Source organism: Balaenoptera musculus, chromosome 1, assembly GCF_009873245.2.
Source record: "Balaenoptera musculus isolate JJ_BM4_2016_0621 chromosome 1, mBalMus1.pri.v3, whole genome shotgun sequence".
NCBI classification, from domain to species: Eukaryota; Metazoa; Chordata; class Mammalia; order Artiodactyla; family Balaenopteridae; genus Balaenoptera; species Balaenoptera musculus.
In genome coordinates, this window is record NC_045785.1 from 73,890,120 (window position 1) to 73,962,208 (window position 72,089).

At 39.7% G+C, this 72,089-nt stretch overlaps 2 protein-coding genes across 3 annotated transcripts; one reads left to right on the top strand and one right to left on the bottom strand.

The window, feature by feature from the left end:
• Window positions 1-725: 725 nt before the first annotated feature.
• Window positions 726-41,983, bottom strand: LOC118890940 (uricase). 2 transcript variants are annotated; one of them, XM_036844416.1, is made up of 9 exons: window positions 41,909-41,965; window positions 36,810-36,974; window positions 30,943-31,161; window positions 28,686-28,802; window positions 28,508-28,586; window positions 13,906-14,092; window positions 12,190-12,313; window positions 10,127-10,210; window positions 726-1,712 (listed from the first exon to the last, which is right to left on the bottom strand). In XM_036844416.1, the coding sequence occupies exons 3-9, from the start codon at window positions 31,117-31,119 to the stop codon at window positions 1,638-1,640; spliced, it is 843 nt and encodes a 280-aa protein (XP_036700311.1). In that variant the 5' UTR covers window positions 31,120-31,161; window positions 36,810-36,974; window positions 41,909-41,965; the 3' UTR covers window positions 726-1,637. The 2 variants fall into 2 exon arrangements, with proteins under 2 accessions (XP_036700311.1, XP_036700302.1); XM_036844407.1 differs by lacking the exon at window positions 36,810-36,974 and having other exon boundaries at window positions 730-1,712; window positions 41,909-41,983.
• Window positions 41,984-42,467: 484 nt separating this feature from the next.
• Window positions 42,468-56,576, top strand: DNASE2B (deoxyribonuclease 2 beta). The gene is made up of 6 exons (XM_036867016.1): window positions 42,468-42,848; window positions 45,864-46,041; window positions 49,894-49,975; window positions 52,303-52,464; window positions 53,815-54,012; window positions 56,174-56,576. Exons 1-6 carry the CDS (start codon window positions 42,736-42,738, stop codon window positions 56,512-56,514), a joined length of 1,074 nt encoding a protein of 357 aa, XP_036722911.1. The 5' UTR covers window positions 42,468-42,735; the 3' UTR covers window positions 56,515-56,576.
• Window positions 56,577-72,089: the final 15,513 nt, after the last annotated feature.

Below are 72,089 nucleotides of genomic sequence, written 5' to 3' on the forward strand. Positions count from 1 at the left end.
AGCCATTTGGCCATGCAAGTTACATGATGTAGAAGCACATTTTGTAACATGAGTAGTCAATATAGCACAAAACATTCCTTATCACATTACTTCATCCTTCTTATCTCATGTTCTTTGCAAGTAGGCAGCAGCTTGAGAATGGCCTGTGGCACCTTCTACGGTTTGCTGCTCTCAGACCTCCCATCTCTCATCTCACCCATAAAGTCCAATGATGACTTTCCATGTAGGTCTAACAACAAATGAAAAGAAGGCAGGATTTTTCATTTAACAAACACAGAAATTTCTATGTGTCAGTCATAAATACTACCATTGCTCTTTACAAACATTAATTCTTTTAATCCTCAAAAAAAACCTATGAGGTAGGTTCTATTTTCATCTCCATTTTACAGATGAGGAATCTTGTCATAGAGCTAGTAAGAGATGGGGCCAGGATTTAAATGAGTTTGTGCAATCAAACACGGCACCATACCGCCTTAAGTAGTAGTATCATAAAGGTAAATGCAGAATTATCAAATAATACTAACTACTCTTAGGTAAGTATTTATTAAAAATGGAGACAAAAAGTTTAAATAAATAGAGATTTTTAAATGGAGGAAGGTTATCTAGAATGTTCACGTACACAAGTTTTTGTCATGGATTGCTAAAATTATAGTTTATGAAGCTTTATGGTATATATACAACAGTAGTATTAGTTAACTGATACAAAGATAACCACCACTCAAATCTGCATACATCTTTAAATCATCAGTTAAATTTATTTCCCTGATTATAAAAGTAATAAATGTTCATATGTGGAAGATTCAGAAAATCACATGACAAAAAAAATAAAAATCACTCATAATCCCACCATCCAGAAATCATCATTGCTGATATTTTCATAAATATAGTCTCTAGTCTTTCTATATGTATATTCAACCACCTGGGTATTGACTTACCACTTATTAAACGTGGCTCTTTGTGCCAAAGTGATGCATTATTCAAAGAAAAACCATTTACACTTTTTTTCAGTGCCTCAGTGTATATACTAAATATTCTTTAAGGGTTGTAAAAGTCATAAAACCAATACATTAAGATTACAAAAGTACTTTTAGAGTGGAAATATACTCCCAATGATACATATGCTAGAGCATTCTTAAGAACTCAAGTATTTAGTCTAATTGAAGTCACAATGGTGATATTTTTCAAAATATATTATCATTACATTTTCTGCATTACCAAGGAGCAAGTTTTAGCATCAGTAGGATGAAAACAATGCTGACTTCTTAAATTTGCGCACAAAATTAACTGGTATCACACCTCCATTGATTCATGATTATCTTCTTAATGAATGGATTCTAAAGCTTCTCTGAGATAGGAAGGAACAAGACCACTGAAATGAAATATTGATTTATGATTATTCTAATACTGCTCAGCATTTGTGAAGTAAACTGTGTCCACAAAGCATGTTATAATTACTAATTCTGAAACACTTTGCTGAGCTAGGTGTAGAAGAATTCTTTCATGTAGGGGCAAAATGAACACTATAAATCAACATACTAGGTTGAAATTTTGCATGGCTACACACTATGATTTCCAGCGTCACAAGTGGCTTAAGGAATGCCTCAACTGAGAATGGACTCCCACTGGTGGCCACAATGTTACAGCTTTGAAGTCAGCTTCCTCTTGACTGTACCAGTAATTCTGCCATATGGATTGTCTAATGGTAGCAAGACCTGTAGAAAAACCACATGGTAAATTCAGAGGCATTAAAACAGACCTACCCTTTTTTCTACGAATCAATATGAAATCAACAACAAAAGACAACTTGCTAAACAGGAAAATGTATAGGCCCTACAGTAGTTACTTCAAGCAAGGTAATACCTTACTTTTCTCGCAATAGTTGAGACATGAGGTGATTTTACAGAAAATTAGAGTTTTTTGAAAAATTTTAATCATCAGGATATAAATGTTTCTCAAATGCATTACATATCCCTGCTTTTTAAACAGAGGGTGGTGAACATAATTTGGCCTTTGCTTGATGACTCGCTCTGAACGCCAATCATTGTCCAATGCTAAATACTGCCGTGCCCTCAGGAACATTTGAGGTCCTCAGGGCTCTTAGCCTAATGCTAAATGGCTCCAGACAGCTGTGCATTTACAGTTCTTCTGTCTTTCCACCCTGTCATTTGTCACTTCTCTGCTGTTCTCAGTGTGTCTTGACTCACTGAGGGCTTCTCATATGTTGCCCTCACTATGTACACACCTGCTGAGTGAGGGCCCAGGAGTGGCTCCGGCCATCCCCAGAGAGCAGACACAGACATGGGGACAGCTTGTTCAGCCACTTGGGTGCCTTTATGTGGAGGCCTGGCCCAAAGGGACTCAGGCCTTCCTGCCTCCAGGTCTCCAGAGGAAGCTTCGTGTCTGACTTCTTGAGCAAAAGGCACTGTGGCCTCAGTCTGCTGGCACACATTTGAGCTAGGATCACTGCAGGCCTGAGGCATCAGGGGGCCCTGGGAGACCCTCCTCTCTCCATCGGGGCTCCTGAGCTAAGCACTGCTCTAGTCATGATGCCTGACCCTTTCGCTGTTTGGGGCCCATTGGTTTCACCTTTGTTGAACATGGCCAGGTCCCTTTCCTGCCCTTTAGAAAGTAATCAGTTGGGACTTCCCTGGTGGCACAGTGGTTAAGAATCCACCTGCCAAAGCAGGGGACACGGGTTCAAGCCCTGGTCTGGGAAGATCCCACATGCTACGGAGCGACTAAGCCCGTGCGCCACAACTACTGAGCCTGCTCTCTAGAGCCCCCGAGTCACAACTACTGAGCCCACGCACCACAACTATTGAAGCCCACGTGCTCTAGGGCCCCATGCCGCAACTACTGAAGCCAGCGTGCCTAGAGCCCGTGCTCAGCAACAAGAGAAGCCACTGCAATGAGAAGCCCGCTCACTGCAACTAGAGAAAGCCCGCATGCAGCAATGAAGACCCAATGCAGGGAAAAAAAAAAAAAAGTTCTGGAAATGTATAGTGGTAAAAAAAAAAAAAAAAAAAAGAAAGTAATCAGTCAAAAATGTCTTTACATTCTAATTGATGGCATTCTGGGAATCTACGTCCTCACCTTTCTCTGAAGTAAATAGTGCTGCCTCTCCTTTCAGCTGAATGGACAGCGAGCGGGATCAAGATCGCACTCCTCTTTAACTCAGGGCCCTGTACCAGCTACACCTGGCACCCGAGCATGACCTTAGTTACCCAGCACTGCTCCCCAGCCTCCAGCTACAGCTGTAGTGGTACAGAGCCTGATGGAGCCATCAACATAATTTGCAGAACAGAAACAAGGTACCTGGCCAGAGGGGCTGTGACTAATAAGGCTCCTGGATCAGCAGGCCCGAATGTAGGACCTTTTGGACTCCCTTCATTGGCCTTTATCCACCAAAGGCTATGAGCAGCAGGGCCATGGTAATAGATGGTCCCTTCCTATCTCACTCCCCCTACACACTAAAAGCATCCAATAGAATGGTGTTTTTTAGCATTCTAGAAGCCCATGGGAAGATGGATCAAATAGAGAAAACCTGCCATTCTGAGAGTGGTCCAAGTGGGGAAGGGACAGTTCTGATCTCCCAGGACTGACCACAGCAGGCTACCTGTTGGGACCGCAGGCTGGCTAGTCAGACACACTGACTTGGCTTAACCTTTTGCATGGCTAAAAACAAGTCAGGGTAAGTACTTTTTTCAAGGCAAGGTTTCCTTTCAAAAAATGAACTTCCAAACTAGCTGCTAGACAATCATCGACAGGAAGACACTGGAAATCACCAAAAAAGATACCTCACATCCAAAGACAAAGGAGAAGCCACAATGAGATGGTAGGAGGGGCGCAATCACAGTAAAATCAAATCCCATAACTGGTGGGTGGGTGACTCACAGACTGGTGAACACTTATACCACAGAAGTCCACCCACTGGAGTGAAGGTTCTGAGCCCCAGGTCAGGCTTCCCAACCTGGGGGTCCGGCAACGGGAGGAGGAATTCCTAGAGAATCAGACTTTGAAGCCTAGTGGGAATTGATTGCAGGACTTTGACAGGACTGGGGGAAACAGAGACCCCACTCTTGGAGGGCACACACAAAGTAGTGTGTGCAATGGGACCCAAGGGAAGGAGCAGTGACCCTGGGGGAGACTGAACCAGACTTACCTGCTAGTGTTGGAAGGTCTCCTGTAGAGGCGGGGGTGGCTCTGTTTCACCATGGGGACAAGGACACTGGTAGCAGAAGTTCTGGGAAGTACTCCTTGGCGTGAGCCCTCCCAGAGTCTGTCATTAGCCCCACCAAAGAGCCCAGGTAGGCTCCAGTGTTGGGTTGCCTCAGGCAAAACAACCAACAGGGAGGGAACCCAGCCCCACCCATCAACAGTCAAGTGGATTAAAGTTTTACTGAACTCTGCCCACCACAGCAACAGTCAGCTCTACCCACCACCAGAGCCTCCCATCAAGCCTCTTAGATAGCCTCAACCACCAGAGGGCAGAGAGCAGAGGCAAGAAAAACTACAATCCTGCAGCCTGTGGAACAAAAACCACATTTACAGAAAGATAGACAAGATGAAAAGGCAGAGGGCTCTATACCAGATGAAGGAACAAGATAAAACCCCAGAAAAACAACGAAGTGAAGTGGAGATAGGTAACCTTCCAGAAAAAGAATTCAGAATAATGATAGTGAAGATGATCCAGGACCTCGGAATAAGAATGGAGGCAAAGATTGAGAAGATGCGAGAAATGTTTAACAAAGACCTAGAAGAATTACAGAACAAACAAACAGAGATGAACAATACAATAACTGAAATGGAAACTACACTAGAAGGTACAATAGCAGAATAATTGAGGCAGAAGAACGGATAAGTGACCTGGAAGACAGAATGGTGGAATTCACTGCTGCGGAACAGACTAAAGAAAAAACAATGAAAAGAAATGAACACAGCCTAAGAGACCTCTAGGACAACATTAAATGCAACAACATTCACATTATAGGGGTCCCAGAAGGAGAAGAGAGAGAGAAAGGACCCAAGAAAATATCTGAAGCGATTATAGTCGAAAACTTCCCTAACATGGGAAAGGAAATAGCCACCCAGGTCCAGGAAGCACAGAGAGTCCCATATAGGATAAACCCAAGGAGAAACACGCCATGACACATAGTAATCAAATTGGAAAAACTTAAAGACAAATAAAAATGATTGAAAACAGCAAGGGAAAAATGACAAATAACATACAAGGGAACTCTCAAAAGGTTAACAGCTGATTTCTCAGCAGAAACTCTACAAGCCAGAAGGGAGTGGCATGGCATATTTAAAGTGATGAAAGGGAAGAACCTACAACCAAGATTACTCTACCCGGCAAGGATATCATTCAGATTCAACGGAGAAATCAAAAGCTTCATAGACAAGCAAAAGCTAAGAGAATTCAGCACCACCAAACCAGCTCTACAACAAATGCTAAAGGAACTTCTCTAAGTGGGAAACACAAGAGAAGAAAAGGACCTACAAAAACCAACCCAAAACAATTAAGAAAATGGTCATAGGAACATACTTATCGATAATTACCTTAAACGTGAATGGATTAAATGCTCCAACCAAAACACACAGGCTTGCTGAATGGATACAAAAACAAGACCCATATATATGCTGTCTACAAGAGACCCACTTCAGACCTAGGGACACAAACAGACTGAAAGTGAGGGGATGGAAAAAGTTATTCCATGCAAATGGAAATCAAAAGAAAGCTGGAGTAGCTATACTCATATCAGATAAAATAGACTTTAAAATAAAGAATGTTACAAGAGACAAGGAAGGACACTGCATAATGATCAAGGGATCAATCCAAGAAGAAGATATAACAATTATAAATATATATTCACCCAACATAGGAGCACCTCAATACATAAGGCAACTGCTAACACTATAAAAGAGGAAATCGACAGTAACACAATAATAGTGGGGGACTTTAACACCTCACTTACACCAATGGACAGGTCATCCAAAATGAAAATAAATAAGGAAACAGAAGCTTTAAATGACACAATAGACCAGATATATTTAATTGATATTTATAGGACATTCCATCCAAAAACAGCAGATTACACTTTCTTCTCAAGTGCGTACGGAACATTCTCCAGGATAGGTCATATCTTGGGTCACAAATCAAGCCTCAGTAAATTTGAGAAAATTGAAATCATATCAAGCATCTTTTCTGACCACAACGTTATGAGATTAGAAATGAATTACAGGGAAAAAAACGTAAAAAACACAAACACATGGAGGCTAAACAATACGTTACTAAATAACTAAGAGATCACTGAAGAAATCCAAGAGGAAATCAAAAAATACCTAGAGACAAATGACAATTAAAACACGACAATCCAAAATCTATGGGATGCAGCAAAAGCAGTTCTAAGAGGGAAGTTTATAGCTATACAAGCCTACCTAAAGAAACAAGAAAAATCTTAAGTAAACAATCTAACTTTAAACCTAAAGGAACTAGAGAAAGAAGAACAAACAAAGTTAGCAGAAGGAAAGAAATCATAAAGATCAGAGCAGAAATAAATGAAATAGAAACAAAGAAAACAATGGCAAAGATCAATAAAACTAAAAGCTGGTTCTTTCAGAAGATAAACAAAATTGATAAGCCATTAGCCAGATTCATCAAGAAAAAGAGGGAGAGGATTCATATCAATAAAATTAAAAATGAAAAAGGAGAAGTTACAACAGACACTGCAGAAATACAAAGCATCCTAAGAGACTACTACAAGCAAGTCTATGCCAATAAAATGAACAACCTGGAAGAAATGGAAAAATTCTTAGAAAGGTATAACCTTCCAAGACTGAACCAGGAAGAAACAGAAAATATGAACAGACCAATCACAAGTAATGAAATTGAAACTGTGATTAAAAATCTTCCAACAAACAAAAGTCCAGGACCAGATGGCTTCACAGGTGAATTCTATCAAACATTTAGAGAAGAGCTAACACCCATCCTTCTCAAACTCTTCCAAAAAATTGCAGAGGAAGGAACACTCCCAAACTCATTCTATGAGGCCACCATCACCCTGATACCAAAACCAGACAAAGATACTACAAAAAAAGAAAATTACAGACCAATATCACTGATGAATATAGATGCAAAAATCCTTAACAAAATACTAGCAAACAGAATCCAGCAACACATTAAACGGATCATACACCACGATCAAGTGGGATTTATCCCAGGGATGCAAGGATTCTTCAATATATGCAAATCAATCAATGTGATACACCATATTAACAAATTGAAGAATAAAAACCATATGATCATCTCAATAGATGCAGAAAAAGCTTTTGACAAAATTCAACACCTATTTATGATGAAAACCCCCCAGAAAGTGGGCATAGAGGGAACCTACCTCAGCATAATAAAGGCGATATACAACAAACATCATTCTCAACGGTGAAAAACTGAAAGCATTTCCTCTAAGGTCAGGAACTAGACAAGGATGTCCACTCTCGCCACTATTATTCAACATAGTTTTGGAAGTCCTAGCCACGGCAATCAGAGAAGAAAAAGAAATAAAAAGAATACAAATTGGAAAAGAAGAAGTAAAACTGTCACTGTTTGCAGATGACATGACACTATACATAGAGAATCTTAAAAATGCCACCAGAAAACTACTAGAGCTAATCAATGAATTTGGTAAAGTAGCAGGATACAAAATTAATGCACAGAAATCTCTTGCATTCCTATACACTAATGATGAAATATCTTAAAGAGAAATTATGGAAACACTCCCATTTACCATTGCAACAAAAAGAATAAAATACCTAGGAATAAACCTACCTAGGGAGACAAAAGACCTGTATGCATAAAACTATAAGATGCTGATGAAATTAAAGATGATAACAACAGACGGAGAGATATGCCATGTTCTTGGATTGGAAGAATCAATGTTGTGAAAATGACTATACTACCCAAAGCAATCTACAGATTCAGTGCAATCCCTATCAAATTACCAATGGCATTTTTTACAGAACTAGAACAAATCATCTTAAAATTTGTATGGAGACACAAAAGACCCCAAATAGCCAAAGCAGTCTTGAGGGAAAAAAACGGAGCTGGAGGAATCAGACTCCCTGACTTCAGACTATACTACAAAGCTACAGTAATCAAGACAATATGGTACTGACACAAAAACAGAAACATAGATCAATGGAACAAGATAAAAAGCCCAGAGATAAACCCACGCACCTATGGTCAACTAATCTATGACAAAGGAGGCAAAGATATACAATGGAGAAAAGACAGTCTCTTCAATAAGTGGTGCTGGGAAAACTGGACAGCTACATGTAAAAGAATGAAGTTAGAAAACTCCCTAACACCATTCACAAAAATAAACTCAAAATGGATTCAAGACCTAAATGTAAGACTGGACACTATAAAACTCTTAGAGGAAAACATAGGAAGAACACTCTTTGACATAAATCACAGCAAGATCATTTTTGATCCACCTCCTAGAGTAATGGAAATAAAAACAAAAATAAACAAATGGCACCTACTGAAACTTCAAAGCTTTTGCACAGCAAAGGAAACTATAAACAAGACGAAAAGACAACCCTCAGAATGGGAGAAAATATTTGCAAACAAATCAACGGACAAAGGATTAATCTGCAAAATATATAAACAGCTCATTCAGCTCAATATTAAAGAAACAAAGAACCCAATCCAAAAATGGGCAGAAGACCTAAATAGACATTTCTCCAAAGAAGACATACAGATGGCCAAGAAGCACATGAAAAGCTGCTCAACATCACTAATTATTAGAGAAATGCAAATCAAAACTACAATGAGGTATCACCTCACACCAGTTAGAATGTGCATCATCAGAAAATCTACAAACAACAAATGCTGGAGAGGGTGTGGAGAAAAGGGAACCCTCTTGCACTGTTGGTGGGAATGTAAATTGATACAGCCCCTGCGGAGAACAATATGGAGTTTCCTTAAAAAACTAAAAATAGAATTACCATATTATCCAGCAATCCCACTACTGGGCTTATACCCAGAGAAAACCGTAATTCAAAAAGACACATGCACCCCAATGTTCATTGCAGCAGTATTTACAATAGCCAGGTCATGGAAGCAACCTAAATGCCCATCGACAGAGGAATGGATAAAGAAGATGTGGTACATATATACAATGGAATATTACTCAGCCATAAAAAGGAACGAAATTGAGTCATTTGTTGAGACGTGGATGGATCTAGAGACTGTCATACAGAGTGAAGTAAGTCAGAAAGAGAAAAACAAATATCGTCTATTAACGCATGTATGTGGAACCTAGAAAAATGGTACAGATGAACCAGTTTGCAGGGCAGAAGTTGAGATACAGATGTAGAGAACAAATGTATGGACACCAAGGGGGGAAAACTGCAGTGGGGTGGGGATGGTGGTGTGCTGAATTGGGCGATTGGGATTGACATGTATACAGTGATGTGTATAAAATTGATGACTGATAAGAACCTGCAGTACAAAGAAATAAACAAATAAACAAACAAAACAACTAATACTAAACTTTCTTTGGGTTATTTATATGGAAATATGTTAATATAAATGTTTCAGATATTACATGAATTTCTAAAAAAAAAAAAAAGTGAACTTCCTCATCTTGCCTGCTGTAAATGCAACTAGAAACACAAATATCTTCATTTTTTTGGTGTATATTGTATTCCACTTAAATTGACTACTTAAAAGTTAGAGATGATAGAAGAAAATGAAAATAGAATCTTTTTTTTTCTCCTCATCGTTTCATGATAGAAGAATAATGGAGCTGTGACCTTCTGGGGCAATTTTTGGAGAAGTATATCTCAAAGCTATTTCTTTGGGCACACTCTGTTCTTTCTTTTTCTTTTACTCTCTGCAACTTCCAACCTTCCTTTATAAGTATTCACCCACTTCTAGCATACTCCAGCCTCAGACAGTGAAAGGCCAGAGTCTAAGAGGGCTCTAAACAGTGGCAACTATAAATATTCCAAAAGCAACAGCTGTTAGGAGTTGTGACAGGGGATAGTATCATCCTAAGTTTATAAAGAGGGGTAAAGAGTGGGTGGGGGAAATGTGCTTTAAATATGTTTAAAGTTCTCTTACCTCTTCCCTGTTGATCAGTCCCATTTTGGACATGTCTATGTTAAAGTAGTGAATGTTTGGCAGGCTGATTTCCATAGTTTCTATCTGAAATCCACAACAATATGCATTACATGCGGAAACTGTGAATCTGTCTCTGTTACTCCTTCCCACCAACCCCCAACTACCCACTAGCTCATTACTCAGATTCTACCTGTCTCTGAGATGTCCCTCTGATGTTCCTCTACTGCTTGACACTGTTCTCTCCTGCTAGTACTATTATTAAATGATGGACCCACTCTTCTCTCTGTGTATGAAATCCGTTTCTCAGAAAAGTAAAATCTCCTTGGGTCAGAAACCTGGGACATCTGCAGCATCCAACTGGCCTCCTGGTGCTGGCTCGTCAACCTCTTAAATTCCCCCTCCATCCATTCCCTCCTCTCGAGGCTTGTCCCTAACATTTGCAGGCCCTGGAGTAAGAGTATAATTGGATGTCCCCATACCAGATGTTTAAAGATTTAAAAGTTATGAATCAAGCTAAAGTACTTTCAAGTGAAATATATTCTATCCCTCTAACTTGACAAATATTCCTTCATCACAATCTGGAAGGTCAGGATCGAATTTAAAATTCTCTGATTCCTTGCAGCATCATGCCAGGACCTGGCAGCATGAGAAGAGCCAGCCCTCAGCCCTGGCCATCCCATCTTCTCTCTTGGACTCATGTGGGTGGATACCCCAGCTTGCATGTCAAGTCCCATTCATACCTCTAGCAAACATCTGCCCCTTTTCTCACTCTCGGGCTTAAGGGTACACTAATGGCATGACTTGCACTTTAGGGGATAGATCTGGGGAACAGGCTTGCACAGGTTCTGGAAGTAGTCTCGGGGTTATTTGGGCAGGACATTCTGGGATGTAAATATCCAGAGAATTGTCTAGAAGGGGAAGCACGGGCTCCTGAAGTGTTTGTTGCCTTGGTCCCACTGACTCCTCATCCAGCGGAGAGAGGCATAGCTAGAGGAGGGCTTGGAGGGGGTGTGTGGGCCGTGGCAGGAGTCCCTTGTGCCCAGGTCTAAGGATGACTCTGTTCCTCTCCATCCCATCATGGCCTTAGTTCACATCCTTGTTGCCAGTTTTCTGCAACAGCTTCCCAACAGGTCTCCTTGTCTATGACCCATCATCCCTTTAATCTATCACATGTCTTTCAGAGTGGTCTTTCTAGAGTGCAAATCTGGTAGCGCCACACCTTGCTTAGACCCCTCAGTGGCTCCTAAGAGTTTTCAGGATAAAATACAGACTCTACAGAGAAGCCCACAAAGGGTTTCCCAATCTGCTTCCCAACTCATCTCTAGGCACATGGAAAGACTTTTGCTCCTGGAGCTTCACTTGTGGCAGAGCCTCAGCAGTAAATGACTGTTCCATGCTGCCTCCTGTCTCCACACCTACCGCCTCCCTCACCCTTGAGTATGAACTCAGATAACCCCTACCTGTCCCTTAAGACTCAGCTCAAATACCTCTTCCTCCAGAAAGCCTGGATTGCACTATCCCCTACACCAGAGTTAGGTGACTTCCTCTGAATTTCCATAATATTCTATTCTCTATTGAACTGTTAGTTTACTTATTTTCTTCTTTCACTTAATGATGAACTCTTTGAGGGTAGGGACGATGTCTAATTTATCTCTGATTTCCTCATGTGCTGACAGAGACATAATAACCATTCAATAATATCAAATGGATGGATGGATGAAATCTCTCTGCATTTATCCTTCATTCTCTGGCTCTCCTGAAGCATATAGACCCTTGGGATAATTACCCCTCCTTCAGGGCATTTGAGTGTCCTAAATTGTAGCAGGTTGAAGAGACTCAGAATTTTCAACAAAACTAAAGAACTACAGCAGTGGCCTGTGTTTTCAGGTTAAACAGATTTTTACATTTTTTTATTCTCTTCTCACTTGCTATAACAAGCTTTTGAGCAACAACAGATGTCATTTTTCATGTGTCTTCCACTTTCTTATTTTAACTCTCTTCCTCAGAGCTGACAGGAGACACAAGTTCTCTCAGTCCTCAGAATGGCAAGTGACAAAACCTACCTCAGGAACTTGGCTCAGGGAGAGCATCTGGATGTCATAGAGGGTCTTCTGGATAGAGGGCGAGTACTCGCCTTTGTCATAGGGTCCAACAAATTTCTTCAGGACAACGTCCCTAACAGTGTCCCTAAAGCACAGAAAAGAGAACTGAGGGCTCTCACAGGGTGGTGTTTGGGGAACGTATTATGAAGCTAAGAAGCGGTACCCTCTCTGTCTCCCCAAAAACAATTTCATTGCTGGTTTTAGAGAGGATTAATATCCTGTAATGCCAAAAAGAAAAAAAAAACCTAACTTCCCATTTCCCTACACGCACACACACATGCACACAAGTCAATAAACGTATTGAGCATAACTAGGTTATCTTCATAATCTGGCACCAGGGCCCAGTGGGCATTCCAGGCTAAGTTTCCCTCCATGCTTGAAGAATTTATGAAGAGGACTTCCTAGTATTCTAATCTGCTTGGCTTGGCCCTTTGCTTGAATTGCTGCATTTTCAGGGGTATTACCGTGTCAGGCTGTGTGCTAAGTATTTTATGTAATTACTTCATTAAATTCTCTCAATATACCTGAGGCAGGTACTATTATTATCTCCAATTTAGAGATGAGGAATCTGAGCTAAAAGTTAAATGATCTACTCAGTCCCCCTCCTTAGTGGGAGGCCCAGCTTGTACCCCGACTGGCTCAATTTCGTGCTCTTTTCAACATAAATACATCAGACTGCTGCCCATGGGGAACACTTGAAAAAAGGAGAAAAAAAGATTGAGGTGAGATTCTCTTCAAGCATTTCCAACCTATCACATAATAAAAGGAGCAGAGTAACACTCTGCCAGTGGGAGGAAGCTACCAGGGGGCAGATTCCAGCTTATCACAGGGTAGAAGTTTCTAACAATTAGAGCTTCAGCAAAGGAATGAGATACCTGCTCAAAAAGCAAACTGGGATTCAGAGGCCTAATCACTGCTTGTTGAGGATGTTAAAAAAAGAGTCATACGTTACAATGCTAAAGCATTTATCATTTATAAAATGCTTCTGTAACTGTCATCTCATTTTGAATTTAGCCTAGGGTGGCCACTTGTCCCAGTTTGCCTGGGACCAAGGGGTTTCCTAGGACATAGGACTTTCAGTGTTAAAATCAGGAAAGTCCTTGACAAACTGGGACGAGTTGGTCAGCCTGGTTTAGCCCTCTCTGCATCTGCCATGAAGTAACAAGGCCATTATCCTCATTTGATCCCATGTTTCTTAAAGTGTGGCCTTTGGTCCAGCAGCATGAGCATCACCTGGGAGTTTGTTAGAAATGCACGTTCTCAGGCCCCATTCTGGGCCACAGAATTAGAACCTTTGGGGTTGGGCTCAGTGATCTGCAGTTTAATAAGCCCTCCTTATTAATAAGCCCTCAGAATCATGATTGTGATTCTGATACACAATCATGTTTGAGTACTACTGATTTAGTCAATTAAAAAACAGAGGATCAGGGAAATCAGGTGGTCTGCTCAAGGTCATTATAGCTAATAGCATCTTAGCTATTGGTGCAGATTTACTAACTCAAAGTAAGACCAGTATTCTTTCTGTTATCCATCAGAAGGGATGTCTTACAATGGGGAGGCGGAATTGAATGGCTTCCAAGTTTCCCTTTCAGATGGAAGACTCCATGAACTCTGGGCCCCTGGAAAAGAGGGCAGACACTACCTCCACCAGCGCCAGACCCTAGCACTCGTTCATACCAGGTGGCCTCAAAGTCCACGTCTCTGCCCTGGTGGTAGCGCCACTTGCAGTACACTTGGGTGGCAAAGCACCGGTCCTTCACCTCAGGGAGGGTGGTGAACTGGTCCCTGATGAATCCTTCAAATCCGGACTGGGTTGTTTTCAAGACTTTGAGGTCTTTGATTCCAGAATTAATGACTGGAGGTCCTGTTTTATGTCAAAAGGTAAGAGGGGATGAGGTCATAAAGAAAACAGTGCCTTCTTACTGCCTAGCCCTGAGGATCCTGGTCATTAAAACATGGCACATTACATTTGTACAAAGAGCTACATCACTGCCTGTGTTTTCTCTCTCCCTGTCTCCTCTGAAGTCCACATGATGAAGACAGTGTGCCTTTCCCTCTCTCTGAATTCCACAACTCCCTGCCTTCTCATGCCCTAGGAGAACTGAAGGTCAGAGATTAAACGTCCATGCTGTGTTGAAGCCCACAGGAACAAATACCTTTTTCTCAGCTATGTGCATAGGTATCTTCTAGGCCAATTACCTTCCAAATTTTGAGCTCCATCTCATTCAGCAGGCAGTCATGCTGGAATGAGTTAATAAACTCCTCAAAAGCAGCTCCTCTGTCTGCTATTGTGACGCCCTTTACTGGGGGTGGTCTTCATGTGGATTGTCTACACTGTTGATGACTCCAATCACCACCAGACCCCTCAGTTCCCTTGCGTTTATGAACTCAGCAAAACCAGAAAATTTCATGAATAGGTAGCATCATGGGCCTGGATGAGCCTAAATAGAGACTGGGAAGATGAGGTCAGTGACCCATGAGGTATACATTGTCTAGGTGGATACTCATAAAGGCCTTTGTTTTTTGGCAGAACTGAGAAGGCGCAAAGTTGGCCTGTGGGGATCTGGGCGGGGTGGACAGAGTTGAAAACAATGGAGGAGATGACATGGCTCTCCCGCAGTCCCTACATTACCTCATGAGATGCATCAGGGAGGTGGAGGGGAGAGAGGCATAATCTGAAAAAGCTGTTTACTTACGCCTGGCAGTTCTAGGTCAGGGCCCAGATGACAGGTAGGGTACCGAGTTAGCGAGGGGAAGATTCTGTCTTTCTTTTTCTATGTGGAACACACTGTAGTTCCAGCAGTTTGGTGAAGCCTGAAGAACACATGGCACCAGGTGACATGCTGGGAAGTCCCAGGGTACAATGTCTGTGGAAAGCAGCCTTCTTTCCAAGGAGGAGTGGCAACTGGCACAGCAAATGCTGGGCAGAGCCAGCGAGGCAGCAGTTGTACTCAGTGGGTGCAAACTTCTCCCTGAGCATGTGTGAGACAGCCCTCCAGGCTGGGAGAAGGTAGGAGAGTTTGGCTGGAGAGGTACAGCAGTTTTGTAATGAGAGAGCAACAAGGTCAGGGAAATTCAGGAATTAACTTCACCATGGCCTTATTTGTATGTGCAGGCTGGTGAGGCCAGGACACTCAGGGGGCACTTGGGTACAAACTCCCAAAAGCATAGTCAAGGCAGAATGACTTAGATCACCTCTTTTCAGTCTTGAAATTAGTCCAGACTAATATCTATGCTTCTTGACCTGTTGAATCTCAAGCCAAGAGCTGGAGGTATCAGGCATCACTATGTTGTACATGGTCTTAGTTGAAGAATAAGAATGTAACTCACAATCCTCAATTAAAATCCAGGGTAGCTGTTAATAATCCAGTGGTTTACATCATCCTGTGTGATTTCTATTGCTGTGGTTAACTCAGGAGCTGTGGACTTTCAGAAGTAGGTAAATAATAACTATATTTTGATATTTTCCCAACCACATGTGTGTGCCTACCAGAGAGAGCAGTGGCCATGGTTAGTCGTAGATTTGCTGATTAAATATGTGCTGATTAAATAAGGTGTTCTGGTCACAGTGTTCTAGGATAATGTGGTAAGACAGAAAATGGTATTTTCTCAATTGGAAAATACCAAAGTTCTCATTGGAAGCTATATCTGAATCAGGATCAAGAGAAAGATACCAGCAACGATTTCATGCCTTAGGTTGGCTGGGTTTATCAGATTCTAAGTGTTATCAAGACACGATTCTGCAAAATCAGCATTTCTAACAGTGTAGAGCTGACCCAAGTGAGTCTTAAGTCTCAGACCCAAGAGAATTGCAGAAGCAATCAATAAGTATCCATTAAATGAATGAGTGCAGTAAAATTGATTCACCTTAACTTAGTCTTACAACTTAGTGTCTTTTTCTTCTGGACAGTTCTCCTCCATCAATCTTTACCATTTCCCTTCCTGATCTGCCCCCTCCCCTCAACCCTCACCCACAGACAGTGTGACAGGGGGAGAAGGGGAGGGCATCAACACTGATTGAGAAGGTCCTGACTGCCAGCACACATTCTAGTCGTATGGCTAGACACTGGCAGAGGTGGAATTTGAACTCAGCACCCCATTATGAGATTTCATGCTTTTCTTTCCCCTTTTTGGATCACTCCCCATCCTCAAAATGTTTCCTCCTGCCTTTAACTCTCTCTTCCCATTTCTGTAATAAAAGAGGACTTTCCAAGAGACAAGAAAGTTGCCACCGCCATTCCGCAATGTGCATTCAGGACTCAGACAGAGCCCCCAGTTGAAAAATACCATCCCCGTTGGTTTGAAATGAAGATTGAAGCAACACTTTTAGAAATGACCCCATGTGTCTTGAAAACATTTTATCATTTAAAAATTTCCTATTGAAATACCAAGACCCCTTAGAGGAGCCACTCCTTAAGCCTTTATAAACTAATATCATAATTTACTTCCAACAGTAATCCCTTCTAGAAAAAAAAATCCTATAGAAATGAAACTTGAATTTGCAATCAGAAGTGGGGTTAGAACAAGTAGTGGGAATCCTCGAAGGGGGATAAAGAGAAGTCAAGGGAAACCAAAGGCAAACTTTATCTATTTCTACTTTTCCTATACAGCTGGCCTTGATCGCCAGCATCTATGTGAGCCAACCAGACTTTGAATCCTCAGTTGTCTCAATCATAAAAGGATTTCCAGATGCAGGGTTACATATGGTTGAGTCCACAGTCTTGGGACTCAGGTTCCTTGAATTCAGCCTCAGTACTCTCCATGCCTCTCCTCCCCTATTTATGGGCAGTATTTCCTTGATAGAATTACTTAACCTCTCTCTACCTTGATTTTCTCATCTGCAGGAGATGATAATCATAACTATTTCCTAGAGATGATAGATGTCTAAGATGATACACATAAAGGACTTAGTAAAATGGCTGTCCAGGAGGAAATGCTCTATAAAATTATTATGATGATTTTGCCCTAATTGACCTTTTCTTATTGACGTCAACCCCCTGTAAATACTTCCCATGTTTCACAAAGGCTCATTGGGTTCTGAAAACTCCTTCTGACATGCCATCCCTATCCACCTCCAGCCCTGTGATGAGATTTATTGATCTTTGGGGAGTGTCAGTCTGCTAGGCAACTTTGAAATGATCTACTTTCTTGCTAGAATCTGAAAATGGAGAAAGCAGTTGCATTTTCTAATGTGTTTTGACCTCAGTTTCACATGGAATAAAACATCTCATGTTCTCAAAGACAGTTCACTACTGCCACAGTTTAGGCAGAACGCAAAACATCTACTCTGGTGTGCTCATCATTCTATGAACAACGACAAAAACCTATTCTCTTTGAATGTGAAAAATACATTTTCTTGGCACGCATCAGACACCCTGGACGAAATCTGGGAGCTTATTTTATCTTCTCTGTTGGCGGTGCCCCAGCTTTCTGAACACTGGTAGGAACCTGAGCCTTTCAAATTCATGGGCCCATCAACTAAAAATATGATGCTTCACACACTCTTAAAAAGATTCCAGTTTAGACTAACAAGAAGTAATTCAACCCAAAAGACTGTCCTTTTCTAGGTTACTTCCTATGAAACCACTTAATCAGCTCTTTTTTGCCTTTCTGCCATGGTTATGGAGTAACGCAAAAGGAAGATTTTCACATTTTACTTTTCTAGAACATAATCTTTTCTAACTTTCAGTGTCCTCCTACACACTTAACAGATTGTGGTTTATCTCTCAGAGAAGCATACATCCTACCCCTTCAGGTCTCTAAGGGAAAGAAACTGCAAATTAATAGAAACTAAGCCCGATTCCTTACCTACGCATCAGGTGTCACAAAGCACAAAGCTTTACTGAGCCAAGAAAAAAAAATCCTGTCATGAAGGGGATAATTGCTTCCACATTTAACACCTCCAAAAAGGACACAAATAGCTAAAAGGAGGATATTTTAAAACTATATTAAATCATTCTAGTAGAAAACCTCAAATTTGTAAAGTGCTAGAAAAAGTGAAGATCAATTAAATATCATTTGCCTTTGAGAGTCCATTTAGCTCATGGAGGTAGGATGAAAGCTCCCTGTGTGCAATTCTGGATGGGGAGAGATGACGTCACCTAGATGGAAGGAAGTTAACTGGGTTTTTGTACAATGAGGTGATGATCAAGATGATTTTTAAAAGATCTTGTGCTTGTCAAGAACCTTTCTTTTGGAATAACTGAAGAGTGTCTTAGTCTTGATATCAAAATGATACAGGCAGCCTTCTTGGCAGTGGCAATCTCTGTCCTGAGTCTCCCACTTTCCCCACCTCATTTCTTCCATCTGCCCTGCCTGACACCTCTTAAATCTCTTCTCCTCCAGGACTTTAGTTTTATCAACGCCCTTCCTAAAATCTTCCTCCTACCCCTACTAGTCTCCATGTCAATAGATTTTTTTTTTCACCACTACAAGACAGTATCTCTTATTTGAAACCTCTTCTCTATCTTCCATTCCTCTATTTGGTTATGCTTTAGTTGAATTTTTATAATTAGTGTCAGATTGGGAGAAATATGATGCTTAAAGAATTATGAATTATAATTCAAATTTTGTGGGGGGGGTGTGTTGGGGAGATGCTCTGCTTAGTTCAACTAGTTTAAATTAGTGACTCAACCATCCCAGTGACTTCAAGGCTTGGCTAAGCTTGTAGTTCACAGAGACTCACAGAGAAACAGTTTGGAAGATCGAGGTTCCATATAACACCTACATCAACAGCCTGTATCACACATGCAGAGCCTAGCTCTCCTCTCAGAGCTGGGGAAGTCACAAAAATAACACCAGCCCTCATCCCTTTGGTGAAAAAATTTCTCTCTCTCTTCCAGATTCTCCCATGGAACTAGCAGACTTTGAAACAGCTAAAAGAACACTTAATGATGTAGCTTAAAAAGATACCCTCGGAAAAAATAGTGTAATGGGAGTTTTATAGCAATTCTCAGGGCCTAAAGTGGGTGCTTCAGATTCAGAAGGCTTTCTATAAATGTTTGCTCAATTGATAAGAATGAATCCAGTCCACCAGGAGAAACCCAGTTACATATCCTGCTGGGAAAATTTGCAGGCTGAATGGGTGATTAAGTACATGTGTTTGAGGGGGCAGAATTCTCACTATCCCAGACAGCCCCCCACAAAAAGCCCTACTTCGAGGTTTGTAACAACAACCTTCAGCATGTGAATTGGGGTGTGTGTGTTTGTGTGTGTAAGATGATTATTTTCTTTAGTTAAGCCTATGCAAGGGCATTTCTTATGACAGTGATTGTACACTGAATCACCTCATGATATCTGCAGTTTTAGCTCCTGGAAAATAAGCAAATTAATAATTAAACTTTGTTACCAAAAAAACGGCATAGACCCCTGCTCTCCAAAGAGGGACAGAGTACAAATGTCATCTTCAAATAGACAACACAGGAAGATACACAGACTCAGGAATGTGTGCACACATACTGCACACCCCCAAGGCAGCAGATGCCTCCTTCCCTGCTGACCCCTGCCAGCCCACGCATGCTATGGGGGGGGGGCAGGTGCTGGACTCCAGACAAGTCAAGCTGGAGCTCTGGGAACACTGCCACAGTGATCGCAACACCCTGAAGTTTTCTGAAGAAAGAAAAAGCTTTGGCCTGATTCTGTTGATTAGTTTCCACCCTGTAGCAGCCAGGTGACTAGAATTCAGGCTGATGATAGCTCCTGGTAATTCCTGGAAAGAACAAGGGTGTGACGTGCAGCCTGTTTTCTTCCTATGATCAGCTGAGCCCTAGATTTGGCCACTCCACTTCCACCTCCAGGGGTCTGCTAAATATTCTTGCGGAGGGAGGTCACCAATGATGCCTACTTGCCAAACTGCACACTCTCTTCAGTCTTCTTTTAAACCAAACTTCTTAACCTTCCTGTGGAGGAGACCACTGGCAGGTCCTCTTCCTCCTGGGTCCGCGGCTAGACTACATTTCCTGGCCCTCCTTGCAGTTAGGTGTGGCTGTGTGATTGGGTTCTCTTCATTTGATGTGCTCTGTGCTACTTCAGACCTTGAGCAGTTTCACCTCCTCCTTTTTTTCTTCAAGCTCTTTTCTTCTCCTTGTTGTCTGGTATGGGGAATCTACTCTCAAGGTGACCCCAAAAAGTGAGGATCAAAACTGTCTGGTTGCATCAACCTGGATTCCTGAATAACTTCCTGGAGTGGAGCATCCTCCCAACACACACACACACACACATGCACGCACGCACACACGCACACGTGCGTGCACACACACACACACACACACACACTGAACTTGACTTTTACAAAAAACTGTAAGCTTCATGTGCAAAGCCACTACATATAAGCCTACTTATTATGCATTCTATTATCCCAATAACTATCCCTCATTTCTTGAAATGTATTTTCCCTTTGCTTCCATGACACCACTGTCTCCAAGCCTCCTCCTGTCCCTCTGATCATTCTTCTCTCTCACTCTTTAAACTTTCCAACCCTTAAACTGGGGAATTTTTCCCCAGGCCCTCTCATCTTTCCTCTTCTCACTTTATATGTTTTTCTGGATTGTTCCTTCTTCCCCATGGCTTCACCAACCAATTTGGAAATAGATAGTCTCCAAGTCCATCCCTTATTCCCAAACTTACCAGCTTCCTCTAGAAACTTCCTCATTATATGTATTATTCTTAGTCAACACCCACAGGCCCCTGACTTTAGGATAACTTTAACCCGTCCTTCTCTCTAACCTTCCATCCTTACGCAAATACTCAGACTTATAAGCACACTTCAGAAATGCCTCACATAATGTCTGTCCCCAACTTCTGTAGTCTTTTCATCTCTACCTCTTCTGCCTTAGTTCAGACTCCATCATTTCTTCATCTCTGCAACAAGTCTCCAAATGTCTCACTACTGCCTGGTTCTCCAGCCAGTTTACCATAACCTTGGTCAGAATTACTAAACAGTACACACATACACATAAAGACCTTTCCTGGATCTCTATTATCATTCAAAATAATAATAATAACAGCTTTCTTTCAAAGAGTGCTTCTTATGTGCCAGGTACTGTGCTAAATGTTAAATTAACATTTATCCCCTTTCATTCTCTGGGTAATTGCTGAGGTAGACACTGTTATTCTCATGTTAGAAATAAAAAAAAAACCACTGAAGTAGTATACTTAATGTGCTCACAGTCACAAAGTTATTAAGTAGAGAAGCTCAAATTCAAAAACAGTTCAGTCTTCATACAGTAAAGGTAGGAAATCATCCACATGCAATGCTAGTAGGGAGGTTAAAAGACAAAAGTAGTCAATTCATTTGTATCCATGATAAGAAGTTAAGGGATACAAAAAACAATTAGATGTAAAATATAATATCAAAAACAGTAATCATGAAGGGAGTAGAGTACAAATGCAAGGTATCTATATATAGAGAGATTGCTATACAAAAACCTCATGGTAAACACAAAACAAAAATACCCACAAAAAAGAAAAAGAAATCTAAACATAATACTAAAGATAGTCATCAAATCACAAGAGAAGGGAACAAAAGAAGAAAGGGGAAAAAAGAAGACCTACAAAAACAAATCCAAAACGTTAACCAAATGACAATAGGAACATACATATTGATAATTATCCTAAACATAAATGGACTAAATGGTTCAACCAAAAGACATAGACTGGTTAATGGATAAAAAAAGCAGCATCCATATATGTGCTGCCTACAAGAGACTCACTTCAGACCTAGAGACACACCAGACTGAAAGTGAGGGGATAGAAAAAGGTATTCCATACAAATGGAAATCAAAAGAAAGCTGAAGTAGCAATACTTATATCAGACAAAATAGACTTTAAAATAAAGACTGTCACAAGAGACAAAGGACACTACATAATAATCAAAGGATCAATCCGAAAAGAAGATATAACAATTATAAATATATATGCACCCAACATAGGAGCACCTTAATATATAAGGCAAATATTAACAGACATAAAAGGAGAAATTGACAGTAATATAATAATAGTGGGGGACATTAGCTCCCTATTACATCAATGAACAGATCATCCAGACAGAAAATCAATAAGGAAACACAAATGATACATTAGATCAGCTGGCCTATTTATAGAGCATTCCATCTGAAAGCAGCAGAATACATATCCTTTTCAAGTGCACATGGAACATTCTCCAGGATAGATCACACACTGAGCAACAAAGCAAGCCTTGGTAAATTTAAGAAAATTGAAATCATATCAAGATCTTTTCCAACCACAACACTATGAGGCTAGAAATCAACTACAAGAAAAAAAACTGCAAAAAAACACAAACACGTGGAGGCTAAACAACCAATGGATCACTGAAGAAGTCAAAGAGGAAATCAAAAAATACCTAGAGACGAATGAAAATGAAAACACAATGATCCCAAACCTATGGGACACAGAAAAAGCAGTTCTAAGAGGGACGTTTATAGCAATACAAGCTTACCTCAGGAAACAAGAAAAATCTCAAATAAACAACCTAATCCTATGCATAAAGCAACTAGAGAAAGAAGAATAAACAAAACCCAAAGTTAGTAGAAGGAAAGAAATCATAAAGATCAGAGCAGAAATAAATGAAATAGAGACTAAAAAAAAAAACAATAGAAAAGATCAATGAAACTAAAACTGGTTCTTTGAAAAGATAAACAAAATTGATAAACCTTTAGCCAGACTCATGAAGAAAACAAGGTAGAGGGCCCAAATCAAAATCAGAAATGAAGAAGGAGAAGTTACAACTGACACCACAGAAATACAATATGCCAATAAATTGAACAACCTAGAAGAAATGGACAAATTCTTAGAAAGGTACAGTCTCCCAAGACCAAACCAGGGAGAAATAGAAAATATGCACAGAACAATTAACAGTAGTGAAATGGAATCAGTAATTTAAAAACTCCCAGTGAATAAAATTGCTGGACCAGATGGCATCACAGGTGAATTCTATGAAACATTTAGAGAAGAGTTAACACCTACCCTTCTGAAACTATTCCAAAAAATTGCAGAGGAAGGAACACTTCCAAACTCGTTCTATAAGGCCACCATCACCCTGATACCAAAACCAGACAAAGATATCACAAAAAAAGAAAATTATAGGTCAATAACACTGATGAACATAAATGCAAAAATCTTCAACAAAATACTAGCAAACTGAATCCAACAGTACATTAAAAGGCTCATACAACATAATCAAGTGGGATTTATCCCAGGGATGCAAGGATTTTTCAAAATCCACAAATCCATCAGTGTGACACACCACATTAACAAATTGAAGAATAAAAACCATATGATCATCTCAATTGATGCAGAAAAAGCTTTTGATAAAATTCAACATCCATTTATGATAAAAACTCTCCAGAAAGTGAGCATAGAGAGAACATACCTCAACATAATAAAGGTCATATATGACAAACCCACAACTAATGTCATACTCAATGGTGAGATGCTGAAAGCATTTCCTCTAAGATCAGGAACAAGACAAGGATGCTCACTCTAGCCACTTTTATTCAACATAGTTCTGGAAGTCCTAGCCACAGAAATCAGAGAAGCAAAAGAAATAAAAGGAATCCAAATTGGAAAAGAAGTAAAACTGTCACTGTTTGCCAATGACATGATGCTATACATAGAACATCCTAAAGATGCTACCAGAAAACTACTAAGCTCATCAATGAGTTCGGTAAAGTTGCTGGATACAAAATTAATATACAGAAATCTGTTGCATTTCTATACACTAACAATGAAAGATCGGAAAGAGAAATTAAGGAACAATCCCATTTACCATCACATCAAAAGGAATAAAATACCTAGGAATAAACCTACCTAAGGAGGCAAAAGACCTATATTCCAAAAACTGTAAGACACTGATGAAAGAACTTCAAGATGACACAAACAGATGGAAACATATACCATGTTCTTGGATTGGAAGAATCAATATTGTTAAAATGACCATACTACCCAAGACAATCTACAGATTCAATACAATCCCTATCAAATTACCAATGGCATTTTTCACAGAAATAGAACAAAAAAAATTTTAATTCATATGGAAACACAAAAGACCCTGAATAGCAAAAACAATCTTGAGAAAGAAGAACAGAGCTGGAGAGACCATGCTCCCTGACTTCAGACTATATTACAAAGCTACAGTAATCAAAACAGTATGGTACTGGCACAAAAACAGACATATAGATCAATGTTACAGGATAGAAAGCCCAGAAATAAACCCATGCGCTTATGGTTAATTAATCTATGACAAAGAGGCAAGAATTTACAATGGAGAAAAGAAAGTCTCTTCAATAAGTGGTGCTGGGATAAGAAGACAGCTATATGTAAAAGAACGAACATAGAACATTCTCTAATACCGTATACAAAAATAAACTCAAAATGGATTAAAGACCTAAATGTAAGACTGGATAGTATGAAACTCCTAGAGGAAAACATTGGCAGAACACTGTTTGACATAAATCGCAGAAATATTGTTTTGGATTCATCTCCTAGAGTAATAGAAATAAAAACAGAAATAAACAAATGGGACCTAATTAAACTTAAAAGTTTTGCATAGCAAAAGAAACCATAAACAAAATGAATAGACAACCTATGGACTGGGAGAAAATATTTGCAAACAATGCTACTGACGAGGGATTAATTTCCAAAATATACAAACAGCTCATACAGCTTAATATCAAAAAAACAAAGAACCCAATAAAAAAAATGGGCAGAAGACCTAAATAGACATTTCTCCAAAGAAGACATACAAATGGCCAACAGGCACTTGAAAAGATGCTCAATATTGCTAATTATTAGAGAAATGCAAATCAAAACTACAATGAGGTATCACTCTCACAGGTCAGAATGGCCATTATTAAAATGTCTATTAATACTAAAAGCTGGAGAGGGTGTGGAGAAAAAGGAACCCTCCTGCACTGTTGGTGGGAATGTAATTTGGTGCAGCCACTATGGAGAACAGTATGGAGGTTCCTTAAAAAACTAAAAATAGAGTTAATCATGTGATCCTGCAATCCCACTCCTGGGCATATATCCAGAGAAAATTCTGATTTGAAAAGATACATGCATCCCAATGTTCACAGCCGCACTATTTATGGTAGCCAAGACATGGAAGCAACCTAAATGTCCATCAACAGATGAATGGATAAAGAATATTACTCAGCCATAAAAAAGTGTGAAATAATGACATCTGCAGCAATATGGATGGACCTAGAGATTATCATATTAAGTGAAGTAAATCAGACAGAGAAAGACAAATATCATATGATATCACTTACATGTGGAATCTAAAAAAAATGATACAAATGGACTTATTTACAAAATAAAAATAGACCCACAGAAACAGAAAACAAACTTATGGTTACCAAAGGGGATAGAAGGAGTGGGGGGAGATAAATTGGGAATTTAGGATTAACATATACACACTACTATATATAAAATAGATAAACAACAGGGACCTACTGTATAGTATATGGGACTATATTCAGTATCTTATAATAATCTCTAATGGAAAAGAATCTGAAAAAGAATATATATATACATATACATGTATGTATGTGTGTGTGTGTATAACTGAATCACTTTACTGTACACCTGAAACTAACACAACATTGTAAATAAACTATACTTCAATTTAAAAAATGGTTTAAAAAAATTTGTTAATAAAAATAGCAAAGCAGTAAAAAAAACAAACAAAACAACAAACAACAAGAAAACAGTTTAATCTGACAAGACCTATGGACTTAACTACCATGCAAAAACTGCCTCCTAGTTACACCAATATTTTTTTTTTGGCCATGCTGCACGGCTTGCAGGATCTTAGTCTCCCGACCAGAGATCAAACCTGGACCCTCAACAGTGAAAGTGCAGAGTCCTAACCACTGGACTGCCAGGAATTCCCTAGTTAGGCCAATCTTGCTAGTATAGTACATTAGACCCAAACCAAGCTCTTCATCCTCATCTCTGCTCCTACATTCTAAAAACTGGACCCTTCAACCTGCTACTGTTGCACAAATGCTTTGCCCTTTCAACATTAAAATCATTTGCCTAGTATGGTGATCTACATAAGGCAGATGCTCAAAATATTTGTTTCCCTCTTCCACTCTTCATGACTCCTACCCATGTACATTCTGTTTCTTCTGCCTGTAATTTCCTTTCCCCTTTCTATGTCCAGCACATTCTGAATCATTTTTCAAGTCAGTTGGAATATTTCCTCCTCCCCCATCAAACCTTCCAGACTGCCCTAGGAAGAGTTAGTTTTCTGCATCTCTTTACTCCCGTAGCATACCTTTAATTCTTTCATAGTGGTCTTTAGCCCCTCATATTGCAATAAATCTATTCATAAGTCTATCTCCTAATATTCATCTACTGTGAACTCACTAGGGTCAGAGAATGTCTTATTCACATCTGAATCTACCACCGTTAGTATACCTAACAAGTCCTCAAAATCATTATTGAATGAAGAGTATTTAAATCAATGACATAAATATATGTTATACAGGCTCTTATCTTTTTAGTTAGCTCTCCTGAAATCTAATTCTAGCCCCTGCTATTATTTTACATAATTAAAAGTGGAATGAGAAACATGTTAAGTATTGTAAAAATCACTCAAAGTGGTTTAGAGCTAACCAATATGGCAGCCACTAGCCACATGTGGCTATGAAGCCCTTGGAATATGGTAAATGAGAAATGAGACGTCCTGTAAATATAAAATACACACAGAAATTCAAATACTTAATTTAAAAAATAATATTAAATATTTCATTAATAATTTTTGTATTTATTACATATATAAGTGGCATTTTGGATATATTAGGTTAAATAAAAAGTATTATTAAAATTAATTTGTTTCTACTTTTCTAATGTGACTACTAGGAAATTTTTAAATTAGATATGTGGCTTGCATTATATTTCTGCTGGGAAGTGCCAGTTTAGAGTTTATAATTTTACAGGGGTATTCACTGTGATTTGGGTAGGAAAACACTGGCCTGGGGAATCAGGAACCTCTCTCTCTCCTCCAAAGTCACATACATAAAGCAAGAAAGAAGGAAGGAAAGAAAGGAAGTTACATTTTAACTAACAAACAGCTCAGTCAACAAGTTAATATATCACATGGCTACAGATTTAGAGGATTAAAAAAATCATTACCTTTTCAACTTAACAACTAGTTATTCAGTCTTCCTTATATAATAATAATTTCACAACTGTTAATCAAACACTGAGAAGGCCCTGGCTGTGTCTAGAATTTAATACAGATAGGGAAAAATATTAAATGATAGCTAAAACACTAGGACTTCCTAAGGGAAGGCATTATCCAATAGACCTTAGATGAGAGGAACTTATATTTTATTAACCTTTTAATATTTCTGACATTCATGAGACGTCACCTCAAATTCTTACTGAAGAGAGCTAGAGAAGAAAGAAAAAGAGATACAGAAAGGAAAAGAAATGAAATGAAAGAAACAAGCAGGAAAGGGAAGGAAAGGAGAAGAAAAGAGAAAAGGAAAATAGAAAAGAAAAAATTTCAGAGTTCACACTCTCAATTTATAATGATCATTAAAGTTTATTTTTTATTAGGATAGAGACATTTCTACCATGGTGGTTCTATGGTTCTTAGAGGTCCTCTAGTCTAACTCTTAGTCAATTATTGAACTCTGCTCTGACAACCTCAACAAATCAGTGGAAGACACACTTTGCTAAGTTCAATCATCAGTACTAATAAGGTCTATATTGTAATTATGTTCCTCAGTTAATTTTTAGATTTCTTGGTAAATAGAAATAATTATATAATTGTCACTGCTATATTTAAAGGAGGTTTATTTTATGGTAACTATAATAATATCAGTGGTTTTATTATTATGACAAAATTTCAAGGAAATGTGATTGTTATTTTCTAGATATTTCCTATAAAGGTTATTATAATCATAGCATGGTATGGTACAAAAATAACTGGTCAGAAAATTCAGAGATTTGAGCTTTTGTCAGCCTGTGTCTTTTTTTCCCTCACTTCAAAATCATGCAATAAAAATGATCACTCAACCCCCAGGTTTGTTGCAAAGGTTATTATTTCATATTTATATTTGTAAGATAAAAAGCAGATAGTTCTTTAATGTAATCCAGGGTCACACTGTTCATTCCCATCTCAGATTTAAAAGACTTCAAAATTCTCTACAGTTTTCCTTGGTGTTAATAAACAGAGTTGTTTAGAAGAAAAAAAAAAAACTGAAATTGCTATTGCAGAATCAAAACATGAAAAACATTTTCTCACCACTCCTCAACTGTTCAACCTCACAGAAGTGCGTTCCAGTGGGAGTATGAATAAATGCATGGACATGCTTAACTCCATTCTGAAAATTAGAAAAAAAAATTATTTCCAGTAAAATTTCAACGTATGTCATAAAGCCAATTTCTTTAATTAAACTGAGAGCACGAATAAGTGAGGTAACCTTTTCAAAACGTTTCCAAGGGACTTCTTCCACATAGACTTGAACTCGAATAACATGATTAAAAGAAGAAAGGAAATGCTCACAGATATTCACAGCAAACGTTTCTATGCTTTTGATCTGTAAAAAGAAATAAATGTGAATGATCAGAAATACTTGCCCCACTTAAAAATCATTTTTAAATATCCATGGGACTCTCTTTCCTGATAAAGTGTTTTTTAGAATCAGAGAAACAAAGAATAAGAAAGAATTAGAGATGAATTGGTCCTAATCCCAATTTCTCACAAGGGCTCCTAAGTGTAGTCTCATCACCAGGTGAGACTATCCTGTTTTTAAAAGAAAACTGTGTGCAGGAGAGGATGTGTCTATCCATCAGTGGATGAGCAAAAAGGAACTTAACGTTCAGATTCTCCTCACGGTGAGCTCAGTCATCACCCATGGCAGCTAAAGTACTGCAGGATACTTCAAAACACTCTGCTCTCTTCATGAGGCTGGGAAACAGACCTCCCAGTTTCCCAAAGAAAAGTGTTAATGAAAGGTCACTTCAGCTTCCTTGCCTTGCAAACAGGCCTTCTATTGACCATCCCCAGCTCTCCACCCCCATAAAGCAGCTCCCTTCTTCCATCCAAATTCTTCAGGTTAATCTCTAGGCAATGTTTTATGGTCCTAGTACAGTCTACAGATTATTTATGGCTTTGCCTATAATTAAGCGAGACTGTATAGGTTTCCCAAGGATAGTTTTGTTTTATACCTGTTGTCTCAGAATAATTATTAATAAGCATCCTATTTCACTCTGAAAAGTATCCTGGTTTGGATAAGAAATTATACAGTCACTCTATCTACAATGAATACATTTAAATTGGTTTTAACATCCAGGTCCATTCTTTCACTTTTCTGTACTTCTCACATAGTACAGGAAATATAAGAATTTGTGTTATATAGAGACCCTCTTCTCTAACACAGTACAGAGCTTATTTTCAATTCATTTTTAAAGAAAGCAATGCCTTTTTCCATAGCCCTGCCTATACTTGCTGGGCCATTCTGATTAGCAAGAGAAAGGTTCAGGGTGTAGACAGACCTTGCAGAAATAATATTTCAATTAGTTTGTTCGGGCTTCCCTGGTGGCACAGTGGTTAAGAATCTGCCTGCCAATTTAGGAGACACGAGTTCGAGACCTGGTCTGGGAAGATCCAACATGCTGCAGAGCAACTAAGCCCGTGCACCACAACTACTGAGCCTGCGCTCTAGAGCCAGCGAGCCACAACTACTGAAGTCCGCGTGCCTAGAGCTTGTGCTCCGCAACAAGAGAAGCCACCACAATGAGAAGCCCGCGCACCGCAACGAAGATTAGACCCCGCTCGCCGCAACTAGAGAAAGCCCGCATGCAGCAACAAAGACGCAATGCAGCCATAAATAAATAAATAAATAAGTTTCTAAAAAAAATTAGTTTGTTCATTTCGTGCATTATGGGTGTGAATTTCATGCAAAAGCATGAGAAAAGAAGCTTTCCAGTCTACATTTCTTGCCTTTCTAGACTCTTAGCAAATAAAAAAATTATCTTGAATTGCCCAGAAATCTGCTGGTCGTCCAGCACAGTTTCACTCACACTTAGAGAAACCTGAGGTAAAAGTGCTAAGAGATTAGAGTCTATCAGTTCCAAGACCCTTCTGAAAAGTACAACTACCACCAAATGTGGACACTAAGTGGTCACGGAGTTGGGAAAATCAGGAAGGTATCAAAAGTTGGACAGATCTCGAAATGTATCTGATACTTGATTTTCTTCTAGAGCAATACCAAGAAGAGAAATGGTACTTTCTTCTATAAATGCACATCATTCTAAAAGAAAAAAATAATAGGACTCAAATAATTGCCTGACAAAAATGTGTAAAATTCTATTCTGAAATCTTCTCAGGGCCTTGATTTGCCAATGATCCTAATTAAGAGATAACATGTAAATTTGTCAAGTAGGATTCTCTGCCTAAAAGATGTTGTAGTGAGTTGAGAACCAAGAAAAGAGAACAAATGGGAAAAAAAGAAGAAAAGAAAAGAGAATAAAAAGGTGAGTTTAAAAAAAAAAAGCAAGATTTTCTGTAAAGCTGAGACTTTTAGAATAGAAAAGGAATTTTTTTCAATGGTTTAAATGTAAAAATAGGGTTAAAAAGTACAGGGAACTTGAAATAAGCAAGTAGTATCCTCATAATATAGTACGGTGATTTCTGCATCCAGATGGGCAGCATCTAAGAAGTAGAATGACGCATACGCCTTTGAACTTTGCCAGGACATGAACTGTGTTCTTGATGGTGTCGGTAGGGATGAGGTCTGAATTGTCTCCATGCAGGTAATCTTTTTTGGAGCTCAGAGTAAGTTGCACTGAAGTTGCCACTTCTTTAATGCTGTGATATTTTCCATCTCGCTGAATATGGAGAATTTTTACCATATCCTTCCCATAGCCAGTTCGGACAAGCTCCACCTCATCATTCTGCAATGAAAACAGTCATCTTAATGAAGAAGGCTAAATGAAAACAAGAAGTCAACTTCAATTTCTTTAAGCCTTAATTTTATCATGTAATCATGAAAGGTAAGAGTCAGAGTATTCCTGAAAGAAAGATCATGCCTTACCTTTGAAGGAGAATGAGAATTTGTATGGAGAAAAGAGAATCACAAGGAACAGATGAAAATATATCAGATTGGCCTGAAGAGAGACAGGTAGATGGCTTTCTTGATAATAATAAGCAACAACAATAATAACCATACCTCCTGAGCCAAACTATTTACTCTTATTTAATCTCTACTAACTTAATCCTTATATCAGCCCTGTGAACTAATATTATTCCCATTTTGCAGAGGGAGAAACTGAGGTTCAAAGAATTTAGGTGACTTACCCCAGTTAGTAAAGGATAGAGCCAAGAATTCACCCTCAGCTCTGTTGACTCCAAATTGTGTACTTCTAACTACTACATAAACTGCCTTCCTCTATAAAATCTTTTGACTATGTTAACTGGAAATAATTATATCCCCTTTTTTATAGAGAGTAGTATTCTGGAGAAATGGCCCTGTGATCAATAAAAACAATTTGAAAATTGCTTCTTCTACTTGCTACCAGGAAGAAGAGTAATTAGTGACAGGGTCTAGACTACCTTCAGCAGTACAGAGCCAGAGCCAAATGGCTGCAAGGAAAGCTATGCTTTTAGCGAAGAAACACTTAATAAAAGCTTGTGACTGATTCATTAGTATCCCTGTCTGAAGCTGGAGCCCTCGCTAGTGAATACGTCCATCTCCACTGCTAGACTCTATAAGACTTGTCCCTGGGCTTTATTGGTGTTTGAGAGAAGAGGCAGGAGGGAGCAGAGGGACAGGAAAACCTATTCTATTTAGCATGAAAATTAACATTAAAATGGTAGTGAGAAAAGGTGACAAAAATAAAAGTAAACCAAAAACAACATGCAGTGAGAATCTGGGGAGGGTCTCAAGGAAGAAACCTCGTCTGTGAATCCCACGTAGGCGATATGCTCAGATAGGCCAAGGGCTGCCTAAATATCTACCCACATAAAAAAATCACCAAATCCCTTGGGAGGAATTTTAAAATGCTTGCCAACATCAGAAATTATTGTCATATTCTTAATCAAAGTGGGGTAGTGAAGGTTGCCTTAAATCTTGGGGATAGAGCCTGGTAGGCCATGCTGCTGTTGGTTATTGAACATACCCTGAAGGTCTGTGGTGTCTGAATTCAGTGCTTCCTCTGTAGGAGGGACACATGTAAGGGACAACTCTTGGAGAGGTCCCTTGGATGCATCTGACCCAATCTTTGGGGGACTCATCTTCAAGAAAAGTATCAATAAGAAAACCTAAAGAGCAGACTTGAAGGATCCTAATAAGAACTATAATGCTGACAGGGAAAGAGGCACAGTTGTGTGATTGTAGTGGCTTTGAAATCAGACCAGGTCCAAATTCTGCCTTACCACTTATAGCTTTGTGGCTTGTGACAAATAATTTGATGTCCCTGAGCCTCAGTTTCCAGCTTTGTACAAATGGAGATAACTGCCCCTACAAGTAGAGTTGCTGGTGAATGTGAAAGGGCTGGCTCAGTCCCTGGTACCTGGTGGTGCAGTGAGGTCAACCCCAGTAAGAGTGGCATGTCAGGCCTGGCTGTGGATGTAGCAGCAGAAGAGATAGCAGAGGGGAACTTGATTAAGGGCACTAGTTTTTAGAGTGGGAAGCACTGCTGGAAACAGCAGAAGGAAGACTCTGGCACGTCTCGAATTGCAAGGGGTTCTACCCGGGCCAGGGAGGCACTTGGCTGGCTTGGGGTCCCTGGATGGTATGGGCTGAGGTCCAGGACCAAAGGTCTCTGAGACCTTCCATCATCCTTGGCACACAGCAGGACTTAACAAATGTTACTCCTCAGTCCCATCTCCTGCCACTAAATACCCAAGTAGGTTAGTCTGTTGAAAGCAAGTGGTACCCATGAGATACAGAGTAAGATTAAATGATAGCTACCCTTCATTTCCCTACCCCTGCTCATTAGTTCAGCTTCATATCTTGCCACACTCTATTTCAAACTCCACTTCAGCTATCCTGAGCTAATTGTGGTCACCCAGGCCCTACATGTGTTCTTCTTTGCCTGTAGGCCTTTGAATTTGCTATTACCTCTTTCTTGAACATTCTTTCTCTTCCTTGCTACCCAACTACCAATCTCTTTACCTGCCTAACTTCTTCTGACTCAACTTCTTTAAGTCTCAGATGTCACTTCCTCTAGGTAATTTGCCCCAGCCCTTCAAGTCTGGAGTAGGTGTCCCTTCTATGTGCTCTCAGAATGCTCTGTTATTGCCTTATCAGAGTCTTTACCAAATCACATTACAATAGCCTCTTCATGGGTCTGATTTATTCAAAAACAGTAAACTATGAAAGCAGAAACAATTTCTATCTTGGTCGCCATGGCAACCCCAGTGCTCAGCAGAATGCTTGGAACACAATTGGTGCTTAATAAATGTATCATGAATGACCGAATGCTGCCCTACCACCTGCACCTCTTGTGTAGTGACATGGAATAGTTCATGAAAATACCCCAAAGATTGCAATACAGGAAAAGCTGCTTCAGCTCAGACCCCAATCAGGAAGTTCCTCTTCCTGGGAAAGTGAGGAAAGCAACTTCTGCCCTCTGGTCACGACAGCCTGGAGATCACAGGCACAGCTGGCTGGAGAATAAAGGGCCAGGAAGGGCAGAATCGCAGGTAGACAAAGTTACTGACACAGCACAAAGTGTTCACATTGCTAATAAGACAGAGCATTCTAGCACTGTGCAGCTATCCTGGGGTTCATGCAAGACACACGCGGGAGAGGTCAGCACTCTTTAGCAAGCTCCCTCCTGACTGTGACGCTCTGGCAAAGGCTGAGAAATCATGTGCACTGAGAAAAGAGTCAGAATAAAGAGGACATAACCATCCGAGACTGGAGCAGGATGGAACAAGAACGGCGTGGGACACACAAGAGTCCCTCAGCAGGACCTGACAGAACAGATAACGGCCCAGGCCAGACTGAGGCTGTTCTAATCAATAAGACCTCCCCAGGTCTGCAGTCTGAGAAACCAGAAGTAGGTGCCAGAATCCTATTGTGTATAATGCACAGTGTAGGGCAGGGATCCATGTCCAAGATAACTGTACAGTAAAATCCCAAGGTTGCTCTCATCTGGAGGGTGGGCGGGTAGCTGAGAGGATGGAGTCAGGCCAAGTGTGAGTCTCTGTTCCACCACCTATTAGCTCTGTGAATGGTGGCAAATTTCTTCATTTATAAAATTAATAATAGTAGTGCCCATCTAGCAGGATTGCTGTGAGGATTACAGGACAAAAATACATAAAGTACTTAGAAAAGTGCCTGGCAAATAAGAAATGTTCAATAAATGTAGCTATGACTATCATTGATAAATAATAATTATGTCATATTTTGCATCAAAGGGTCCTTCCAGTTACTGTTAGAGAGCAATAGTCAGATGACTGTACACCAGTCCAGAGCTAGGGTGGCTAATATCAAAGACTGCTGCTATGATATGGCCTACTTCTGCCTTCATACTTTGGTTGTCTTTCCTCAGGCTTGTGTGGCTTGAGGGAACAAAGTCATAAAAGGAAACAATTTCCTAGAGTAATACTCTGGACAAAATGTCAGTAGGAGTAAATCTATACTTGGCTCTACACAGGAAAAATTCCCTTTTCTTAGACATGTCTTCAAATATAAAGGGATAGAGAATCACTGATTGCCTGCAAGTAATGTTGGAGAGAACTCTGAGAGATTTTAAATGAATCTTACGCATCTTCGCTTAGATGCTGAGTGTTCTCTTATTTCCACGTCATATTGAAAGTGATGTAGGTTGTCACTACAGGTCTAGGAGTTCTTAGCCTGGAGTCTGTTAATCTCTACAAGGCCCAGTGGATGGATTTGAGGTGGAAAAAATATTAGGAAAGATAAGGGAAAACTTTTATAGATTTTAATTTTAAAATGACTAGAATTTTCTCTCAAGTATTAGAAGAACTTTTGTAAGCATATCTCTACCCTCCATAACAGAGGGAAATACAGAAGTGCTAGCTATTTTGGACCCATCACACATATTTAAATATCAGTTCAGTTGCAGTGTGCAGTGATAGATGGAAGAACTATGTGTGGAGACATGCCCCCCTCTCTATCTTTGGAATGTGCTAGAGAAGTTCTTTCAATTTTCCACCTAGATTTTTCCTTTGCCTAGCTATTTTCTTGGGCATTTGTGAACGAGAAGACTTCTGAGAAAAACGTTGAACTAATATGAGAAAAAGGGGCACTCATATGAACTAGCTTAATATCACTCTGTTGGATCTTAATAATACATAAAGATAAGAACAATAATGATGAATAATAATCTTAGAGGCATCTGGTATTTTTTGGCTGCTTAGGATCAACTAAATCTCAGATGGAAAAATATTGATATCTGCTAGCAAATGTCATGTTGCTTTAGGCCGTAGAGTGGCTTATTTTTACTATCAAGGGGGATATGCCTTGAGTTATGTTCAAAGTGTGGCTCCAAAGGGATTTGTCAAGCAGATGTTTCAGCACAATATAATGACTCATATGAATAATTATTGCAGAAAGGGCGACCTGTCACCTAATGAAGACTCCATCTACAGGTGTTCCGTTATTTTCATACTTCTGCCTATTACAAAGGATGAGAGACTCATCACTAAATGTCAAGGGAAATGCTAATTTTCTTCTTGCCAGCCTCTCCGTAGTACCAATAGCCTTAGGGCAGGGAACTGGAACAAGGCCTCAGGAGCCTCTAGGAATAGGAGCAGAAAACCTCACAGCGAAGAATTGATAGAGACCTCCAAACATGCAGTTGGAAGGAAATTCTACTGAAATGCATACACTGAAAGATTTCTCTTTCCTAATGTATAAGACTTGAAAATAAAAATAATAGTAGCAACAATTTAGTGAGGGTTTGATGGGAAATTTCTATATATGAGTTCCTCTAACCCTTTACAAGAACCCTGTGAAGCAGATATCCTTAACCAAGTTTTACAAAGGAAGACACTAGGGTTAGGTAACTTGCCAAGGTCACACAGTTACTGGGTGACAGAGGGAGGAGGAGTACCTCGACCATTTGCCCCAAAGTGACACATTCTTTCTCACTACGTCAGAGTCCCTACACTCATTAGGGAGAGAAAGGAAGCATTCTGATCCCTCCCAGAAGGAGGGAGGTGGGCATGCTACTGCAGAAACTTGCATTTCTATACCATTTAAAATTTTTCTATCCACTAAAGACCTATATTATCTTATCTATTCCTCACAAAAACCCTGTGATTTGGTGGGAAGGACGCTTATTTTAATATAAACTAGATCAGTGATGTTAAGTGAGCTTCCCAAAGCTGACAGACAGACTGATACAGTGTAAAGGGCCCTACTGAGACTGAACAGTGTTATTCTACCTACACTATACTAGGCAGAACTTACCCAAGACTGGGAGATGCCCCCTACTCAAACCATTGGTTTTTCTAGCACTTCAGTCATTTTTCTAAATTACAGATAAATTCTAAGCTCAGATGAATTCTGTGTTTATTGCAGGGATGTTTAAACTGTGAAATAACGGAAGGAAAGAAGGGTGCTTGCCTTCTGGGGCAGGATTAAAATTCAGCTTCGTGCCTTCAACAATGGGGCACCACTTTTGAGTTGAACATTGACGTTTTTCTGGATCAGGACCATTGAAAACATGAGTAATGGAGGCTTATTTGTGGTCAATAGAACCATATCACTAAAGGACTGTTTTCAGTCCATCTGCAAAGACAAAGAAATAACTTCATCATGATAGAAAAGAAACAACGTAAGAAGGAACCAACATTTAATGAGCACCAGTTATGTGCTGGAGGCTATGTACACAGCATCTCACCGAATCCTGATAGCATTTTGTAAAGGTGCAGCTCATGAGTCCCACCTTTAGAAAAGGAAGCTGACACTCATGAGGTTAAATAGTTTGGTCAAAACTGCGTGGCTAATGAGAGGTAGGACCAGGCATGGACCCAGGTTTGCCTGATTATTTTTATGATACTCAGCTATCTCCCTGATATAACATTATAGTGAAGTTCTTTATAATGGGATTTTACCTACATACCCACAATTATTTGTTTCTCTGATTAGATTTAATTCATTCTAAAATCTGCATAACCCCAAAACTGAAGTCTCTGAAACCTTTTTTATTCAATCCATACATTCATCTCTATTTATTTAATTCCTTCTAGTGACAAGCACCGTGGTAAGTGCTGGAGATAAACAGCAAACAAGGCAGTCACTATTCTGCCCTGATAGAGATTAGAACGAACTTTAGAGTAGAATAAACTTTTCTGGTAAAGAATCAAAGAGTATTTTAGGTTTTACAGGCTGTATGATCTCTGTTGCAACTACTTAGCTCTGCCATTATGGCATAAAGTAGCTATACATAGTACATAAATGAATGAGTGTGACTGTATTCCAATAAAACTTTATTTACAGGAACAGACAGTGGGCCAGATTTGACCCACAGGAGTTTGCTGACCTCTGCTTTCTAGAGGAACTTCAGAAAAGAAACCAAGTATTTAGAACACATTATGATAATTACTCTAATTGAAAAAATACAATGGGTTTGGGACTATATTGTAAGGGACACCTAAGCTGGATTGAGAGAGATGGGGGATGGCTTCCAGGAGGAACTGGTATCCACAAAGCCCCCTAAGTGATGAGTAGGAATTAACCAAATAAAACTGTCTGGTCCTCTTCCACTTATTCTACTTATATTTCCCTTTAACCACATTCTTCATGAACAATTCTTTATTTTACAAATGCCTGAGTCATTTTGTTTGTCTCATCCCATTTCATCAAATTAATGATGCAACAAGCATTCAGCTTTCTGTCACATTCTAGATTTTACTCTGTATATTAACAGTCTTATAACAGTTTGAACAAAAATAAAGTTGAACTTAAATATGAAAATTTTATGGTATGTAAACCATACCTCAAAAAGTTATTGAGGATAAATAAATAAAGCCAACAGTCTAACTCCCAGGAGTCCTCACAGGATGACTGCACTTTGATGAAGCCAGCACAGACCAGGGTCTGGAGAAACCCAGCTTTATCTCAACCTCAAATTCTCACACATAAAGCTTTAAGGAACATGAACTCATAACCAAAAATCAAAGGTACACATGGTAGCAAAGTATCATGAGAGAGAGTCATAGAAATAACAGGTAGCAAAGTCTGACCGGCAAAGATTGGAATTATCAGACACAAAATAAAAGTCATATATTTAATATTTTTGCAGAAATGAAAGAGAAGGTTGAATAGCTTCTCTCGAGCAAGAAATAAGGCACTATAAACAAGACAAAGAAAATTTGAAAAATAACCCAACAGAACTTCTAGAAATGCACTAATAAGTGGATTAAGAAACAGATTGAACACAACTGAAGAAAGAACTAGTTATTTGTAAGAGGTAGAGTAACAGATTAATCTTGCCAAAGAGAGAATTAGAGAACTGGGAGACTGATCCAAGTAAAGAATCAGGGATTAATGCAGACACACACAAGATAGAATATATGAGAGAGACATAAAATGAACTAGAAATGAACTTATTTACAAAACAGAAACAGACTCAAAGATATAGAAAACAAACTTATGGTTACCAAAGCGGAAATGTTGGGGAGAGGGATAAATTAGGATTTGGGGAGTAACTTATGTACACTACTACATATAAAATAGATAAACAACAAGGACCTGTTGTATAGCACAGGAACTCTACTCAATATTTTGTAATATAACCTACATGGGAAAAGAATCTGAAAAAGAATATATATATTCAGCTACTTTTGAGCTGAACATTGACTTTTATCTAGATCAGAATATATATATTCTTTTTCAGATTCTTTTCCCATGTAGGTTAGTACAAAATATTGAGTAGAGTTCCCTGTGCTATACAGTAGGTCCATGTTGTACATTAAGAAAACCATAATTCAAAAAGAGACATATACCACAATGTTCACTGCAGCACTACTTACAGTAGCCAGGACGTGGAAGCAACCTAAGTGTCCATTGACAGATGAATGGATAAAGAAGATGTGGCACATATATACAATGGAATATTACTCAGCCATAAAAAGAAACAAAATTGAGTTATTTGTAGTGAGGTGGATGGACTTAGAGTCTGTCATACAGAGTGAAGTAAGTCAGAAAGAGAAAAACAAATACCATATGCTAACACATATATATGGAATCTAAAAAGAAAAAAAAATGGTTCTGATGAACCTAGGGGCAGGACAGGAATAAGGACGCAGACATAGAGAATGGACTTGAGGACACGGGGAGGGGGAAGGGTAAGCTGGGACGAACTGAGAGAGTAGCATTGACATATATACACTACCAAATGTAAAATAGATAGCTAGTGGGAAGCAGCCGCATAGCACAGGGAGTTCAGCTCGCTGCTTTGTGACCACATAGAGGGGTGGGATAGGGAGGGTGGGAGGGAGACGCAAGAGGGAGGGAATATGGCGTTATATGTATACATATAGCTGATTCACTTTGTTATACAGCAGAAAGTAACACAACATTGTAAAGCAATTATACTCCAATAAAGATGTTTAAAAAAAGGATATATATATATTCTTTGCTGTGCACCTGAAACTAACACAACATTGTAAATCAACTACAATTAAAAAATTTTTTTAAAGAATAGTATTAAAAATGTACTAGAAAGATATGATAGAATGTGGAAGAGGCAAAATTTGAAGAGATCAAGACTGAGATTTTCACAACTAGAGATTATCATACTAAGCGAAGTAAGTCAGAAAGAGAAAGGCAAATGCCATATGATATCACTTATATGTGTGGAATCTAAAATATGATACAAATGAACCTATCTACGAAATGGAAACAGAATCATGGACATAGAGAACAGACTGGTGGTTGCCAAGGGGGAGAGGGTTGAGGGAGGGATAGAGTGGGAGGATTGGGTTAGCAGATGTAAGCTTTTATATAGAGAATGGATAAACAACAAGGTCCCACTGTATAGCACAGAGAACTATATTCACTATCCTATGATAAACCATAATGGAAAAGACTATTAAAAAAAAGAATATGTATGTATAACTGAATTACTTTGCTGTACAGCGGTAATTAACACAACATTGTAAACTGTACTTAAATTAAAAAAAAAAGACTGAGATTTTCTAGGATTATTGGATGAATGAATGCAAACTTCCAACCATTAAAAAAGAAGCCCATTACCAAGTAAAGTACTCATCTTTGTTCACTATACTTGGCCAAATTACAATGAAGGGATTTTCTACTATTTCTACTCTTATAGAGGTAATCACGTTGTGAAGGAGACGTGATGTTTTCATAATATTGTACTAATTGGGCTTCAAAAGTGGGTAATGTGAAAAACATTCTGCTCAGTTTGCATTTTCTCCATCCACCAAATTCACTGTGCTTCCTTCCACGACATTACTTTGCTGTTGTTAGTAAAAACCCAGGACACACTGGAATCTAGGCTTTAGGGTAATGTTGAAATCCCTGGAACCCCTCAACCACCGGTACAGTGTTTGACACCTAGTGATTGCATAAGGAAGGTTGTTGACTGACAATCAGCATGACCAGGTCAGCAACAACAGGAGATAAGCTTATTGAAAGTGACACGTGAAAGGAAAGAACCTAATTAATTGCGTTTTTCCAGACCTTGAAATACATTTGGCTTTAGCAAAACCATCCTAATACAGATATCCTGTAGCTCAATCACAGGAAGGGCTCAGGTTGTAGTAAAAATAATCTTAGCTAACACTTATGGATCATTTACTATTTGCCAGGCACTGTGCTAAGTGTGTAATGAGGAGAAAACGGGAATTATTTTATATCCTATTCAACAAATGTTCTTTAGCCTACGTAAATGAAAACAAGTTGCTTGCATTCTGCATATGAATTAATGAATCCTAAGCCTAGTGTACTCACCTATTATCATTATAATACCAAAAGTTATCACAAGATAAAATTAAATTTATTTCACTTTAACTTAGAAAAGTAAACTTCATGCTATGAAATTTTTTTAAAAACTGATGAAACTTTGGGGTTGCTGAAATCCTTTTTTTCTGAGTGCAGAAAACACATACATTAAATAAAATGATACCCATGGAGGAATGGTCAGAAAAATGCTTCTCAGTTTACCAGTTTGGTAGGTTGTGAAACCAGATACAGCACAACGTTGGCCTCAGGGCAGCAAGTCTCAAAGTTTAGGGTGCAGCAGCATCACCAAAAAACTTGTAAATAGTGTAGATTCTTGAGCCCAACTGGAAGAATTCTTATTTAGCAGGTTTGGGTTGAGGTCCCTTTTTTCCAGCACCACAGGAAAATGTGGGCAGGTGGTCCATAACATTCCTCACAAAATTCTGTTTTAGGAGAAAGAGCTCTAAGCCCTTCATTTTTTATGAAGCCCAAGAATCCTGAACAACACCAGCTCAACCATAGAAGTGATCCAGTTTGCAAGGGTCCAATTTAGTCTGAATCCCTAAGTGACTCTGATCTGGATCCGTAAGCAAAGGGACAGATCAGAGCCATAATGATTTTCAGGCATAAAGTAAACTGCTATTTATTATTACAGCATCTTTAATAATTGATTCAAAGGCATCACGCACTTAAAGAAATGTTTTCATATGCCTATCTACTTCTTCCCTCCTCCAAAAAGAGAATGGTCTCACCTTTTTATAGTCATGGAAATGAGCCATTTTCCCTTTGCCTTCAACTTCAGATTCAGTTTCAAGAATGGGAAAGAATAATTTGGGCAAAACAGATGCTTGTAACATTTTTATTTGATCTGAAGCATGAGCGGTCAATATGTTTACCTGATTGCATTGCAACCAATTGGACACCAAGGCCTCTTTGAAGTAAAGCACCATGCTGAGTGGCTAAAACCAGGAGGTGGAGAGGCTATGTAAACATCTTCAGTAAAATACAACTGAATTTGCTCTTTCTTTGAAGCAAGTCTTTGAAGTACCCTTTAGGAAATGTTTCCTTAAGATAGAGAATATTACAAGTGATAGATCCTAATTATTACTAAGATAGATACAAAGTTTTGTCATTTCTGTGTAATGTCTGAACCACAAACATTTGCTCTCACTCATAGAGAGACAATCATAAGGGAAAAAACATGAAACAGATTTTATTCAACATCTATTTATCAATCCAGAGTTCTCCTGTCCACTGAATTTCATACTACATGATGTTTACTCCCACGAGTTAACTATACATCCCTTTTCTTCTCGCCAGGGCTTTCTGATGACATTGCAAACTATTCAGCAGTCAACAATTCAGCACAAAGGCATTCGGAGTCACGCTGGCATGTTGTGACAAAATCACACAATTACATGGGATCCGTCCCATTCTGAAAATGCCTAAACAGCAAATGGCAGAAGTAAAAGGAATCAAATGTCAGAGCCAGCACAGTCTGAGAGACTTGAAACTCAGACTCCACGATCCATGGGGAAAGTTTCCTGCTGTGCCATGGAATAAAGGTGCCGGATAGAAAATGACAGCAAGACTTCTAAGAGCACCCCTGGCTTTGCTCTTCCTTGGCCTCTTTGGGATCCTGAAGGCGACAACAATATCGTGCAGAAACGAGGAAGGTGAAGCTGTGGATTGGTAGGTAAATGAAATGTGAGGCTTGCTGCGTGCAGATAGAAAGCCAGAGTACTGGTGGCTAACTGGCGCACTGTGAAGTTCAGGAGGCTTCCACTCCACCTCTCCCCTTAAGAAGAAAGCAAGTTGAAGTGTGTAAATGAGCCACGTGTCCAGATAGGGGTAGGCTTCTGAATGAGGGAGCTTCCCTTTGAGAAAGAGCTTAGCAGCCCCTCGTGGGCCTGATTCATGCTCTCAGCAGGGCAAGGCTGGTGGCCACAGAGGTGCATTAGAGCTGACAGCTTCTCTCAGTTGGCAATTTCCATTAATTGCATTGTGGCTTTCCTAACAGAACCCTTCCAACATCCTTTTAGAGTTGATGAAGGAGAGAGGTTAATTCTTCCCTGACACTGGAGCGTCTCCTTATGTGAAGGAGAAAGAGGGCTTGATGGTACAGAGCACTGTTTGGTTAACCTTGTTTATTGGACAGCACAGGCAGCTGTTGCAGTGGGTGGTAGGTCACCAGTCTCCTGCAGTGTCAAAGAGACGAAACACAGCTTTGCGTTACAGTCATGGATTCTCCGAAAGCTTTAATCACTTTTTCACTCTTTAATTAGGGTGTTTAGGTTTGCCTTTATGGTTGGCAGCAAGCTTTGTGTAAACTTCAGGCTAGAGAACATAGATCCACTCAATCGGTCTCTCAGCAAACAGTTACTGAGCTCACACCAGCCCTGTGCTGAGTGTTGAAAATACAAATATGAACAAAACATAGTTCTTACCCTCGAGGATCTCATAGTTATGTGGTAAGGGCATATATGGGGCATTAGATGGGGCACTGGGGAGGATAGAGCCCAGAAGACTTCTCTGGGGAAGTACTGGGCTGGCCAAAAAGTTCGTTCGGGTTTTTCCATACCATTGCACAGAAAAACCTGAACAAATTTTTTGGCAAACCCAATAGTTTGGAGCTAAGTTTTGAGAACAATTATGAGTTAGTTAGAAAAACAAGGGAGATGCAAGGGCATCTCAAGCCAATGAAGAAGCAATGAGGAGGTCCAGAGGCAATAAGCAGTGGGGAGAGTTTGGAAGCAGTTAAATAAAGTTGGTGCTTTGGGAGAACGTGGGGAAATGGCAGGAGGGGAGAGGGGAGCTTAGAGAGATAGGTGAGAGCCAGGTCATGAGGGGCTTCATGTGCTGAACTGCTGAGTCTGAACTTGACCTTGAAAGGGAGCTACTGAGAGACTTCAAGTGGGGACTTGATAAAGTCAGATTTGCATTTTAGAAAGCCCACTGGCAGTACTCTGAAGACCAACTGGCTGGGGACTAGTCTAGAGTCATGGAAACCAGTAGGACTTCGGCAGTGTTACAGGAGAGAAGAAGTATGGACCCAAGTTAAAGAAGAGGAAATAAAGAGGAAGAACGCCCTGAGAGGACTTGGTAATGGATAGGCACAGGGTAGTAGGAGAGAGGAAGAAGTTAAGAAAGACTTGCAGGTTGCTGGCTTCTGTGACTGTGTGGATGTGTTCCCTAAGAGCAGGGGATGCGTAAAGTTGTCGCAAAATATTACGAACTTGGTTTCGAAAATATGGAGTTGGAGGTCTCTGAGACATCTTTGTATTTGGGTTTATCTAGACCTCAGCATAGAGATCTGGGCTAGAAACAGATTCAGAAATCTTCAGATTATAATTGGAGATGGTCATCCAAGGAAAATGTTTAAAAGCACTAGTCCTTAATTGGTGTGCCATGATAGTTGACAAACATTTCACTGGTGGGCCACCAAATTGTGATCAATATACAAAATTTATTTTTGCCACAACTGAATGGACATATTACTTAGCAATATCTGTCAGAGAGAATGCTGAGCTAAGCAGACAGGGAGGCACAGTCTCGAGCTGCTACAACTACCTGCGAGAGTTAAAGGGTAGAGGAACATGAGGTCAGCATCAAAGAATAATTTCATGTTTCCTGCCATGTGTGAGGACCTGGCCCTGAGAGTAAGAAAGCCTGGACAGGGCAGGAAAGAGCATAAATGGAAGCATAAGACTGATGAGAACCAAGTGAACGTTGAAGCTTTTCTCGGCAGTGTGAGACACTGTTGTGTGGTAATAGTGAATGCATTACAGTGTTTGGTCCAGTGTGAGTATTTGAGGGTTAATCGTGGGGTTTGTGCTATTAAAGAGTGTTTGGCTAGACCGGGTCAATTTTGCCTTCCAGGTACTTTTGACAATGTCTGGAGACATTTTTGATTGGCACGACTTGGGGAGTACTATTGACATCTAATAGGAAGAGGCCAGGGATACTACAATGCACAGAACAGGCTCCCAGAGAACAATGGGGCCCAAAATGTGAATACAGCACATTGAGAAACCCTGGGCTAGATGATCCAAGAATGGCTGAATGCCATGTGGGTCTAACAACCTCTGCTCCCTGTGAGATAACCAAAGGAGATATACAGATAGGAGACAATAGTAAAGAAAGCAAGGCATTTACTTAATTGGCTGGTCTTGGACCTGAATCCTCAATGCAGAGCATTCTGATAAACTGAGCTGAAGAATGTGGCTTAGGCCAGAGGCTCAAGAAAGCCTCCACTGACTCTGATGCCTAAACCCAAATCTCAGACCCAGCCAGCCCGCTACAAAGAGATGAGCATGCCAAGCACCTAAGGCAGCAGAGAAAAACATATCTAAGACCTCTCTAGTCCAGGCCTGGGCCTTGACATTCTCCCCACTGCAGCCTTATAGAATGCGGAAAGAACAGAGAAGCCATTCTCAAAGTATGCGAACTTCTACTACGGGGATCCCACCCCCCAGGCCAGTAAATGTTTTTAGAACATGTACAGTCAGATTTGCATTTCCTTCATTGGGAAGGAGCAACAGTAAGGGTGGAAAAAGAGGCAGAGAGCTTGCGCAAATCCCCTTCCTGAGACTTAGAGGCCTTCTGTGAAACATAAGTGAAATGATACATTTAAGTGCTTGACACAGTGGCTGCCATCAGGGAAACAGTTAGTAAATGTTAGTAATTCATAATTATTTCCTTTGTTAGGTTTACATTTTATAAGTTGCCTAAAAGGCAAGACAAGGAAAGTAGAGAGACTGGGGTAGAGTACCTATACCTAGACTCTGCAACCAGAAGCTGGAGAAGGAGCAAGCAACTAATGAATACCACCAAGAGTGTTTTGGGAAGGACATTACAACAGCTATATGAAGCACATGCTTCCGAGGTATGTTATAGTTAATCATTTATTTGAATCATATAAAATGCATAATACAGACTCCAAGGCTTCCAAAAGATTTTAACTCCTTGTCTACCCAATGCCCAATCCTAGCAACTGGAAGTAAGCTAGCTCAGAATCTGAATCAATCTAATGAAGACCTTAGGGAATACGTCAACATACTCCATAGCAATGCCAAATTGTTGATACATTCGGCACTATGTCCAATGGCATCACTGGGCAAAGTGTGAACTAATTACGTATTGAAATTTTCTGGCTGCCAAACTCTGCCAATGTGCTCAGTACTTGCTATCTTACTCCTTTAATGGAAATAGAGAGAAGAGCCCTCTCCTATGACAATGCAATATAGATCTGTGATCAATATGCCATGAGTTATGGGTTGTTTAAGCCATGGTGGGATGAGTTTGGTGGGAAAAGTAAAGGGTTCCACTTGGTCTTCCTTTTAATTAATCATTTTCAAAATAGTAGGTTGAGAGCTAGGGCTCTAGTTCAAGGCCCTGGAACTAACTTGCCTGAATACGGAGCTTAAACCTGCTATCGGGACTCCATCAGGCAATGAGTTAACTGCCTCAATGTGGGCAGTCTCCCAACATTCCAGGCACCATCTGCTGTTCAGTGACAAGATACTGCTTTTCAACCAGGGGTGACAAGTAAAATCAAACAATAATTAACATCCAATTATACTCATCTATGCATTTCCTAACAATAATTTATGGAGAAGTAAGTATGTAAAATAACTCAGCACTTACAACGTGTTGGGTCTTTACATATGTCAACTAATTTAATCCCCACAACAATACTGAGTTATACTCTAGCACCACTGCATATGTCTATTTGAGCATTTACTGAAAATGTGCAGAGAGCTATCACCTTGTGCACAAATATTCACTTTATTCACCTGTCATTAAGACCAGCCTTCGGAGCCAAGTTACAAAGTCAAAACTTATTTGTAAGCTGTTTGAGTACATGTGATGTTCCAAACACTGTCCTAGAGGCTTTTAGAAATTGTTCATTCTCAGCAACATCCCTGTTTTGAATTAATCGATTATTCTGTAAAAGCAAAACTACCTGTAGCTGCTTGTGCTTTCCAAGGTTGGGGATGGAAAACCTGGAGTATAACCCATCAGTGAGAAAATAAACACATTCTTCCCCTCCCAATCGCAGACTACCCAAGAAGAGAAAGGCCAGAGCAACATTGCAAAGCCTCTGTCATTTATCTTATTTGGGGAAGATGGGTCTTCATTTGGCAAACTATAATAATGATCTTTGGAAGTGCAAAAGTAGCCCCAGAGCCTAGGAGGGCGTGAGAGCTAAACTGCTCTGCAAAATAAAGAAGGGGTAGATGGGAGCTAGGAATTAAAAAGTATACAAAACTTGGAGGGAGATTGGAGGCAGGTCAGCTTGGTGATGTAAAACCATTCAATGTTTCATACCTTCAGTAAAACCTGCTCACACGCAATGTCTTGAGTGGTGGATTCTGGGAAGAAAATGACAGTAAAGGGGCTGATTTCCATGTCTGATTGGCATGGAGCCCAAAGAAGAACAACCGAAAAGACTGAGTGTTCTTTGGAAGTTGGAACTATGTGCCAGAAGTGACTATGAGAACACAACTTCCCCACCTTCTGATCTGGAATTGAACTTCTGACAGAGAGTAGAATGCGAGATCAGACCAACTGGTTTTAAACCTCAAATGTCACGTTATGCCAATATCGGGTTTATGTTGGAAAATATCCCTTCTTTTGCCTTTGTAAATGAGAACCTTCCATATACCTTGATAATAACACTTATCAAACTATATCACAGTTGCCTATATTTACCTGATTATTCCCTGCTAGACTGGGGGCAGAGACCGTACCCTTCTTATTCAACATCCAGTAGTCGAAATAATACCCAACATAAGTGTTAAAGGAATAAAGATGTCCTGGGAATTCGCTGGTGGTCCAGTGGTTAGGACTCCGTGCTTCCACTGCCGGGGGCCTGGGATGGACCCCAAACCCTGGTGAGGAACTAAGATCCTGCAAGCCACGAGGCCAAAAAAAAAAAAAAAAAGGTCTAGAGGCACGAGCCTAGGTCTGCCTATTCTTTTTTTTAAATTTTTATTTTATATTGGACCATAGTTGATTAACAATATTGTGTTAGTTTCAGGTGTACAGCAAAGTGATTCAGTTATACATATACATGTATCCTTTTTCAAATTCTTTTCCCATTTAGGTTATTACAGAATATTGAGCAGAGTTCCCTGTGCTACACAGTAGGTCCTTGTTATATCTATCCTAAATATAGCAGTGTGTACATGTCAATCCCAAACTCCCAATCTATCCCTCCTCCCCATCCTTCCCCCCCTGGTAACCATAAGTTTGTTCTGTAAGTCTGTGAGTCTGTTTCTGTTTTGTAAATAAGTTCATTAGTATCAATTTTTTTAGATTCTGCATATAAGGGATATCATATGATGTTGTCTTTCTCTGCCTGACTTACTTCACTTAGTATGATAATCTCCAGGTCCTATTCTTAGTTCATGATTTTTCCCCTTTATGAGAGAGCCTCTTTTCACTAGAGCTACATCCCATTTACCTTAGCTGGCTGTTATACCTCTGGTTAGAATGATAAACTTCATCTATTAGAAGAATTAAGTTCCTTACCGAATTTTCCCAGAGGCCTTCCGCATTGTACCCCAAAGGCACACAATGGCCTTGTTACTGCATTCCATACAGGCTCATAGAATAACTAACTGTCAGAGTTCTCCAGTGGAGAATCTGAACGCCAACAGTAGCGATGGTCAATTACGGAAAATGCAGGTAAGAAAACAGCTTACTTTTCTAAATATTCCTAAACATAGTAGCCAAGAATGCTGTAGAGACTATGTTGTGCCTTTTTTAAAAAAATGGTTTTAGATTATATCAAATAATGAAGCAACTGTAAGAAACTCAGTTATTGATTTTTTTTCTGAGAGACAAGCAAGGGTCTTTTTTTAAGGGGATGGGTTGTCCTTTCCTGCTTTTAATTATGTCACTGAGACTTTTTAATATTGACATCATTGGCTTCATTAAAAGTCACTGCATCATGACACAACTGAAATGGAATGACACAGAACAAATATAAGCAAGTTTCCAAAACATGACAAAGAGATACTATCAAAATAATAGCTTCATTTTGACTCAGAGATTTGACCAACTGTTTGGAGAATGTACTCGCATGTTGCTTTACCAGAGGAAATCCATTATCACATTCAATTATACCACTTTTTTTAAGCAGGAAAATGTCAAGTTGAAAAGGTGAAGTGACAGGAGAAATGGATTGAAGAAAAATCCTCCCCTATCAGGGAGGTAGTAGAAGCAGAGAATGAGGAATCCTGATTAAACAGGAAGTTATGACCAAGCAGCGAAGCACAAAGTAGGCAGAGGAAATCAGACCCTGACAGCCAATTCTGCATTGTGCCTATAATATCAATGGAGAGAGCTTAGCTGTAATCCTTGGCTGGTTGTTCCTACTGCATTTCCTGAACAAATATTTAAGTACCCCTTTATTATACACTAGTTGCCAGATCAGAAACATGGGTCCAAAATAATTGAAATAGGAATATTGCCCTCACACACACATCACAATGCACAGGGCTCCTGTCACACAAGACAAAAATCATGCATGGTTGAGAATGGACTTCTTGTCCCTTGTCTTGCACGTCACAGAATTCATATCGATGGGAAAGCTGCCTATTAGGGGAATGGATGACTTCTCATGTGTATTAATGAAAGTTCCGTATTGCAGGCCGGTAGCTGGTAGAAATGTTGTGAGCATTTATGAGTGAAAGATTTATGCCATTATAACCCTAAAATGTTCCTGCAGGATAACAACACAGCCTATCTAATATACAATGATGGAGTCCCTAAATTCATGAATTACAGCAGAAAGTATGGACATACCAAAGGTATGACAAAGGCTCTTATTTTCTCTTTCCTACTGGAAATCAGTATTTTCTTAAACATTCCATCTTCAGTAGTCTTATACTCCATACTAAAAAGATAGCTTTTCTTTTTAATGGTCTGAGTTATCAAAATGAGTGATTTCTGTGTCACAGGTTATAATGATATACTTTGACTTTGCAATATCCTTCTCACAAATCCCATTTTATTTCTTAATGTATCTTTTAATATATACTTTAAAGAAGAAATCCAAGTATTGACTACTGGGAATACCAGTGAAACTATATATGTGTGTGTGTGTGTGTATACTGTACACACATTTTAGGTTTATAGAGGTATAATTTGCATAGAGTAAAATTCACCCTTCTTAGTGTCAAGTTCCATTTGAAATACAGTAAACATTTTTGAAAAAGTATTTTTAAATAATTTTTATATTATAGTAATTTTTGTTGTTATATATTTTGTTCTATAATTATAATAATTTTTATTATAGTGATTTTTGGTATTTTTTGATTTATAAACTATGTATATATATATGTGTGTTATTGAAAAATTCAAAATGATAGTAAACAAAAAATCTGTAATCCTAATACTCATTAGATAATTACACTTAATACTTTCTACTTTTTCTATGATACATATTTTGAAACATTTTTATAAAACTATTGTAATGACTACTTCGAACTTTTTTTAACTTAATATACCGTGAATAACTTTCCACGGCAACAAGTATCCTTCAGAAGGTTCCAAACTCAAATGCCTTCAGAAGCAGGCAAGTGATGTCAGCAAGCCAAGGGGGCTGAACTGGCAGGTAACTAGAGAACTGGAGAGTATATACTTGGTCTAAGGAAGCAGTTACTACTCAGCTTGTCTTATGGGAATGCAATTTTTCCAGAGAAAATTAGAGTTTGTGGGAAATCTCCCCAGTTTTTAAATGTTGGTAATAAATTCAAAGTTTTAAAAAATACTCTGCAAGCATAATAATATGTATCTGCAGGCTAGATTTGGCCTGTGGGCTGCCTGTTTGCAACCTCTGATTAAGAACATCATTTGTAATGGCTGTCAATGTCATGAGCATTGAAAGCCTTTGATTTAGCTAAGTTGCCTTCCTGATGGTCCTATTTGCATGGAACCCAACAATTTTTATAACATGCCGCATTCTGCAACCTCTCCTTTACCAACCTCCCACCACCATTTTCGCTCCACCCTGTTAGTTGATACAAGGGTTTAGATAAAAGACTGGAAAAGGAGTGGGACCTGATATCACATTGGGGAGTTCCCTGCCAACAGGTGTCCCGACATCCTGTGGCATTTGTACCAGGAAGTTAGGATTTCAGACAAACAGCAATACTCATCTGGGCCGAAGAGAGTCCCTGAAGATCATCCAGCTCTGTGAGGCAACTGAACTTTGAACATTTTCCATCTCGACACAGGTATTGATTCCATAGCCGCTGACAAAGTCACTGACAAATACTCTCCTTCCTTAAAGTGTGTTCTTTGAAAAAGAAATAACTGGCAGGCATTTGGTTTCTACTCTAACACTAAGGCAAACATGACTTTTATGTCTCCATGGTCATATGCAAACTGGAAAGTCTAGTTAGCATACCAAAACTGTCTTGATATATTTATAAACACAGAAATAGTCATAGATGCCTGTTGGACAGGGTTCTTTGTGCCATGTCACAAGATGATGAAAATCCTTCTGTTTTCTTCTTTTCTGGCTTTCATGTTAGTCTGCTCTGGAGATTTTTACTAAATACAATTAACTGGGGTGCTTTAGAACATGGCTTCCCTGGTTTTTTTCTCTCTGCCTCTTTTTTCAAGCTTGTGGAACTGGGCGAATTCTGCACCTAAATGAGCATCAGTTTCTCACAATAAATTACTGCAAGTACGTGTTTTCATTTGATATTTTCTCTTTCAACTCTGCTTTTTAGCTGGCTTTTGAAAATAGCATAGCTGCTTAGCAGTAAAGACATTATCTGAAGCTTGCCAGGTGACTACATAGTCTAACAAGGTCAAATTCCAATTAAGCAAATTTGCATTCTGCCAAAACAAATTTTCCTTGTAGTTTCAACATGAAATGCCTCTCAACTCTTCACAGGGTGGTTGTCCTAGCTCCCTTTTGTGGTGGGTTATTAACAGTAATGGGGCAATATGATGTGTCCCTGAATTGGTTTTGAAATTATTGAAAAAGAGCGTGATCCTTGTAATTATTAGCCTAATAAAAAATTAGCCTGAAGTATAAAGGGCTTAAATGTTGTAGCTTTGAACTCTGTATTTTTAAAGGAGCTTTGTTTTTCTAATTTATCTGTATTTACTGTATCTTTGGTAGGTTTACTTCTGTGGAACAGAATCCAGGGGTTCTGGTTGATTCATTCCATTCCCCATTTTCCTCCAATTCCTGAAGAAGGCTATGATTATCCACCCACAGGGAGACGAAATGGACAAACGGGCATCTGCATAACTTTCAAGTACAACCAGTATGAAGCAATAGGTAACACTAGAGTGTGTAAAAAGAGAGAGAGAGAGAGAGAGAGAGAGAGAGATAACAATATTGAAGAAGGGATTTGGAAATATATTAATAAATTTATCACTTCATTTGCTTCTCTATTCATAAACCCACTGATACCTAGATTCTAATATTGGCTTTGGTGAGATCTCGGGCAGGCTCACTTACTGGATCTCAGTTTCCTGGTCCACCAATGAAGTCTTTGAACTTGATCAGAGGCAGTAGTTTCAAATATCTACAGGGGCCAGGCAGGTAACAAAACTGGGTGACACAGGTGGACATTGCATGGGCAGTGGGGACAGTGACAAACTGGGTTGTTGACTCTCCCCTAGCTTCCCTCAAAAGCTTCAGCTCCATTATACTGTGGTTCTGTGGGAATACAGACCTACATCTCCATATTTTTTAGAGGAAGCAGAAACCTAGGGGAGGATGTAAGAATAGAAGAGAGGGAAGGAAAGAGAGAGATAGATCCTCTGATTTTCAAATATGGTCTCAATCTTATTTATTTTTTAAATTGTGTAGACCTCATGTTGCCTATAGGCCACCAACATGACACTCTGAGCCTAAACCAGATGATCTTCTCTTAAGATCTCAAGCTCAAAGGGCCAAAAATACTTGGATTTGGAAAATCCAAAGTAGGAATGGGGAAGAGAAGTAGGAATGGTATTTTACCAATCACTTTTTACTGAGGAAGCTGCTAAATAGTAAAGAGTGATTTGCCTCTGGATATAGGAGGTTTAGAATATTTTTGTTTTTTATCAAATTTCCATCTTATGGAAAGGATTACTGAGCCTCTCACCCAAATTAAGCCCTAGTCTAACTAGCTGAGTTCCTATAATGATTAGAGAGCTTAATAGCATAGAGATTAGGTGTGCATGCTGATGAGTTGGTCATTCTTGGAGCTGGATGATCAGTACACGGGTGTTCTCTACTTTTGTATGTGTACACATGGGAGAAAAAACACATAGCCTCCAAGGCCAGACTGCCTGGGCTTGAATACCAACTCCTTCAGTTACAAGCTTTATAACCTTGGGCATGTGACATAAATTCTCCATTAATTTATCTATAAAATGAGGATAATGATAAAAGAACTTACCTAATAATAAGGTTGTTCTTATGATTAAATTAGTAAACTCACATAATAATGCCTGGAAAGTAGGGAGTGTCAACTATTTTAACCAAAAGTTTGAAGGCTATTGGCTTAAAGAAGGGAATACTTTTGTTTTTGTTTTTCGTTCTGTTTAGTTTTTTAATTCACAACAAGATCTAAAATACCAGCAAGCATTTCCATTTGTGTCTTAATTCTCAACTTTTCTTTATCGTTTCTTGATTCAGATTCTCAGCTCTTGGTCTGCAACCCAAACGTTTATAGCTGTTCCATCCCAGTAACCTTTCATCAGGAGCTCGTTCACATGCCCCAGCTGTGTGCCAGATCCAGCTCATCAGAGATCCCTGGCTGGCATCTCACCACACTTCAGTCAGCCCAGGGACAAAAATTCCTCCATTTTGCAAAGTCTGATTCTTTTCTTGACGGTATGAAAGGCCATCATCAAACAATATGCTATTACACTGCTGCTGGACTCACTTTGGATTGCAAAGAGGAAATATTCTGATTATTCAGGGGAGTAGAAGTAGAAAAGGAGGGAGGACAAAGAAAGAAAAGGGAGAAGGGACACCAAGGGCCAATTAAAATATTAGCCACTTGAATAGAAGGGCTGCTGATCCAACCACAAAAGTATCTCACAACCATCTAGGCCAGAGGCCAGTAAAAACTCAGTCTCCAGCCTCAGCTGGGCACAGAACCAAGCTGTCTCCTTTTTCTTTCACTCCCTAAGTAGTTATTTTAAGCCTTCCTTACCCTCAAGTCCTGCCTCTTCACCTTTTCCTTCATAGAGAGAATAGAAATCACCAGGAAGAAACCACTTCAAGAGCACACCCCACCCTCAACAATCTAAGCTATTTTCATTCTTTTCTTTTACCAGTTTTCTCTCATCCAAACAGAAGCAGTGCACCCCCTGTGCCCTGGAACCTATCCCAGCCTCAGAATACTTTCATAAACTCAACCTGTTCTCCCTCTTCTACTTCAGCTCTCCTGCTCTACAAGCCCCTTAGAATATAAACATTCCTAAAAACCCTCCCTCAATTCTAGATTCCCTATATCTCTGGTTTTTTTCTTCTAAATTTACTTTTAGAAAACTCTTCAGGGTCTTTACTTGCTCACTGCTCCTTGACTACAGTCTTGCTTCTCTGTCTGTAGACATTACAGTCTCTCCCCAGTCACCAATGGCCATCTTAATTGACCTCACTGTCTTCCTTCCTTCCTTCCAACTTCCTTCCTTCCGTCCTTCCTTCCTTCCGTCCTTCCTTCCTTCCATCCTTCCTTCCTTCCTAACTTCCTTCCTTCCTAACTTCCTTCCTTCCATCCTTCCTTCCTTCCTTCCGTCCTTCCTTCCTAACTTCTTACCTTCCTTCCTTCCTAACTTACTTCATTCGTTCCTTCATTCCTTCCTTCCTTCCTTCCATCCTTCCTTCCCTCCTAACTTCCTTCCTTCCTTCCTTTAATGTTGAATAAAATTTACTGAATGCCTACTACTTGCCTGTGTTAGGCATTAGAGATCCCAAAATTAACAGGACAGAAATAGCTTCTGCAGAATTTGGCACAGTTGGAACCCTTTCTTTTTTGAAACATTCTCCTCCCTGAGTTTTGGAAGTATACAGTCTTTTGGTCTTCCTCCCACTTCTTATAAGTCTCTTCTGCCAGGTCCTCCTCCTCTGCATACTCCTTACGTGACTAGGTTGCCCTGTGGTCCTCTACTCACCCTTATTGCATATACATATTCCTGCTAGGCCATTCCCAAGTCTAGATCTCCACCCTAGACCTCTGTTCTGACAGATGTATTCATCAGTGAGTGGGATATTTCTGCTCACAGGGTGGCACAGCCACACAAAATTCAACATGCCAAACTCATTTCATCATTATTCCTAACATATCTCACTCTTTTTCTCACATTCTGCATGGTCCCCTAGAACTCTTGACCCCTCTTTTTTTCTCTTCCCCCTTATCAAATCATCAAATTAAATCAGTTCCCGGTCCTTAATAACTCACATTTTTCTTACCCCCTCTAAAGTTTCTGCCATGGCCACGGCTCACACCTGTGTTTGTTACCACACTTATTGTGACAAGCTGGTGTTTTTCCTCTCTCTAATCTAATGTAGCCTTCCCAATTCATCCTGCACATTGCTTCTCAATTGATATTTATGATCATAAATCAGTTTCTATTAAGTCCCCACTAACACTCCTTAAAAAAATTTCCCATTGATTTCAGGAAAATTCAAACACTTCGGCATGGTTTATAAAGATCTCTAGACGCTAGCCTCTGGCTACTGCTCTATACTTATTCTTTCCAAAGGTCTTTTCAGGACAAAAACCTATATTGCTCCCTTGTATGTGTGGAATAGAAGACGTTTTCAGAGACCAATATCATCCTAGTAATAATGATAATAACTTTTATTCGCATATCACTTTAGCGTTTACAAAATGTTCTCCTATCCACTCTCTCAGTCACGTTGTTATTATTGTGCTTGTGACATCCACATATCAGGGATGAGTGATGATTCTATTCCTGAGGATATTTTCAGGGATTTATCTAAGTTTAAATACTAACCTCACTATTTTTCTCTTTATAAACTCTAGACATCTTTGCAGCCTGGATGGCTCAACGGTTGAAGACGCACTTGCTAACAGAAACCTGGCAGCGAAAGAGACAAGAGCTTCCTTCAAACTGCTCCCTTCCTTACCATGTCTACAATGTCAAGGCAATTAAGTTATCTAGACAATCTTATTTCAGCTCTTATCAGGATCATGCCAAATGGTGTATTTCCCAAAAGGGCACCAAAAATCGCTGGACATGTATTGGAGACCTAAATCGGAGCCCACACCAAGCCTTCAGAAGTGGAGGATTCATTTGTACTCAGAATCAGCGTATTTACCAAGCATTCCAAGGATTAGTTTTATATTATGAGAACTGTAACTAAACTTGGTGAAAGGACATATGTGCTATCATTTTCAACACTGATATGGGATCTTCTTCTACTAGATCTATTCTTCATATATTAAAAGCCTGTGAATTTACTTATGGTCCACATACCATCAAATAAAATGTTTTTCTCCCATGCTTACCATTTTATCTTCCAAACAGTGGCAATTTATCTACTTAGCATGTATTTATTTATTTATTTATTTTTTACATCCTTATTGGAGTATAATTGCTTTACAATGGTGTGTTAGTTTCTACTTTATAACAAAGTGAATCAGCTATACATATACTTTTATCCCTATATCTCCTCCCTCTTGCGGCTCCCTCTCACCCTCCCTACCCCACCCCTCTACTTAGCATTTATATGCCATAAACACACTCTGTTATGTATATCTAAAGTGAGAATAGAAGGAGTGAAAGGAAAAATTTTGTTCCAGATTAGTTAGCTCTCAATTGTCCATGGATTGACTGGCCATCTCTTAGAGTAATTTCATCTTCACAAAGAATTCCCTGACTGTCCTCCTCACCCCTTTTTGAAGAAAAAAACATTTCTATCTCTGTATATCAAACTACTTAGTCATTCATATTCCTCCTAGAGTTCTTTTCAATGGTTTATGGTCAAGTCTAATTGGTCATTCTTGAGCTACTACTTACTAACTGTATGATCTTGGACCATTCACCTGAACTCTCTGAGCCTTGGTTTTCTTCTCTATGAAATGGAGATAATATCTAGGTATCTTCAAGCAAATAGCACAGATCCTGGCCCAGTTGACACTTAAAAGACTGATGGAATTTTAATGTGAATCCCCCTACAGTGAGAAAAGACAAAAGAAAGTTTAGAAATGAGTAATATTTTTCCAAAAGGAAAAAATAAGTCAGGGACTTCTCTGGTGGTGCAGTAGTTAAGACTCCATGCTCTCAATGCAGGGGGTCCGGGTTCGATCCCTGGTCAGGGAAGTAGATCCCACATGCATGCCACAACTAAGAGTTCGCATGTGACAACTAAGGAGCTCGCCTGCTGCAACTAAGGCAACCAAATAAACAAAATTTTAAAAATAAATAAATAAAATACTTTATAAAAAAATAAAATGAAATAAGTGACAGCCAAAAAAAAGAAAAAAGAAAAAAAGAATTCAGATTAGGAGAAAGAAATAAAACAACCCACCAACTTGGGGGGAAATAAAGAAGTGTAACATAAGGAAATCAGAATCAAATCTAGTAAGCTTAATTTCAGTGTGTTTCATTATCTGGAATTCTTATCACTAAATATAACTATTATATAAGTGAATAATAATAAATTTGTATTAAGCACTCATTGTTTAATAAAATTTGAAACATGGTTCCTAATTTCAAGAAGCTTACAATCTAACAAAAGTAATCATAAGAATAACTAAAGCTAGCGCTTATCGAGTATTTACTATGTAGTAAACAGTCAACCCACATTTTCTTATTTGATCTTCATAACAGTGCTATGCAGTAGGAACTGTTATAATCCTTATTTTACTGACAAGGAACCGGAGGCCTACAGAGTTTCAGTAACTTGTCTACTATCACAGAGGTCTATCTGACCTCTAAGACTATGCTCTTAACTTCTATTTCAAGACACAAGTTTTAAAAAATGATGTGATATAGGATAATACATATCTTGAGGTCTTAATCAACCAAAATTCATAGGACATAATGGCACTGGTTCAATGGAAAGCAGAGAAAAAAAACAAAGTTTGTCTTCCTGTAAGAAGCAAGCATAAGTGATGGGAATGTTGAATACTAGCTAACTAACTTACATGCTTGAAAACATAAGGAGTTTTGAAAAATATGTTTTAGCTTTGCAGAGAGCATCTGAGCATAAATAATTCCAATAAAATCAGATTAGAAGAGTACAAAATCCGACTTTAAAAATGAAGAGGATAAAAATGTTACTGAGCCCAATCTTGGTAATAAATTTTGGTGAAGCCAGCCAGGAGCTCTGCTGCTTATGGCCCGCCAGCCCTGGTTGAGGAATTTTCGTGTAAGGCCCTAGCAGTTGCCAGGACCACTTGTCCTGAGGATCTTCCCTTCGAAATTCCCTGAAGTGGCACCAGCTGCCCCAGCACTTGGCAGTTGGAGCAAGGAATCAACATTTGGGAGCCAATGGTCTCCATATAGTAAGGTAAGTCGCTCCGGTATGTACAACTGGGAACATTTTCTCCTCTCAGTTAGGGCTTTTCCTTTAAGGGAAAAGCCAATTTGTTCATTTGATTGGGGTACCCTGTTGGAAAGGGGAATTATTGTTGGACTCTACCTGATTTGTAAACTGGTTCGTTGGCTTTTGTTTTGCATTCATTCATGATGGAATCTGTTTGTGTTTTTGGTATTGGAATTTGCTTGTGCTTTTTGTGTTTTGTTGTTCTTGAACTTATAAATATGGGAAATATTCCATCTGTCCCTAAGGAAAGCCCTTTGGGGTGTATCTTAAATAAATGGGCAAAATATAGCTGTGGGTCTATGACTAAGGAAGAGAGGATATTCTATTGTAATCGTGTGTGGGCCCAATATATGTTAGGATGAGGAGAGTGATGGTCCTTGAATGGCTCACTTAATTATTATACAATCTTGCAATTAGAATTGTTTTGTAAAAGAGCAGGTAGAAATGATGGGATTCCTTACACAGAAGCATTTATGCTATTGCATCAGGAGGAAAAGAGGTCAGAAGGCTCCCGCCTTATGGTACAGCAGTCTAAAAGGAAAACCAAGGGAAAACCTGCTCTTCAAGAGGGAGAGGGTGAAAGTGAGAGTGAGGACATGTTATTCCAAAACTTAAACGCCCCCTCCAGCCAATCAGACTCCCCCACTGGCCAAGCAGGCTGCACCAGCAGTTGTTCCGACCACCCCCATGCCACCAACATATTCACTGCCTCCTGTTTTCCCTACTTATGGGGATCAATTAGAAGTTTCTATGTTAACCCCAGGGGCACAGGGGCCTGGTTTGGTTTTACCATATAAGACCCGACAGGGCATCCAATTTGGACTGGGAGTCACTTGTGGAGCAGGGCAATTTCCCTTGTGCTGATATCCTGTGGGAGGCCTTAATGCAGATGGCCAACCAGCTGGGTTTCTATGGATGCACATGCCGTTGTCAACTTCAGATCTGTTTAACTGGAAAAACCATAACCTTACGTACTGAGAGGACCCCCTCCATATGATTGAACTTTTCACTTCTATCTTTGCCACTCACCATCCCTCTTAGGCAGACATTCACACTCTTATGAATATGATGCTTACTGGGGAAGAAAGAAGGATGGTCATTGACAAGGCTAGAGAGGAAGCATACCAGCTTCATCTGGCAGATCCAGATGGAGCTCCAGAAGCAAATTTGGCAGTTCTTATTGCTGAGCCTGACTGGGATCCTAATAATGGAGATATGCCACTCCTAAAGCATTATAGGAAGTGTATCTTAGTGGGTCTTTGAAAAGGAGTACCTAGGCAAAAGAGCTTAAACAAAATTCAGGAGACACACCAAAAACCCAATGAGGATCCATCAGAGTCTCTAGAAAGAATTTATCAAGCTTATAGGTGCTACATTGATACAGACCCTGAGTCCCCAGAAAATATGAGAATGGTAAATATGATCTTCACTGGGCAAAGCGCCCCAGATATAAGAAGAAAATTGCAAAAGTTAGATGGTGCATTTGGAATGAACCCTTCTCAATTGGTAGATGTTGCTTTTACAGTGATCAACAACAGGGAACAACGCCAGAAGCAAGAGGATGCAAGATGGAACGCCACTTTTCTGGCAGCAGCACTGGATTCCCAGAAGGCAAGTAGCCCAAAGAGAGGTAAGCCACCATCATGGAGGGACCAGTGTGCTTACTCTAAGGAGGACAGGCATTGGAAAAAAAGATTGACCTAGCCTAAAGAATAAGAAAGAAAACAATAAAAGACAGATGGGAGCCTCTCATATGTTAGAAAAAGAGGAACACTCTCATGATGAATGAAGAGGCCTGGGGGCTCCTTTGGACTTGAGGTGTCCAATTCCAATTTCCCCACAGGAGCCCTGGGTAACTTTTGATAGTGGGGGACAAGTTGATTGACTTTCTGATAGATACGGGTATAACATACTCCGTGGTAAACACCAAGGTGGCACAGAAAACATCTCAATCCATCCCGGTCATGGGAGTTTCTGGAGAAATACAAAATTGTTATTTCTTACCACTTCTGGAATGCCAATTAGGGGACCTCACCCTGAAATACAGTTTCTTATATATGCCAGTGTGTCCAATTCCTCTTTTGGGCCGAGACCTCCTTTGTAAATTAAATGTTCAAGTAACTTTTTTGCCAGGACAGCTTGACATCAGGTTCCCCCCAGAGCATGCTATAAGCCTACATATGGCACTCATGGACACCCCAGAAAAGGACACAGAGCTCTCCCCCAACCTCCAAGGTCTATGAAAAGGTAAGGCCAGAAGTGTGGGCTGATGGCACCCCAGAGAAGGCCAAAACCACATGGCCAATACAAATCCCATTAAAAAAGGATGTTGGGGGACTTCCCTGGTGGTCCAGTGGTTAAGCAGGGGACATGGGTTAAATTCCTGGTCGGGGGACATGGGTTAAATTCCTGGTCAGGGAACTAAGATCCCACATGCCGCAGGGCAACTAAGCCCGCGTGCCGCAGCTACTGAGCCCACAAGCCACAACTAGAGAGCCCACGTGCCGCAATGAAGATCCCGCATGCTGCAACTAAGACCCAATGCTGTCAAATTAATTAATTAATTAATTTTTTAAAAAGGGATGTTGGGACACCTAATCTAAAACAATACCCCCTAAGGCAAGAGACCCAAAAGGGAATTCAGCCAATTCTTGAAAAGTTGTTTAAAACAGGACTGATTATACCTTGCAGGTCCCCATATAACACCCCTATCATCCCGGTCAAAAAGCCAAACTCAGCAGAGTACTGCTTTGTCCAAGACCTGAGGGCTGTTAATGAAATAGTCCAAGATTTGTACCCTGTGGCACCTAATCCATACACTCTGCTTACAACTATTCTGGGAGAATACAGCTGATTCTCAGTTTTGGACATGAAGGATGCTTTTTTCTGCATTCCTATTGCAGAAGGATCACAGCAGCTGTTTGCTTTAGAATGGCAGGACCCAGAAGCACAGGTAGTCCAATAGTATTGTTGGACAGTCCTGCCTCAAGGATTTAAGAATTCCCCTACTTTGTCTGGGGAAATGTTGGCTAGGGACCTTAGAAACTTAATATTGGATGAAGGACTCTTACTCCAATATGTGGACGATTTGCTCATAACAAGTCCTACATATGATAAGTGTCTACAAAATACCATAAGAACCCTGAATTATTTGCCCAATTGTGGATATAAGTTCTCCCAGAAAAAGGCCCAAGTATGTAAGCAACAAGTCACATATTTGGGTTTTGTCCTTTCTCAAGGACAGCAGGGTCTTTTGCCTGATAGAAAACGGGCAATGGCAGGCTTGAGAACACCCAAGACTCGCAGACTACTGAGGGGATTTCTGGGAATGGCAGGATTCTGTCGGATTTGGATCCCGAACTATGGACTCATAGTAAAGCCCCTCTATGAGGCTTTAAAGAGGCATGAGGGCTTCCCTGGTGGCGCAGTGATTGAGAATCTGCCTGCCAATGCAGGGGACACGGGTTCGAGCCCTGGTCTGGGAAGATCCCACATGCCGTGGAGCAATTAGGCCCGTGAGCCACAACTACTGAGCCTGCGCGTCTGGAGCCTGTGCTCCGCAACAAAAGAGGCCGCGATAGTGAGGGGCCCGTGCACCACGATGAAGAGTGGCCCCTGCTTGCCACAACTAGAGAAAGCCCTCGCACAGAAACGAAGACCCAACACAGCCAAAAATAAATACAAAAATAAATTAAAAAATTTAAAAAAAAAAAGGCATGATTTTGAGCCCCTTACTTGGACTACAGAGTGCCAAGCAGCCTTTGAAATAATAAAAACAAAGTTAGTCCCAGCCCCGGCTTTGGGACTACCAGACTTAAAGAAACTTTTCAAATTTTATGTCCATGAGAGACAAGGCATAAATCTCTGGGTGTTAATTCAAACTCTGGGGAATTCTCAAAACAACTAGAACAGACTGTTAAGGGATGGCCTCCTTGCCTTCGAGCTGTAGCAGCTACTTGTGACATACTTCAGGAAGCTGAGCAGTTTACCCTGGGGCAACCCACCACTGTGTATGTCCCTCACCATGTCCTTTCTTTACTGGAACAAAAAGGGGGCAATTGGCTGACTTCTGGGAGAATGGGAAAGTACCAAGCCATTCTCTTAGACAATCTCAATGTAGGACTTCAGGTCACGTCAGCTCTAAATCCTGCTGCATTGCTCCCAATTGATGCTGCACAATCCCCAGAGCAGGACTGCCTATGGGTCATTGAGCTCGTGTACTCTAGCAGACCAGACTTAACAACCCTTGGCCGAGCCAGAACATGGAACTGTTCACCGATGGAAGCAGCTTCATGGACCAAGGTAAGTGGTACGTTGGGTATGCGGTGGTAACCCTTAAAAAGATTGTTGAAGCAAAAGCCCTGCCCCCAGGGAGCTCAGCTCAGAAGGCAGAAATCATTGCTCTGACAAGAGCCCTACTTCTCACTGAAGGCAGGCGAGTAAATATATTCACAGACTCTCGCTATGCACTCTCCATGGTGCATGCTCACGGGGCAATCTGGAAAGAAAGGGGGTGCCTCACTTTGAACAATAAAGACATAAAACATGCTTCTGAAATCCTGTCACTCTTAGAAACAGTCCATAAGCCCTCACAAGTGGCCATAGTGCACCGCCCAGGCCACCAAAAGGGTGAAACTCATATAATGAAAGGCAACCGGTTAGCTGACCAAGCTGCAAAGAAAGCAGCAAAGGAAGGGGATTGTCAAGCCATGAAAGGGTCACTTCTACCACAGGTCAGCTTGTCAAAATACCAGATAGTGTTTTCAGAGATGGACAAGGAGAGGGCCAAAGAGTGGGGATTCACTCTTGATCACACCTCACCTGGCTGGAAATGCAGTGCACAAAGAATTATTTTGATTCCTGAGGCCCTCTTGTACATTGTGCTGCAGCACATTCATAATAGTACCCATTATGGGAGCGATGCCACCCTACAATGGATTCAGAAATACATAATGGGGCCTAACCTACAAAGGACCATCCAGCAAGTCATGCAAAATTGTATCATTTGTGCTGAAAATAACCCAAAGACTGCTCTCAGAACTCCCCAGATGGGGACCCAACACAGAGGAAACTGCCCCGCCGAGGACTGGCAAACAGACTTTATTCAAATGCCTCGAGCCACAGGAAATTTCAGATATCTGCTAGTATTTTGGACTCTTTTTCAGGATGTGTGGAGGCATATCCTACCAGAACAGAAAAAGCCTCCAAAGTGGTAAAAGTCCTCCTTAAGAAAATTATCCCCCAATTTGGAATGCCTAACTCCCTTCAAAGTGATAACGGGCCTGCTTTTGTCTCTAGCATAACCCAACAAGTGTCTAAAGCACTGCAAATTAACTGGAAGCTACATTCATCGTGGAGACCACAATCAATAGGAAAAACTGAGAAAATGAACTATACATTTCAAAGGGGCATTGCTAAAATATGTCAAGAGACTAATTTTACTTGGGATGAGGCCTTGTCAGTTGCCCTGCTACAGATCAGAGTGGCTCCCAGAAGCAGGCTTAAATTAAGCCCCTTTGAAATATTGTATGGTAGGTCACTCCAGGTGTCTGCCCGGGTGGGAGAATCTATAAATGTTCTGAAAGATCCAGCAGTTGCCAATTATGTTAAAACTCTGGGCACAATACTAACCTCTGTTCATGAGTTTGCTTCCAGCAGGTCTGCCTATCCAACTGAGGTAGCCTTACATCCTTTCTGGCCTGGAGACCGAGTCCTCCTTAAAATCTGAAGAGAACAAGGGCCTGAGCACCAGTTAAGTGCAAGGTGGACAGGACCACATGTGGTATTACTCACCACGCATTCATCTGTCAAGTTAGCTGGAGTAAAGCCATGGATTCATCACACTTGGGTTAATGTAGCCCCACTGTCAGAAAATGACCCAACTCCTGAGAGGCCTAGAGAGCAATGGGTTTGTGAACGCTTAGAAGGGTTAAGGTTGCTCTTCAAAAATAATAAGTATTGAAATTAAAATTTCATTGTAGAAGGAATTTCATTAGGTTCAAATAGTTGTAGATAAAGAGAATTGCATTGCTTACTAAAAATTTTAAGCAATATTCCCGACTCAGAACTGATCAATTCCATTTCACGATCACACCATCATTGCCCCTGTTCAGTGGGAAGTAGCCAGAAAGATCATCATCCCTTTTCCCACAAGATTGTGGAATGGACATTGACAGTGGGGAATTGTAATAGGGATGAGGCAGGCATGAGCTATAGCAGCCCCATTCAGCCATTGGTCGGCGCCGAAGTGGGCCCCTCCCCAAAGCGAGCAACTGTCAATGAGCAACCGTTAGTGGTCCTGCTAAGCCATTGGTAACACAGTGGGCCCTTCCCTCTCCTCTGCATAAAAGGAGCCAGAATTTAGACTGGGACAAGATGGGGGGTTTTTTTTTGAGACGCTAGTCTGCCAACTTCTCGGTCTGCTAGCTTTCCGATTAAAGTCATTCTTCCTTGCCACAACAACTTGTCTCCTGATTTATGGGCCTGTTGTGCAGCCAGAAGATTGAGCTTGGGATCGGTAACAAAAACTTGATCCAATAGTATAAAGAGGAATGAATGGGAAGGAAAAAGAGAAAGCAAAGGTGAAGAAATTCTATTGAACTAAACATACACAATAGGTATGAGCTTACTCCCAAAAGTATTGATAAACCAAGACCTTCTAGAAAAGTGGTTTCATCCCAAGTTCAACAGAACAATCTGAAGGAGAAGAGAATTAAAATCAGAATCCATAGAATAAAGAGTATAGGAATGTGACAGAGAGAAAGAAAAAGAAGATACTGGTCTGCTGGAAATGCACGTAAAGATGTGTTTCCCATTGAAGGAGAGAGAGGAAGTGGCTAGACCTCCCTTGAGGATGGAAAAAAAATGCCATAATTGAACAGTCCTGGTAGTTCGAGAATATCAAATACTGACCCTGGGTTGAAGGAATGTATCTTGGTGTTGATAGTTCCCTGTGGTGGAGCTTAGAGGCAGCTACAATAAACGCAAAGGACAGCTAGTATTGCTATCTTTCTCAAGCATATGCCCAGCATTGCTACCCAGTCATTCTGACTCCCGTAAAGACAATGGGGACATATCTTTAGGGTAATAACATCACTGGAAGGAAACTGAAATATTTGAGAATATAGGGGACATTTTAATTGCTTCTCTTTGGGAGAAAGAGGAAAATATGGGAGATATCGATAGATGAAATTTAAGTCCCAAACCATGATTTAAAACACTGAAATTAAATAACCATGTCTAAGATGGGAATGTATCTTTCAAAGAAGTGTAAGACTGTGTTTGTCCATAAACTACTTAATGTAATTGTGAAGAAAAGAAATTAAAAACAGAAATAAACCAATGGCAATAATAATTAGAGTGGAGGATGGCAGTTCTAACATTTTTCTGCTGTGCCCTCACACTCCCTCCTAGAAAACCTATTTTCCCCAGTTTGTGGTATCAAGTGACCCTTTCTTCTCTAGCTCCAAATGGCAGGACTGAGTGAGTTTCTGATACCAAAGAACATAAGTCAAAGGCCATTCCAAGGCAATTAGATATAGAGAGTTTACAGTAGGGGTACCAAGACAGAGTTTGGGGGGTTGGACACTTGATCTGGAGGGTCATGTCCACTGGAGATAGCATCACCATTTTCTGCCTTGTACACACTGAAGCAGAGAATGCTGGGCTGCAGAAGCTGGAGAATGGTGCAAACGAACCTCAAAATCAAAGAAGCACAGAGCGGTATCAATTCCTAAGTGTCCAGATGTCAGCTGAGTTCCTTGTGGAGCCAGCTATTCTCCATGGTCACATATCCTATGACATACCCTTATATTCTGTCATTAACTCCCCTATTTTTAGTTTATGTTAGTTTGAGTAGGTACCTAATTCTTGCAAGCAAACAATTCTTATCTAAATTATGTAGAAAAAAGCATGACAGTGTGAGTGTGGTGCCAAATCATTTCAACAAAAATAATAGTGAAATGTGTCCTAAACAAGTCTCACAGTCTCATAATCTCAGGTGTTTTATATACTAACACAGAATATGGGTTATAAAGGAGAGAAATTTGAGACTGTAGCATGGTATGGTAAATAGGCTTTCACAGGAAGCAATAGAAAGCACTTGATGGGATGGAATAAGAAAGAGTTATGGTGTAGCTTCAAATATTCAGACATTTACTAAGGGTCTCATCCAGCTAAAATAATTCTTGATTATTACTTAATACACAGACAATTTCATCTCCCAAAGAGTAGACAAAATGTCTAGAGGAATTTCAACTCTGAACCTAAGACTTGCCAGAAAGGAGGAGTTTGCTGGTGAAATGAAAGTAATGGTGTCCCAGGAGAAAAACATCCCTGGGAATGTTTTCATTTTCTTTTCATCAGGGAAAGAAAAGTTGAATATACTCCAAGATTAGAAAGTCTGAGATCGAGGTACAGAAGAAAATATGATTCCATGGCAGAAGATTCTTAAAGGGAATATAGCTCAAGAGGTTATCAAAAGTGAAATTCTGACTATGTGATTTCTCTATGAAGAAGAAAGGGAAAAAGCAATGTAATTACACAGTCAGTTTTCTCATGAGCTTATATATAACAGTTGCATACAAAGCATAAAAGAAAAAGACCAATGAACAAAGAAGAATAAAAGAATGGCACCAATCTGTATACAGAATTACATGAAACAGCAAAGGTTACTTGTTGCAAAAAATGTTAAGGTTAACAAAAAATGTTTTATAGTTATATTTGATCAGGATTATGTTGGAAAAAACAGTAGTTTGTGAATGCCAAAAAAAATTTTGTCTCTTTTATTTCTGTCTTTTCAGTAAAGATGAATGGTATTCAAACTGAGAAGGTAGGGAAAAAATGGTCAGGGATAACTAAATCAAAACCTCTGCAAAGCAATTTTAAGAGCACACACGGCTCCCTACAATGAGTTCATGTTTCCAGGCCTGACGAATGATAGCGAAAACTACTGAAAGACCAGAGATCTTTGAGGAAACATGGAAGACAGACAAATATCATCTTACTTTCCAAAACTGAATGGAAGGTGTGGTCTGAAATGTAATCCCCAGAATGATCCTGTAGTGGATCTTTAAGGGGCCATATTGTAAGCACTTAGAAAATGATCAACTAGACAATCTGCAGGTGTCAGCCTGAACCAAGCTCTCTACAAGACAGGCATCTCTGACTACCTCATTTCCATTTAGACGAGAGTTACAAGACTGGTGGATCATGAAATTGTAGTAGGTAGGGAATCCTTGAGCAGCAACAAAACAAAGGTCTCTCTTGATATCCTGTGGTCAAGATGATAACATTGGGTGAATGTGAATATAGTCTGATGAATTTATACGTTATTCAAAGGGTAGTCAAGGTGGATTTGTGTCAATTTGAAAGGAGGCTCTTGATGTCATACCAAAGAGCATGAGCACTTTTTCCAATTTAATCCATCAAACATAGTCTGTACTAGACACTGTGATGAGCAAAAGGAACAACAATGAACAAGACAGACAGTCTCTGCCCTTAAAGATCTTATACCTGAGTTCTGTCCTTAGCCCTATTCCATAAACATGTTTAGATGACTTTGATGAGTATCCACAAAATATGTTTATTAAATGTGTATATGACACACAGGTAAAAAAATAGCAGATCCAGCAGTTGATGAATTTATTCCCAAGGAATCTTTAAAGGCTGGTGTAATAGATTAAATAATATTAAATATAATAAAGATAAATGTAAGTCTCTTCCCTGGAATCCAAAATCGACAACAAAAACCCACAATGACCATGACAGAGGTACAGGTTGAAGAAAAATATAATTTAACAGCAGATGATGTAGAAAATGATTCAGAGGTTTTGGCAGAAAACTCAATATGACTAAACTGTGTGATTGGCTAACAAAAGAAAGAAAAAAGAAGATACTATAATATTGAGATGTATGGATAGAACAAATATTATAAAGAGTAAGGAAATAGGCATACTCTATCCTATGTTAGTGGCCCAGGTATCATTTTTATGAGGAATATAGAAAGAGTGAAGGATGTATAGAAGGAATTGGCCAGAATAAATATGGCTTCTGTGATAGAAGGGGGAACAGTAGAAAGAAATGGAAATGTCTATCCCCAAAAAGGTTCACTGGGGACAGGATACATATCTTCAAATATATAAAAGACTATTCTGTGGAGGAAGGTCTACACTTGTTCTATATGACATCTAGAGGCTGAGGTAGGATAAAGGAATGGAAAATAGAGTGAACCACATTCAGCTGAAATTAAGTACAAACCATGTTGTCCAAATATTTTGCCATGGCTAATGAGCTCTACAGGATCTACCATGGACTTCCTTTCTGGCCACTGTCCCACAGCTCTCCCACCCACTCATTACACTTCACCTACTGCTATTCTTCCTATTCCTCAAACTCACCAACCCCACCTCAAGGCATGCAACTGCTAGTCCTGCTGACTGAAAAACTTTTCTCCCAGATGTGTACATGGTTGGCCTCTTACCATTAAGGGCCTCAGCATTAAGGTAATTTCTTATGAGAGGCCTTTTCTGGTCACGCAATCTAAGTTAGCATCTCCATGCACTTTCCAATGCAACACTATTTTATTTTAGCATTTATCACTATATGATATTATCTTCATGATGGTACATGGATTTTTGCATCCTGTTCACTGTTGAATCCCCAGTCTCTGTGCAATTCCTGGAACATTGAATGCTCAGTGAATATTAATTGAATGTGTGAATGAATGAATGTAAAATTGGCAAGATCTGCCAAGATATGTGTTTGAGTGAAGAGCAAAACTCACTGGGAAGGCTTTGGTAGGGGAGATTCACACACAGATTGAGAAGTATAACTGGATGATCTTAAAGTCATTTTCAATCCTGAAGTTCTATAATTAATCACTAATTTATGGGATGCATTATAATTTCACTATTAGTTCAGACAGAGATGATAAATGAAGACTGGAACAGTCAAGAAGGCTTCATTGAAGATGTAGAGATAGGTGGAATTTAGACAGTTGGAATGGGAGAAAAGAGGTTTGAGGAGAAAGAAATAACATGAGCAAAGTCTCAGATACAGACCTAAGTACCATATGAGGAGGAGACAACTGTTAAGAAGTTAGGCTCATCCAAAGGAGAGGATGTGCTTTGGGAACTTGAGAAAAATGAGACAACAGGTAGAATAGGGCCACAATGCATGGTTGGACTTTAAAGCCAAACTATGAATTGAACCCAATGGGCAATCCCTGAGTATTCTTGAGAAGATAGAAGAACACCATGATAAAGGCAATGATTTAAGAGAAGGTAATCTCTGGTAGAATCTAAGCCTTGTAAATGATTTAAACTAAATTATATCCCTTCAACTATAAAACAACTTATTCTTTCCTATTCTATGCCATTATAGGAGGCTCTGACAATAATTCTGATGTGAGATATGAAGTCCTGACCTAAGATAGTAACAAGTGAAACAGGAAAAGATCAATGTGAGAGACTTTAAAAAAAAAAAAAAGATAGACAAAATGAAAAGGCAGAGGTCTATGTACTAGATGAAGGAACAAGATAAAACCCCAGAAAAACAACTAAATGAAGTGGAGATAGGTGACCTTCCAGAAAAAGAATTCAGAATAATGATAGTGAAGATGATCCAGGACCTTGGAAGAAGAATGGAGGCAAAGATCGAGAAGATGCAAGAAATGCTTAACAAAGACCTAGCAGAATTAAAGAACAAACAAACAGAGATGAACAATACAATAACTGAAATGAAAAATACACTAGAAGGAATCAATAGCAGAATAACTGAGGCAGAAGAACGGATAAGTGACCTGAAAGACAGAATGGTGGAATTCACTGTCATGGAACAGAATAAAGAAAAAGGAATGAAAAGAAATGAAGACAGCCTAAGAGACCTCTGGGACAACATTAAATGCAACAACATTTGCATTGTAGGGGTCCCAGAAGGAGAAGAGAGAAAGAAAGGACCCAAGAAAATATTTGAAGAGATTATAGTCAAAAACTTCTCTAACATGGGAAAGGAAATAGCCACCCAAGTACAGGAAGCGCAGAGAGTCCCACACAGGATAAACCCAAGCAGAAACATGCCGAGACACATAGTAATGAAATTAGCCAAAATTACAGACAAAGAAAAATTATTGAAATCAGCAAGGGAAAAATGACTGATAACATACAAGGGAACTCTCAAAAGGTTAACAGCTGATTTCTCAGCAGAAACTCTACAAGCCAGAAGGGAGTGGTATGATATACTTAAAGGGATGAAAGGGAAGAACCTACAACCAACATTACTCTACCCGGCAAGGATCTCATTCAGATTCAATGGAGAAATCAAAAGCTTTACATACAAGCAAAAGCTAAAAGAATTCAGTACCACCAAACCAGCTCTACAACAAATGCTAAAGGAACTTATCTAAGTGGGAAACAGAAGGGAAGAAAAGGACCTACAAAAACAAACCCAAAACAATTAAGAAAATGGTAATAGGAGCATACATATCGATAGTTACCTTAAACGTAAATGGATTAAATGCTCCAACCAAAAGACACAGGCTCACTAAACGGATACAAAAACAAGACCCATATATATGCTGTCTACAAGAGACCCACTTCAGACCTAGGGACACATACAGACTGAAAGTGAGGGGATGGAAAAAGATATTCCATGCAAATGGAAATCAAAAGAAAGCTGGAGTAGCTATACTCATATCAGACAACATAGATTTTAAAATAAAGACTATTACAAGAGACAAAGAAGGACACTATATAATGATCAAGGGATCAATCCAAGAAGAAGATATAACAATTATAAATATATATGCACCCAACATAGGAGCACCTCAATACATAAGGCAACTGCTAACAGCTATAAAAGAGGAGATTGACAGTAACACAATAATAGTGGGGGACTTTAACACCTCACTTACACCAATGGACAGATCATCCAAACAGAAAATTAATAAGGAAACATAAGCTCTAAATGACACAATAGACCAGATAGATTTAATTGATATTTATAGGACATTCCATCCAAAAACAGCAGATTATACTTTCTTCTCAAGTGCACACGGAACATTCTCCAGGATATATCATATCTTGGGTCACAAATCAAGCCTCAGTAAATTTAAGAAAATTGAAATCATATCAAGCATCTTTTCTGACCACTGACCAACACTATGAGATTCGAAATCAATTACAGGGAAAAAAACGTAAAAAACACAAACACATGAAGGCTAAACAATACATTACTAAATAACCAAGAGATCACTGAAGAAATCAAAGAGGAAATCAAAAAATACCTAGAGACAAATGACAATGAAAACACGATGATCCAAAACCTATGGGATGCAGCAAAAGCAGTTCTAAGAGGGAAGTTTATAGCTATACAAGCCTACCTCAAGAAAC

Bases quoted from the DNA above. Each gene is read 5' to 3' on its own strand.
- LOC118890940 (XM_036844407.1), bottom strand. From the start codon at position 41,935: ATGGCTCATTTCCATGACTATAAAAAG. The intron at 28,803-30,942 runs GTATGCGTCATT...TTCTTTTTACAG, and splicing joins TCCTGGCAAAGTTCAAAGGC to ATCAAAAGCATAGAAACGTT. The intron at 1,713-10,126 runs GTAAGAGAACTT...GTTTTTCTACAG, and splicing joins GACTGATCAACAGGGAAGAG to GTCTTGCTACCATTAGACAA.
- DNASE2B (XM_036867016.1), top strand. From the start codon at position 42,736: ATGACAGCAAGACTTCTAAGAGCACCCCTGGCTTTGCTCTTCCTTGGC. The intron at 49,976-52,302 runs GTATGACAAAGG...TATCTTTGGTAG, and splicing joins AAAGTATGGACATACCAAAG to GTTTACTTCTGTGGAACAGA. The intron at 52,465-53,814 runs GTAACACTAGAG...TTCTTGATTCAG, and splicing joins CAACCAGTATGAAGCAATAG to ATTCTCAGCTCTTGGTCTGC.